We start from the raw sequence: 72,089 nt of genomic DNA on the forward strand, positions 1-72,089 counted from the left end.
TGGTATATATGTGAAAACCCACTAGACCATGTTGCTGATCCGCATAGATGTTCCGTAAACTTTAATGCTGTTACTAAGACATTTATATCTACTCCCTCCATTTATATTTTTTAGGAAACTTGAGTGAAGCTTTAGGAAGGAAGCTGGCACCATGAGCTTAGATTTCGCATGAAGTAAAGTCTCTTTGGTTGGTGTAACATTCTAAGTTTAATTTAGGGATTGAATTGTGGACATTAAGGATAATTGGATGATTTTGTTGAACCAAGTATTTTGATGATAACAAAATCAAGAAAAAGATATTTGTTACTTGTACATATTGAATATCATGATTCAAGTGACAAAACTCCAAGAAGAAAGAGTGCACATGAAGAACTCTTAATGAAATTATCTCAAGCTTGCTGCTCACAAAGAAATAGAAGCGAGCATAAGGAAGAAGAAGATCAAAGTTGTATCATGCATGCTATACTCAAGAGAAAGAAGAATCAAGAGAAGAAAATAACACTTGCATAGGTTACATTTATTTTATTCTTCTCTTAGATACATATTTGAAAATTAATTGAGAGCTTAAACGTGAATTAAAGTAAAATTGCATCATATAGAATGTCCTAGGCTCATAAGTCCTTTAAGGTTAAAAAATCTTGTTCACGCAAGGACAAGAAATGTCCACGCATGTTTGACACCTATTTGCATGCACTTATTATTCACATTGTTTCATTCACGCTTAGACTGTAGGTTTCTCGTGCGTGTTTGATCATCTTTTGTGCATATAAGACTTAGAGGATCTCATTCAAGCTTAAACCATAATTGAGCCTTACTTGAATTAGAGCATCAAAAGTAAAGACATAGAACTATATGCTGATTCACCCTTAGACACCTTTATGTCCACGTTTATTTAGCAAGTTAGTATGAAGAAACGTCTTAGTTGAGTTTCTATAATTTGATTCATGCTTGAATTTTATTTTTATCCATGCTTCATTGATCCAAAGTGTCAGCTTGAAGTGTGTTTAAGAAGCAATCCAAGCTTGGATTCTGTTGAGTTCATGCCTGAATGGATGAAATACTTGTTAACTTTTAAGTTTTGCTAAGAGAAAGCCTTAGTACTAAACAAGTTATCCAAGCTTGGTTTAGAAGTTGCCCAAGCATTCTAAGCTATCCAAGGGTCACCTAACCCATTAGGATCCAAACAAATTTGGGCATCTAAAAAAACTTGATTTTATTGCAAAATCAAAGAAGAGCCATTAGTGGAAAATGGTGAAAATGGTACTTGGATAATGATTGCTCCAAACACATTATCAATATTGCTAAAATGGATGGGGGAATTGTCACCTTTAGCAACAATAACAAAGGAAAGGTAATTACTGAAGGTAAGGTTGGTAAGGAATCCTCAACTTCACCTTGTATTGAAAATGTTTATTTAGTTGATGGTTTGGGACATAATCTTTTAAGCATAAATCAATTATGTGATAAAGATTATGAAGTTTTTATTTAATTCTATTCGCTATATTGTAAGATATGAAAAGATAAGAGAAATCATCTTTATGGGAAAAAAGATTGGAAATGTTTATCTTATATTCCTTGATGATAAATATGCATTCAACACAAAGTGCCTGATCATAATGAATGATAAAAGTTAGTTGTGGCGAAGAAGGTTGGCTATGGCATATAAGGTTGGCTTATGTCAACATGAAACAACTTGATAAATTGGTGAAGAATGGCCTTGTGATTGGGTTACCAAAAATAAAGTTTGAAACTAACAAGTTGTGTGATGCCTGCATGAAAGGGAAACAAGCCAAGACCTCTTTTAAAACCAAAAATGTGGTGACTATAGCTCGACCCCTAGAATTACTGCATATAGACTTACTTGGTACATCAAAGACCAAAAGTTTTGGTGGTAATCTCTATACCTTTGTCATTATTGATGATAGATTCACTTGGATTAGCTTATGATTATTTTGTTGCCTTTAGTGCAAAAGTGCAAAATGAGAAAAAACTTGAAGATTGTGAAAATAAGAAGTGATCACAGTGGAAAATTTAACAATTTCAATTTCATTGAGTATTGTGAAGCATAGGGAATTAGTCATGAATTTTTAGCACAAAGGACTCCTCAACAAAATGGAGTTGTTGAGAAAAAGAATAGAAACTCAAAAGAAATAACAAGAACAATGCTAAATGAATAAGAACTGCTAAAGTAATTTTAGGCTACTACAATAAGCACTACTTGCTACATTGTCAACTGAGCATATGCCAAGCCAATCCTCAAAAAGACTCCTTATGAGCTATACAAGGGAAGATAACCTAATCTCTCGCATTTATAGGTTTTTGGTTGTAAATGTTTTGTGCATAATAATGGTAAAAATAATCTAGATAAATTTGACTTCAAAAGTGATGAAGTTGTCTTCTTGGGTTATTCTAATAGAAGTAAAGCTTTTAGAGTATTTAATAAGAGAACCCTTGCTATTAAAGAGTCTATGCATGTTAGATTTGAGGAATCTTTCTTAGATGATAATAAAGAGGAAGAAACTATAAATCTACCTCTTGATGACCTTTCACTAAAGAAGAAAAAAGAGAATCAAATTAACAATGATCTTGTAGTTGAAATGAAAATGAGCCGACCAACACTCTTCCTAAAGGTTGGAAATATAATAAGACTCATTCAATTGATCAAGTCATAGGGGATGTTAATGATAGGGTTAGAACTAGAGGTTCATTAAGAGAAATATGTCATTTTAGTGCATTTCTTTCTAGTGATGAACCATCAATATTAAAGAAGCCTTAACTGGTGAATATTGGATAATGGCTACGTGAGAAAGCTAAATCAGTTTGAGAGAAGTCAAGTGTGGGATTTAGTACCTAGACCTAATGACCATCTAGTCATTGGAACTAAATGGATCTTTAGAAACAAACTTGATAAATATCAAACTGTGGTTAGAAATAAGGCTAGATTGGTTGCACAAGGTTACAATTAAAAGGAAGACATTGATTATCATGAAACCTTTTCTCTTGTTGTAAGACTTGAGGCAATTAGATTATTCTTGCCTCTGCTTGTGTTACGAATTTTAAAATATTTTAAATGGATATTAAGAGTGCTTTCTCAAATGGACTAAGCACCTTCTTGTTAAGTAAAAATTTTGAAAGCAACTTATTAGATAAGATTCTATTTTTTTCAGCATAAAGGTAATGATATTTTGGTAGTTTATATATATATATATATATATATTGATAACTTTATTTTTGGAGCTACTAATGAGGATTTTTGCAAGAGATTTGCTGAAATTATGTAGGGAAAATTTGAGATGTCCATGATAGGAGAATTAAACTTCTTCTTTGGATTGCAAATCAAGCAAATGAAGGATGGAATCTTCGTTGGGCAAACCAAATACATAAAAGAATTGTTGAAGAAATTTAGATTTCACAACTCAAATCCAAATAATACTCATATGAGCTACTCAATCAAGATGCATAAAGATGAAGAAGAAACCAAAGGGAATCAAAGTAAGTACAAATAAATGGTTGGGTCTTTGCTATACTTAATGCCTAGCAAACCAGATATTATGTTTAGTCTTTGCATGTGTGTAATAGTTCAATCTGATAATCCCATCTTAAAGCTGTAAATAGAATTTTCAAATATCTAAATGGATCAATCTCACTAGGACTTTGGTAGTCAAAAGGAGGAGAGGTATAACTGATAACATATTTAGATGCTGACCATGCTAGATGTAAGACTAACAAAAAGAGCACTATTAAAACCTATCAATTCTTTAGAGGATCATTAGTTTCATAGTTTAATAAGAAATAAAATAATGTCTCTCTCTCTCTCTCTCTCTTCATGTAAAGCTTAGTACTTAGCTGCTAGAAGTTGCTGTGCACAAGTGCTATAGTAGAAGCAACAATTAGCAGACTTAGGAGTAAAGTTCAAGGAAGTTCCAATTAAATGTAACAATACTAGCACTATCAACCTAGCAAAGAATCCAGTGAATCACTTAAGGTCAAAGTACATCAATGTGAGACATCATTTTCTCTGAGATTGTGTGTAGAAGAAGGATATTGTGATGAATTTTGTGCCAAGCCATTAGTTGAAGAACAATTCACTATCTTGAGAAGAGAATTGAGAATAGTAAATCCTAATGAATTGTAATGTTTTCTTAATCCCTATACCTATGCTTAAATTTTAGGCTATTATTTATTAATACTAACTTAAGCATTAGAGTGTCTAATAATGTTCATGCAGGACCTCACCCTTAATCTTAAGTGTTATTAAGGTAAAATCTGATACAATCAATTAGTTCAAACGTTGACATGAGAGAACCATGCATGATTGAATAACTTATGCTTTTGTAGTAGCTTAAACAAGCTTGGACAATAGCTAAACCAATCATGATTGGATTACTTAAGATAAACTATATAAAGGAGCTTGAACTCACCAACAGATTGAGTTTGACCAAAATCCTATTTCAAAGAAAAGCTCAACTCATGACATGAGTATTTCTTTCTTTCTATCTCTTTTGATTCCCCATCCTTTTTTATGATGTCAAAGGGGAAGAGAAAGTTAGAATTACTAAAGAAAGGGGGAGAGAGAATCTTAATCAAACATTAAAATAGAATTTTAATACAAAGACTTTAATTCTCTTAAGTGAATTTGTGCTCTTATTGTTATGATTGTTTCATTTACTACTTTAAATTTTAGTTCATATTGCTTTTAAACTCCCATGCCTAATTAAAGGGAAACTGTTATATCTTGAATTGAACTAAATCTTGTATTGAGGTTTGTCGTTATCATAAAGGGAGAGAATGTTGAATCAAGTATTTTGATGATAATAAAACCAAGAGAAATGTATTTATGATTTGTGTAGAATAAATATCATGAATCAAGTAGTAAAGCCTCAAGAAGAAAGAGTGCATATGAAGAACTCTAAATGAAATTATCTCAAGATTGTTGTATATGAAGAAATAAAAGTGAGCATCGTAACATCCTGGTTTTTAACTTTGAATTTTTTAGTGTTTAAAAACGGGTAAATTGATAAAATTGAATGATTCATGAATTAATGGTGTTTTAGACCATTAATGAGGTTATTGGGTTTTTGGATAGCTTTAGAAATGAGTTTGAATGGAGTTTGGGTCAACCAAGCTCGAGAGGGTGGCTAAAAATGGCATATGATCTTATTGTGCCATATGCCATAATGCACAACTAAATTTTGGGTTAAATCAGATGCATCTTATTTGCATTTTATTTTGAAGAAGAACAAAAGAGAAAAATGAGAGGCTATGGAGACTAAGCTCATGGCTATTAAGGCTTCACTTTGAGGACAATCTAGAGGCATCATGAGTTTGCTACACACTTAGGTAAGCTTCATATCCCTCTCCATTCCCATTTATGCAAATTCGTGGTAGTTTTAGGTAGAGTAGTAGTTGATTTTAGTTTCCCTTGGCCTATAACCAAACCCATTAGGATGGTTAGGGTGTTGAGAAGTTAAATCAATCTTCTAAACTTATGTTTAAGGATTTTGTAGTGACTTATAATTTTTTATTAGGGTTTGGACAAACCCTAAGCAAAAATGGGAAAATTAGGGGTAATGTAGGTGAAAAATTGATATTATTTAAGTGTTTAGATGTTAAATGAAATTATTAGAGGCTGTTGGAAGTGTTAATTTAATAAAGAGAGAATTTGTGTATAGTGAGTGCCCAAAATTAAGTGAAAAAAGGGGTTTAATTAGAGTTATAATTAACGTTTGGTATTTAACCTTATATATTAAATATTGATCAAGCCCTATTAAGCTAGTAGACTATTATGGAGTACCTTTTTGCCATGGTAACCCTTTTTGTGACAAAAGGAGTTAAGATAATGAAATGATCTAAACTTACTATTTGTGTGTTCAGATAGTTATGGGGATTACAAAAATATTTATATTGCTATTTTGAACTAGTATATTTAATTGTGATTTAGAAATACTACGTGAAGTGGAATATAATCTTATAATTACATATTTGGAGTTTTGAACGGGGTTTATGCCAAAATATTAAGTGGATATACTTGTGAAATTGTATGATTTGTTATGGTAATAGATGTTTTGGAATAATTTACATGTGTGTGGCTATGTGAATTGAAATATATGAGTATGATTATTGTGAGAGGGTAGGAATTCACCTTAGGTTGTTAGGGGATATTGTAGGAAATTTATATGGTACACTAGCATCATAGAGATCCAATATTCAATCCTATCTTGTTTGGAAAATGCCAGTACTATTTGAGATAGATTGGACATACGACACACCTGATGTTTAAGAAAGGGAATTTATGGTCCAAGAATGGGTAAAGGCATCTTTAGTTGGGATTGCCTCCCATAATTGGTGAGCTTAAACCAATTCAATTACATGAATTTAATTCTATTAAATTGTTAGCCCATATATTTAGTTGAAGGAAATAAGGACATAAGGTGATGTGTTGATCATACATTTGTCATAATTGTATAACCATGTCCATATGTATATTTGATAACTGAACTATATGTTTTAGTGCCACTTCACACACTCATGGTTCTTGCATGTGAGTAGTTAGATTAGATTATTTAGTTATTGAGTCATTAACTCACCCCCATGGTTACATTGATAGGTGAAAGCTCCATTAAGGGCAAAGGGAAGAAAAACGCTATTGAGAAATTAAAGAGCTAGTGTGTATAGCTTTTTACTTGGTATTTGGTGTAACTAAATTGAATTTATATATATTGCCAACTTTAGGATGCATATTATTTTGAATGCACTTGCATGAGAAATTATGTTATATTAGTGCATTTTGGCTTAGAATGTTGTATTTGAATTGAAAATTATTGTTAGAGGTCAAAATATTAGTATAAGTGTAGCTATTGTGTTAATAGTATGTGTATGATTGGCTATGGAATTGTTATATGTGATTATCACCACCTCTTAATTTATTGTGAAATCAAGATTTTATTGGCTCAATTATGTTTAGATTGTATATGATGATATATAACTATTCAATTAGGTGTGTTCTGGTCCAATTAAGTTAGCTCAAGTGGTCTTAAGGTTATTGGCACTTGATTGGCAAGTTTGGACAACCTTTTGTTTGTTTTAAAGGGAAAAGGGATAATTTTATGTCCAGATGTCTAATTTTTAAATGATAAAGTGTTTAGTTGTGAAATTAGTGTTAATAGCTAAGTGGCTTAAAGAGCTATATGTAGATGCTTGAATCACTCAAATTGGATGTTGGATGGCAAAGCTGCTCACTCAGATGTTGGTTGAAGGTGCTGTTATGATAGCAACAATGCATTACAGCACAGGGCTTGTGCACCGAGGCGTATTGCATAGCAAGAGGACTTTCCTCTCTGTACTATCCTATACAGTGGATGATGTAACATTTTGATTTTTAATTCCCTGATTTACTAAGATTAATAAGGATAATTAAGTGGGTGGATGTGGTATGTGGTCAAAAGGAGAATAATAAGTGTTTTTAGTTAGAATTTCAGGTATAATATAGGTCCAAAGTGAAATTGGGTTACTTAGGACCAAAAAGTGGAGAAAAATAAGCTAAAAAGCCTTTATGCCATATATTACAGCACACAGGGCCATTAGAAGAAAGTTGTCTTCTCTGTACCATATGCCACGGTACGTGGGGACATACGCCGCAATGTAAGGTGCAAATTCTATAGTTATCAGTCGTGAAAATGAGATAAAAAAAGAGAAGAGAAAAGAGGAAACAGAGAGACGCACCAAGCTCTGCTAGGGTTTACTTGTGGACAACATTGGGAATATTTTAGAAGCTACAAACACCCAAGGTAAGTACCAGACTCATTAATCTCCCCATTTCTTTCACATTTGAGTGTATAGTTAGGATTTGATAGTGAAAGTAGATTTTTGATCTATATGGGTTAGGGATCTAAATTTATTGACTCAAATGGAGTTAATGGGAGTAGATTAGAGTATCTAACCTAGAATAATAAATTTTTGATGTCTTAGGTTGTTGGCTACCATAAATATCCAAAACTTTCATTTATGATGAGTGGTTGGAAGGATGTTATGCTAATAATAGGAGTTTAATGGCTCATTAATGTTATTGGAAACTAAAGATAGATAATAAATTAATGGATAGGCTCAAACTCATGTAGAGTAGACATTAGGCAATTTAGAAATAGAGAAATGAGGGTTTAATGCTTGAGTTGGTAATGTTGATAAAATTCAACTTGGTTGATTGTAGTTTTGGCTCTTGGTCACTTATTTAGCTTGGGAATTCAAGCTTAGATGCTCTTATATTAAGGAGTAAACCTTTAACCTCTCAAAGGTTTGAGGTAACTAGGGGAACTCTACTTTAGGTAATTATATGTTAATTGTAATGTGGATGTTGATTATGCATTTAAAATGAAAATTTTGACTTATGAATGAGTGCATCATTCAATAAAAACCTCATATTTATCAAATCACTTTGATATGTGTCAAGCATGCTAAAGAGATTTTATATGAGTTTTAAATTTGCAAAAGAGATAATTGATATGAGTTGCATGTTTATGATGTGCTTTAAATAAGCGGTTGATAATGGTTTGATGAAGGTGAGTAATTATGATTGAAAATGGTGTGTTTTATGTGATACAATTGGAAATAAGAATATATACTCACTTAGGTAGCACATGGTTATGAGCCAAACATGCCGATTAAGTTTGACTAAATGAAAATGTGAAATTAAGTGAGTATATTTATGGCATGATCAGTGGGCGAGAGTTCACCTAGGGATTGGGAGTAGAGAAAAATTCATATAATATTTAGACCGCCCTCCAATGTATAGGGCTATAGCTTTGCCTCACAGTTTATCGAGAGAGTATAACCTAGCTATCTCCACCAGTTCAACAAGGAGAATAGCCTAGGGTATGAGACACCTTAGAGATTCAAGAATAGGGGAAGCCATGATCCGAGAGTGAGTCATGTGATCTTTGGCCATGCCACACCTCATGATTAGTGAGCTTGGGTAGTCTAATCACACAGACGGAGCCTTATTCAATATTATAGCCCACGTTTTCAGTCTGAAGAAATAAGGAGGGTATAAGATTGGTTAATGATTTCCTATATAAATATAGGATGTGCCACACGTGTTAAGTTGTGACAAGTCATGTGAATAAGGGCTCATGATCACACATCTGAGAGTATGGTGACAATGTACTTACTATATGTGAGACAAAGATGTTATTAATGAGAAAGGATGTATTACGATATGTGTGTGAACATGTTTTAAGTATTTGGTTTCATATACATATGTTTAATTTATAATTGATATATAACTGTATAAGGTAGGTTTTACCTTAGTTACTGAGTAGTTAGACTCACCCTTTCATTTAACATTTTTTAGGCTCTAACTTTGGTATCGAGAGGGAGGAGGCTTAAGAGGTTAGAAATTAGCACATTCCTATCATATACCTCTAGCTTAGATTTATTTTGTGTAATAGTATATAAATGCAAATTCTAGATTGCATGCCATCACACTTGCACTATTTTGTTATTGCAAATGTTTGATTTGTATTTTGGGCCCTTAGTATTTGTGTATGTTGATATATGTATGTATGTATGTATGTATGTTTATAGGGCCAAAATACTAGTGTAACTGTAAAAATGATGATTTGAATATGTTTTGATTGATTTAGGTGTAATGCAATGATAATTTACCTCCCCCTCTATTTTTAGTGAAATGGGGTTAAGGAGTAAATTTTCATTATACTATGGTTTAAGTATGTGTGAAGTGTTGTATTAGCAGTTCTAGGTTTAATGGACATGATCCAGGTGTTAGGTAAGGCTTATGGCACTTGTTCAAGGTTTTGGACACCTTTTTTGTGTAAAAGTTGTAAAAAGTGATTAAAATGTGTCTGAGGTCCAACTTCCTAGTATGATTTGTTTTGGAAGTGAAACCCATGCCATTAGCTAGTTAATGTAAAGAGCTTCTTGTAGACACCTAAATCACATCATTTGAACATTAAATGGAGAATCGAGACGCGTTGAAAGTTCCCCAATTCTAATGTCAACTGACAGCAGATTCTGCTGAATTTTTGTGTAACACGCCACAGTGCATGGCATCTGAGCAGTGCCGTATGGCATAAAGAGCAATGCACAACAGCGCAAAGTGCATAAGCTACGGCGCGTTACTTTGTCACACATCAAAAGAGTTGTTTTTCACTTGTTTTCAAATTCATTCACTCTTTTGAGATATCCTATGCTTCCATAACTTGTTTTTACTCTAATATAAGAAGCTATGATTTTTTTGAACTCATTTTGAACTAGAAAAACTTAGAATCTCTTGAATTTGAACTAAAACTTGGTAATCACTCTTTGGGTTAATTCCTTTGATTACTATGAGTTTTATTAGTTAATTGTGTTTAGTAAAGTGAGATATTATTGATGACACATATGCCATGGCAAACGGTGCAATTTAGAGAGGGTCCAAATTGCCCCTTTTCAATTTTTGTACATATTAATTTTTGTTCCCATGCTTTCTTCACTTCTTTTCATATATTTTTAACTATAATTTGAGCTCATACATCTTTTCAAAAAGGGTTTTCTTAAGATTCCAAACTTTCAAACTTACCTTTATTAAACCCTTGTGTTATAATAACCTAATACAAGGAATTATTTTAATATTGGTTATCATAATGATGTGGTGTGTTGTGTTCTAGTAATATCAAGATCGGCATTACAATTTGGTATTAGTTTCATGCTCTATATGACTAGTATACCGTGAATTATGTATTTGATTGTATTTTGTTTGTTACATTCATATGTAGAGGTTGGCATATATATATATATTTGTTATACTTATCTTCCCTTTGTATAGTTGTTTAACTTGTCCGCTTATTGTTTTTGTATGATTACTTCCATCCTTAACCCGAAAGAGCACACTAAGCATCTTTGTACTATCTTATACCTTTTAAAAGATAACAGGTTGTACGCCTAGCTCAGTAAATGTGAATTTTGGCTAAAGGAAGTGAGATTTTTAGGACATGTGGTGTCAACAGATGGTATTGTAGTAGATCCACATAAGGTGGATACTGTGTTAAAATGGGAATTGCCTACCTTAGTCACAGAAATTGAAAACTTTTTGGGAATAGTTGCGTACTATAGACGATTCATTCAAGGGTTCTCTTAGATTTCATGTCCCTTAACTAAATTAACTCGGAAGGATCAACTGTACACATAGAATAGTAAGTGTGAGGCTGCATTTCAAGAGCTAAAAAAAGTTAACTTTTATGCTAATACGTATTATTCCTGACCCACATCTACTGTATCTTGTTTACATAGATGCTTTACTAAAGGGTTTGGGATGTGTGCTAATGCAAGATGAGTGGGTTATGGCCTATGTCTTGAGACAGTTAAGACCACATGAAGAGAACTACCTAACACATGATTTAAAGTTGGTAATAGTGGTTTTTACCTTGAAGATCTAGCAACACCACCTATATGGTTTGGTATTTGAGATGGTCAACAACCTCAAGATTTTAAAACACTTAGTGGATCAAAAGGAGCTTAATATGAGGTAGTGCAAGTAGATGGAATTTCTCAAAGACTATTACTTTGAGATCAAGTATCATCAGGCAAAGCCAATATGATAGCTAATGCGTTGAGTTAAAACACCATGTATGTAGCACATATGATGATTCAAGAGCACTGATTGGTGGAAACATTTTTGGAGACTAAAAGGAAAGCACCTTAGATGACATTATGTAATGTGCATTCTACGAGAGTGATAAATGAGTTCTAGAGGGAATTGAGAGCGACTTAGTTGCAAGATGAGTTTCTTCTTGGGATCTGTGAGAACATAGAAGAGAGGCAAACCACATAATTCAGGTTTAATGATGATGGTTATGTGATATACTGAGACCGAATCTATATGTTAAGTGATGAAGAGATAAGGAAGATGATTTTAGATAAGGCACATCATAGTGAGTATTCTATTTAGCTCGATGCCACCAAGATGTATCAGGACATAAAGTAAATGTGGTGGTGGCTTAGAATGAAAAAGAATGTAACAGAGTAAGTAACTTGATGCTTGACATGACAAAAGGTCAAGATTGAGCACTAAAAGCTTGGTGGTATGCTACAGCCACTAAAGGTTTCCAAGTGGAAGTAGGATAGCATATCTATAGATTTCATCATTGGTTTGCCCAGAACTCAGTTAGGTTATGATGATATCTAGGCGATTATAGATTGTTTGACCAAGTTTACACATTTTCTGGTAGTAAAAGTGATCTACTCCTTAGAGAAGTATGTAAAGGTGTATGTGAATGAAATTGTGAGACTTCATGGAGTGCTAAAAGATATTGTCTCTAATCATGATTCGAGGTTCATATTAAACTTCTGGAGAGCATTGTAGAGGGAAATTGAAACCAAGCTGAGGTTTAGCACCTCCTATCATCCATGGATAGATAGCCAAACTGAAAGGACCATCTAAACATTGGAAGATATGTTGAGAGCCTGTACTTTAGAGTTGAGGGATAGTTAGGACACTCATCTACCATTAGCAGAGTTCGCTTGTAACAGCTACTACCATTCTAATATTAAAATGGCTCTATATGAGGCTTTGTATAGGAAAAAATGTCAATGGCCTCTGTGCTAGATGGAATTGAGTTTATTGGGGCCAGATTCAGTAGGACAAACCTCTTAAAAGATCCAAATGATTAAGCAGAGGCTGTTGACAACTCAGAATTAGCAAAAAAGATACCCAGATAGGCGTAAGAGGCCTTATAATTCCTAATAGATGATCATGTATTTTTGAGAGTCACACCGATAGCTGGTATTAGGAGATTAATAAAAGCCAAGAAGTTGACTCCTAAATTTATTGGTCCTTTAAGATTTTACAGATATTGGGACTTGCAACCTATTGAATGGTATTGCCACTTTGTTTGTTCGGAGTTCATGACGTTTTTCACATGATTCAACTCAAGAAATATCAGCTAGATCCCTCTCATATTATTGAGCCAAAAGAGGTGAAACTATAAGGGAATCTAATATATAAAGCAAAACCAGAGTAGACTGTGGAATTGAAAGAACAACAATCGAGGAATAAGAATATTCATTTGATTAAAGTATTTTGGAAGGACATCACTCCTATTAATGTCCCTAGTGATGCAACTTGAGAGACTGGGGATAAGATAAGACAGTTATATCCACACTTGTTCTCATAAGTATGTGGTTGCATGATATTTCAAATTTTAAGGGCAAAATTCCAAGAAGGAGTGGAGAATTGTGACATTCTAGATTTCAACTTTGAATTTTTTAGTGTTTTAAAAGGGGTAAATTAGTAAAATTAAATGATTAATGCATTAATGGTGTTTTCATACTAGTAATGAGGTTCTTGTGTCTTTGGACAACTTTAGAAATGAGTTTTGGATAGAGTTTGGGTCAATTAGCTTGAGAGGGTGGCAAAAAATGGCATATGATCTTGTTATGCCATGTGCTGCAGTGCACACACCTTACGCCATAGCACACGACTATATTCTAGGTTAAATTAGACATAAACTGCATCTGGTTTTAAACAACAAAAGAGAAAAATGAGAGGTGATGGGAACTAAGCTTTGTAGCTACTAGGGCTTTCCTTTATATGCAATCTCAAGGCATTATGAGCTTGCTACATGCGTGGGTAAGCTTCCTATCCCTCTCCTTGCCCCTTTATGCAAATTTTGGGTAGAGTAGGATTTGATTTCGGTTTCCCTTAGGTTATAACTAAACCCATTGGCTTATTTAGGTCCTTAGAAAGTTAAATTAAGTTTCTAATCCTAGGTTTGAGGATTTTGTAGTGATTTAGGATTTTTAGTTAGGATTTAGACAAACCTTAAGTGAAAATACTCTAATTATATTTGGATTATATATGATGATATAAATTGTTCATTTAGGTTTGTTGTGGTCTAATTGAGTTAGTTCAAGTAGTTTTAGGGTTATTAGCACTTAGTTGGTGGGTTTGGATACCCTTGTGTTTGTTTTGAAGGGAAAAAGGATAATTTTATGTCCAAGTGTCAATGGTGAAATGTTTGGTTGTGAAACTAGTGCCAATAGCTAGGTGGCTTAAAAAGTTACGTGTGGACGCTTAAATCGCTCAAATCAGACATTTGATGGTGAAACAATGCATCTAAAAGTTGATCAAAGGTGTCATGACAACAACAATGCACCACGGCATAGGGCTTGTGCACCATTGTGCACTGCATATTGAGAGGACTATCCTCTTTGTGCCATTCGCCACAATGGATAACATATGCACCATGGCAAATGGTGCAATTCGGAAGGGGTCTGAATTGCCCTCTTTCGATCTTTGTATGTATTAATTTTTGTTCCCCATGCTTCCCTCACTTCTTTTCATATGTTTCTAACTATATTTTGAGCTCAAATATCTTTTCAAAAAAAATCTTTTTTTTAGGATCTTAATCTTTCAAACTTACCTTTTTTAAACCCTTGTATTATGATAACTTAATATAATAAATTATTTAAATATCAATTATCATAACAGTGTGGTGTGCTGTGTCTTGGTGATATTAAGGCTAGCATTATTGAGGAAGAAGAAGAACAAAGTTGTGTCATGCATGCTACACTCAAGAGAAAGACAAATCAAGAGAAAAAAATGGAACTCATGTAGGTTACATTTATTTTATTCTTCTGTTAGATAAATTTGTAAAAACTAATTGAGAGTTTAAACATGAATTAAAGTAAGATTGCATTCTATAGAATGTCATAGGTTTATAAGTCCTTTAAGGTTAAAAAGTCTTATTCACTTACGGACAAGAAATGTCCTCACATATTTGACACATTTGCATGCACTTACGATTCACATTTCTTCATTCGTACTTGGACTATAAGTGTCCCATACGTGTTTGATCATTCTTTATGCATATAAGACTTAAAGGATCTTATTCAAGCTTGAATTAGAACTAGACCTTACTTGAATTAAATAATCAAAAGTGAAGGCATAGCATTGTTTACAAGTTTATAATGGGATACTTTTATGTCCACGCTTGATTGGCAAGTTAATGTGGAAAAAAGTCTTAGTTGAGCTTCTATAATCTGATTCATACTTAGATTTTATTTTTATTGACACTTGATTAATCTTAAGTGTCAACTTAAAGTGTGCCTAAGAAGTAATTCATGTTTGGATTCTGTTGAATCCATACTTGAATGGATGAAACACTTATTAACTTTCAAGTCTTAATGAGAGAGAGCCTTAGCACTAAACAAGCTATCTAAACTTGGTTCAGAAGTTGCCCAAGTGTGTTTCAAATCACAGAGAGGCAAGGTGCCTCTACACACTCATTCATGTTTGGTACACAAATTGCCCACATGTTTTTAAGCCTACAATGAAGCGTGATGCTTCAACTTTTATCACACATGCTTGAACCTAAATTGGTCTACACTTAGATCAAAGTGAAGTGATAAGTGGGCTAAAGTGAAGATAGCTCATCCATGTTTAGATCATTATTGTCCATGCGTGAATAAGAGTTATACCAACATTTAATATACTTCGTTCATTTAAGTGAGTGACTGACAACATTGAATGAGCATTTAATGTGCGTTTGGTTTTCAGTTTGTCAAAAGTTCATTTAGTAAAAGTTTATTTAGTAAAAGTCAGTTTAGTGAAAGTCAATTATTGTAACAAAATTTGTGTTTAGATACATTTTTTCACAAGTCAGTTTGATACACTGAAAGTTATTTGGTTTGTGATAATAAAATGTGCTTTTGAATGTACAATTACTAAAAAGGACATTAGTTTATGATAATTTACAATTTTTATTATTCAAATGTAATATATTTGAAATATTTAAAAAATGTGATAAAGATTTTAAGTAACATAAATTTTGATTTATAATGCTAAAAATTTAATCTCTAGTTATTTGTATTCTTTTAATTTGTAATTTTAAAAAATGTGATAAAGATTTATAATTTTTATTATACATTAATGCTAAAAATTAACATGATTAATTATTTAATTTATAATGCTAAAAAACTGATACCCAATTATTATTATTGAAATAATAATTATATTTTTAATGAATTAATTATTTTTAAATAAAAGAATAAGAGATTAAACTTAAGGTAGTAAGATCAAATAACACCATACTTTTCAAAAGTTTCAAATAGTTACGTTTCAGAAATTTACTTTTAGTTACTGTTTGAATGTACTTTTAGGATGTGCTTTCTTGCAAAATATTTTACTCAAATAATTTTCAACTTCTAGAAAGTAAAATTTTTCTTTTTGAATGTAAAACGGAAGAAAACCAAATGGGCCCTTCGTGTCTTGCATTGAATTTTTACTTGTTATTCTATAAAAAAGCTTTCAAGTAGTTTATAAACTTTTATTGTTTTATATCTGCTCTTTTTAGAGAGTCTCAATTGTGAAAAGCTATTTCATTTTGTTCTTTGAAATCTTAAAAATGATTTTTCAAGTATAATTGTAACAACTTACTTATATAGGTAAATGTGTTATTGAAAATCAAAATTGATTTTGTCTTGTAGTTCTACTGTAGTCACTAATTAAAACTTGTGTTTATAGTAAAAAAAATTTCAAACGTGATCATGGGGATTAGAGGTAAGTCGAGTAATAGACTAAATCAAGATAAATCAATTGTGTCACTCTTCTTTTTACTCTAAAACTTGTGTATAAACTATTCTATACTTTGCACAATCTTTTAGTTGGGAAAAGTTTTTTGAGAAATTTTTAAGAACATCCAATGTACCCCGCTTGGGGTGCCAACTTGATTCTACAAATTTAAATGGAGTCCATTGTTTCTATGTCATGTGTTGTGGCACATAATTCCTTGTGATGCATGATGCAAAAATTTTAAAATAGGTCCATTCAAAAACAGACACAAAGGAGAGGAATTTTTTAGAGTTCATCAAAAGCTCTTTTCTATCATAGTAAATCCTTATTTACCATGTTTTGAGTAAAATTCATGAGTTAAATACTTCGAGAAAACATGTGTATAATTTTTAGAGTATTACAAGTATAATTAGTGAAGCTTTATGTTTCTCACATTATTTTATATTTTGAGATTATAAAATTCCTCCAAAATTGTATTTCCTTTATTTCAAATTATATGACACTTTTAAAAGAATTTTTTTATCTCAAAATATAAGATACTTTAGGTATATTAAGGTTTTACTAAATGCATCAATTTTAATACTATTCTTTTTTTATAATTAATTTATATCATTTCTCTTTTCAATATCTTAAATTATAAGTATTTTTAGAAGTGTATATTTTTGTTTTGAAAGTATAAGATTGTTAAGTATATATAATGAGATTTATTGATATATAAAATTTTATTTAAAAATATAATTTAAAATAGAGAGAGTATTATAATTTGAAAAAATAGAATATTAATTTTGCGGAGGATACTGATTGATTTTAAGCAATTTTTATAATAATAAAAGAAACCAAATTGGTAAAAATATACAAATAATACCAGCTACACATATTACCGCGTGAGGAAATGTTGCGGCATTTTTAGGCAAGTGGATTCCAAGACGTCAGTATTAAATTAACACAGGGAATAATCATTGTTATCCACACTTTTCGTTTTCTTCTTTTTTTTTTTTTTTATTCTTAACTAACTTCTGCTTTTCAGAAGATAGAGTTTTAAAATTTAAAATACCAATTTTAGAATTTCGTTAGCCTTTTAATATCTTGAACCGCTCTTTCGAGGACAAGTGGACAGCCTTGCTTAGACCGACCATTTTATTTCGCTTCATTAGATCATGGCAATCCATCGAATTAAAAAAAAAAAAGGGAAAAAGTTCCCTGCATCTGTTTTAAATTTTTATTAATAAATTATTAAAATTTTCAAAAAACAATAATTTTGAAATATATAAAAATTTAATTTATTACTTTTGGTCAGTGGTTTAATAATATATTTACATTTTTAGTAATTTTTTGAAAACTTTATATGTATAAAAATTATTTAGAAGACATGAATTAATTATATAAATTAATTATATAAATTTTAAATTATAATATTTATGCAAGTAATTCTAAAATTATATACTCACTTCGTTTAAAAAATGCAAGACATTTTTAGAGGAGTTGGATATTAAAAAATGTAAAGCATTTCTAGTCTTTTTAAATGTAATCATTGCCTTTTTTTTTAAGTGCTCATATTAATAATGACTTTATATTTATTATAGGGTATTTAATAAAAATAAATATGAAAAGATAGGGTTAGTTGAAAAGTAGGTAACTACTTTATTGGAGGTGAGATTCGGTTAAAAATGTTTTATATTTTTTGAATGGAGGGAGTACTCTTTTAATAAGAATTTCAATCTTAGGAAGAAACCTAATGTATCAAATTAAAAAATTCAATTAAAACAAAATAAATTATATATATATATATATATATATCTAGTTTAAAATTGATAAAAATTATAAGAACCTACGGACTGATTTTCCTTAAAGTTTGTTTTAAATTTAATTCACATCTCTATTTATTTCAAGAACAAAAAGCTTATAATTTAATTCAGAAAAAATGATTATAAAATTCTTCTGAATATATAAATGATAATTTAATCCCTTAAAATATCATAACTTTAATGAAATTTTTAGGAACCTCTTTTTCAATAAATTTTAAATTGAAAAAATTATTTTACCCTTATTAACAATTTATGATTTCTTATTTAATTCTTGTAGTTGTTTGAATAAAATTGCGATTATTGAAACAAAAGTTGTGAATAGAGTTTATTATTTTAAAAATTTATTTTTTAATAATAAAAATTATATTTAACAAATTGTGATTTTTTATTTAACTTTTGCGATTCACATAACAAAATTTATTATTTCTTAAGCAAAAGTTATGATTAGAGCTTGTTTTTTAATAACAAAATTATACTTGATAAGTTGTGATTTCTTATCTAACTCTTTTGATTTATAGAATAAAAATTATAATTATTTAAATAAAAGTTATGATTAGGTTAAATGATCTTTTTACTTTAAAATTTATTAATAAAAAAATTTCCAGAGACTTCATTGGAATTATGATATTTTGAGATATCAGATTGCCATTTTATAATTTGAAGGGATTTTATTATTATTTTTCTTTGATTTAATTTAATTAATCATGAAGATAAATTTATGACAAGACTTATGTACTTACTCTTATTTACTTAATATACTTTTATCTAATCAAATTATCACACATGAACTTTAATGTGTTAATAATATTAATAATAAAAATTTATTATAGAATAAATAACATGTAAAAGATACATATATTTTGATTTAATTGAAAATATGAACTTTAACTATGTAAAGCAAGGTCTATAAATTTTTCCCATAAATATATTCTTTTAGAAATTTAAATCACATTTAAAAATTATTTGTTAACTATCCTTAATCCTATCCGACATCACATGGATACAGATTTTTTCCTCTGTGTATATATATTGAAAAAAAATATTTAAAACAAAAAAAATCAATATCGATGAATATTACCACTCATTTTGGTTTTATATAATAATATTTTTCACGAGCAATATTTTATATAATTAATTTTTTAATTATATAATCTGGCCAAAAAGATTGTAATACTTTTAAATGAATGTATTTAATTTTAATTCTGCTTTCAAATTAATTGTTCCAAGGAAGCAAATTATCTTAATAAATGACAAGGGTAACATTATAACATTATCAAGCCAGTCTGTTTTTATCTAATTTATTGATGATTATTGATTATTGATTATTGATCCATTGATTATCATGGCAAAAAGGAGTAAAGAATATGCATTCATAAGGAAACCAATTCATTAACAATTATATATTCACCGAATTAATTTTAAAAGATAGACATGAACGTACCTGAGAGTTGGCACCGGCCACAGATTATTTTCGAGTATATTTTATTTTGCGTAAATATCTGGAATTTATAAATGATATTCATAAAATAAAACAATTTTTATATATATTTGGGAGAATTCAGCATAGAACCACAGCATTTTTAATCGAATATGGTGTCCTAATAAAATAGTTAATTCTCTACAAGCTAATATTATACTTTTATATTTATTTTTATATAATAGAGTGTTTTGTTTTAAAATAAATATAAAGTGATTTACTTATTATAAATACTTTTGAAAAAATATATTAATTTTATTTTAAAAGATTAAAATTGTCATATATTTTTTAACATTTAATACTATAGAAAATGCCTTACATGTATTAACATAATTAAGAATTACTCCTTTTATTAAAAAGTATAAGATATTTTTTTAAAGTTTAAATATTAAAGAATATAAAGCATTTTTAATGTTTTAAGGTATAATTAATGTGTTTTTATCAAAAGTATCCTTAATAAATAAGTTATTTTATATTTATTTTAAAGTGAAATATTTTATTAAGTAAGGTTGAATATGAAAAGATATTATTAATTTAAAAATAAATAATTATTTTATTAAAAGTTGTGATTTAATTAAAAATGTTATATATTTTTTATGGAAGGAGTAAGTATTAATTAACTGACAAGTTAAATTATGTTTTAACATATCTTTAAAAATTACTTTTTTTATTTATTAAAAATGTTAAAATTAATTTTAGCCCGTCACAATGTGCAAAGATCAGTCCCTGGGTTTAACAAGTCATTTATGAACCCGAACGGGAAGCTCATTGGTTGATGGGTGTGAAATGCACGATAGATGAAAAAGGAGAGGATTCACCAAAAAAAAGATAAAAGTAAAGGTAGATAATACTCGTAAAATTCGGGCAAAAAAAAAAAAAAAGATAATACTCGAAAAATAATAATAAAAAAATATTTTGTGCCTCCTCCACCTTTAAATATTTATTTGCTATCGCCAAAGCAGGAAGGAGGTGGAGTGGGCTTTGGCTTCAGAATCAAGTGCGAGAAAAAGGAAGAGCGCATCTCGGTGAAGTAGTTCACCTTCTTCATCATATTCTCTGTATCGCTAAACTCGAATAAATATACGAATTTAGAGAAAGCAGAGGGGAATATGATGATTTTTTGATGGGCAAAACTTGATGGTAGATTTGAGAGTCATGGGAAATTACAAGCCTATCAAGAACTACGATGAGGACGATAATGAGCAAAGCAGGTTGGATCCTTGTGGAATGCTGCAGGCAAGGGGACGAGACGATGTAGAGATGGCTCTTCCGATCTCTGAATCAAGATCTGCCAATGCTTACGCCAATGAGGAAAGATTGAGTAAGAAAATCGATGATCACTCCCTCTCGTCTTCCAGGAACCAACCTCAACGTCTTGTTTCACTTGACGTTTTCCGAGGTCTCACCGTTGCGGTAATATCTTTCTCTATTCTTGCTAGCTCTTGCCCTTTGTTTTGTGTTGCTAAAGAAGTAATTAGGGGTTTGGTTAGTAACTTAGTTTTTTTTGGCCCAAAAAAAAAAAAAAACTTACTTAGTATGGCATGTAGACTTCCCATTATCTCAGAACTTGTTTTTATATGATTGTTAATGATGCTTTAACGGCTGCGTTTCCGGCGCAGGCGAGAAGGTGAGTCGTTCGTCCCATTTGGCCTGAACGTTTTTTCTCCTTCTTTTTGCCTTTGTCCTTAGTTTCTTTCATCTATTTTGTCTCTCTTTTTTATTCTTCTTAGATAGTAAGAGCCCAAGACCGAGGACCGGGTCGGCATGCCAAATATAGAGCTGCGTCTATTAAAAAAAAAAAAAAAAATTCGGTTATTCCAAATTTAGCCCGCTGTGATGCTTGCAATCATTCAGAAATGGGGTCGTTATAGATACAGTTCACCTATAATTAATTTCTTCTTGCTTTACTTTGAAGAGACGCTATATCATGCACTCGTTTGGTGCCTTGATCCATCGTTTCTTAGTGACGGTCTTTCACTCTTATGAAAGTGGACCCTTTAAACTAGAAAAGTCTAAACTATCCCTATAGGTTTTTCCAGTTTTTTTGAATTGACAATTAATAGAGTATCATACATGAGATTCTCGCGAGTACCATTCGTGTATTGGAGCTGTGATCCAAGCCTTTATCTATCCCAAATAATATGCCGACACAGACCACACATAGAAACGTACTCACTTGTCATTGACTTTTTTCCGTCTTAAGGTCGTTTTGACTTTTTCCCCCTGTCGTGGATCGTCTTCTTAAATAGCTTACCAGATACCCCTTATTTTATTCATAATGATATTTGTTTACAAGTTTGCAAATTGAACCTTTGACCTAGCTAGCGTGGCAATCCTCAGTTTACCACACCCATCAAAGACACATAATTTATCCTTTGAAAGTTACCCGCACGTCATATAGGGCTACTTGCTCGTCACATGCCCTTGTTTGTTTAACTGGATTTTTTCTGACATGTCAATGATATATTGTTTTGTAATATTTTGTTAGAAGCGAAATGTAGTAATTTTAAGTAACGTAATGGTTGATAATGTCTATACGTGGCTAATTTTGAACATAATTAATGAATCTTTTGGTTAATGAAACTTGATAATATTTCAAGAATTCCTACATTTTATTCCGATTATTTTGTGCCAAAAACAATTCCGACTATTGATTGTTCAATCTTCATGCAGCTGATGATACTGGTGGATGACGTTGGTGGACTCATTCCAGCGATTAATCATTCCCCATGGAATGGTTTAACACTAGCGGATTTTGTCATGCCCTTTTTCCTTTTTATAGTTGGTGTTTCGCTTGCACTTACATACAAGGTATCCCACCTTATACTGTTGTATAATGAGGTTGGTCAAAAAATGTTTCTTATGACATTGGTTAATACCATGGATTGTGTCTCTTCTGCGCCCAAGATTTTGTATCATTTGACTAAAACTAATTTCATCATGTAACTTTCTGCAGGCTAGATTTTGTATCATTTGATTAGAGCCAATTTCATAATGGATCTGTCTAGAATCCTCTTTATTTGTTTTGACAAATCTTGTTTATTTGTACAGAAGATGTCTTCCAGAGTGGTCTCAACTAGAAAAGCAATTATGCGAGCACTTAAACTTCTGGCGTTAGGCGTTTTTGTTCAAGGTGGTTAACTGAAACTTTGTCTTTGTTTGTAGCAAGTCCTTGGCCATGTTTCAAGTGTCATTGGTTGATGCCAATTTGAAAGGAACATGTGTTAAACAAATAATGTTATTGGTAATAGAAAACAATTATGATGTGTGTGCTAGATTTTGAGCCCTAGCAATTGTGATATATATATTTATATTTCTCTGTTAAATGCTCTAACAACCTTTTCTGCAGGAGGATTTCTCCATGGCCTCAATGATCTGACATATGGAGTGGATATTAAACAGATCAGATGGATGGGTATACTACAGGTATGTTTTTCATAAAGGTTCTCTATACCTTTTCTTAATCCTTGTAGTTGGTACAAAGACAAAAAGACATCATGTACCAACTGGCAGCATGAGGGTATGTATATTTGCAAGAAGTTTGAACAGTAAGATCTAAAATCATTTATCCAGGCAAAATTCTTAAATGTTTCTGCAAGTGACCAAATGTGAAAGTTCATATGAAATTTTTCTTTTTGTTGGGTGTTCATCCTGTATAATAATGATCTCTATTTAATGTCTCTGCAAGTGACTGAAAGTCAAATTTGTTGTTGTTATGTATTTTTGGGGTTGTCTGTGTCCTTGCTGTATAAATAATGGCTACTTTTATTTTCTTCATTGGACGTCAGAGAATTGCAGTAGCATATTTGGTTACAGCACTATGTGAGATTTGGCTCAAGGGTGATGATACTGTTAATTCAGGATCATCTCTACTAAGAAAGTTTCAATACCAGTGGTAAGCTTAAATAATCCTTATGAATTTTGATGTTCTTAACTGAGGTTTGGTGGAGCTACATTAATGTCAACCTGGAAGAAGCATGGGTGAATTACTCTTTCAAGATATAATGATAATGCTGGATTTGATGACTGAATAAACATTTTTATTATTATGTATACCCAAACTTTTTGATGTAACGGAAAAGAAATATCACTCTTCTTAATCAATCACAAGGGACCTATAAAGCTTAAAATTTGAATGTAATATTATTGATTAGAATTCAGAGTTTACAAAGTAGACTATTTATTGATGCTTAAATAATATAAATGCAGTTTTAAAGCCAATGGTTGGAGGAAGTAAATTGATTTTTATTTGCTCCAAAAGCTGCATTACATGGCACATTGAAATAGGTTACTTTCTCTTGATCCTGTAGTTTTGCATAATCTTTGAGATTGGAACAAATAAATACAAGGAATCTAGGTAGCAAAGAATTATAATTGTCACCAGATGCTGTTCAAATGGCAATTTTTGGAGTTTGTGATATGTGTCAGGATATATTCCCCCCTTCCTGCTGTGTTTCAAATTATGACTTTCTGCATGAGCATGAAATTGTAATTTCATCTTGGTGATGACTTGTTGAAATGTGTTGGAGTTACTGTATTTCTGCTTGCAATTCAATTTTAGTGTTCATGGTGCATGCTTTGTGTCTGCTCCTCTGACGCACGCTTTTGTCTTAGATTTACAGTTTATTTTGCATCACAGCCATGCGTTGCTAATATCTGGACTTTAACAGGGGTGTGGCTCTGTTTCTTACTAGCATTTATCTTTCCTTGCTATATGGCTTGTATGTTCCTGATTGGGAGTATCAGATTCCAACAGAGCCTTCTTTACCACCAAAGATATTTTCTGTAAGTGTGATGTTTACTGTTCAAGTCTGTTGATGGGAAGTTTAGGATTTATTTTTTGTTATAATTTAACTGTGGATATTCGTTGGAAATGGAATCTGTGTAACCTTTTAAACTGTTTACCAGGTTAAATGCGGGGTTAGGGCTGATACTGGACCAGCTTGTAACGCGGTTGGAATGATTGATCGTAAGATATTGGGCATACAGCATTTATACAGGAGACCAGTTTATGCAAGGATGCAAGTACACTTTCTTCTATATTGATCGCCTGACTATGTTTGCTTATTTATCTTTTGATACCATTTTACCTTTATTTTTTCCCCTTAAATAGGAGTGCAGTATTAATTCCCCAGACTATGGACCCCTGCCTCATGGTGCTCCCTCTTGGTGTCAAGCCCCTTTTGATCCTGAAGGACTCCTTAGGTTAGTTTGTTATTTTGTCCTGGTTTTTCCTACTTCATTTTTGATATACAAATACAAAGTGGAAATATTGAAGAATACAGCTGATGATTATTACTTATTTATGGCATTCAGAATGTTTTTCTCCTAGTATAAGACGTGTTGCTCTCATTTTAGATTGGCATGATTTTCTTGCCATGATATCACTTATAAAAGGATAACACAACATTTAATCCTACTACAAAGAGTGTGTTCAATGAGCTCGTAGCAATGTAGCCTGGGAGGTCTGATCTGCCTGATATATCTGCCCACATTGGGCTGGGTTAATATATAGGGCCTGGCTGGGCCTCAAGCAGCACGTCCTCTGCCCGGTTGGCCTGATATACATTTTTTTCTTTATATTTTTCTTCTAAGTTTTTAATATTAAAACTTTTTAATGTTTCATTCCTTTTATTTTTAAAATTATAAATTGATTTCTTAAATTAATGTATGTAAAAATAATATATGAATATTATATATTCATGATTTTCAAAAAAAGTATTATTTTTGTCATAAAATTATTTTATAAAATATATTTTTTGGATGAATTTGATTATAATATTTCTAATAAAAATATATTTTTTTTCTTTTTCAATTTTTTTGAAAGTTTTTTATGAAGTTTTCACATCAGGCCCAAACCTGGAAAGCAAGCTTACTCCTGGAAAACTCTCTGGTTCTTTTTTTCCTCTTTTATTTTTTTAATTAAAGAGTATCGTGTAGTTTGGTTATTGAAAGAGACAAAACTCAATTTCCAAGTAAATTTCCCCTCCCATATTGAAGCATGCTCAAGCCTTCTGAGTTGACCATTCTCAATTGCCTCTCAATTGATATGCAATTAACTTGAAAAGTTCAAATCTGATTTGTGGAAGGTCTTAATCTCAATCAGATTGGTAATTTATTTGATATTTTTATTTAAAAATTATGGGATTGAGATATTCTTTTATTTTTTGTCAAACAACCAATTTGTCTGGTGACTGGTGGAATTTTGAGAACAATCTGTTTTTTTTTTTAATTTTATTTTTTACCGAAATGAAAAATTAAAGAAATCAAAAGTGAAGTCTTTGTCTAGATATAATTTAGACAATTGAGAAGTAATTGAGCATCTTGTATTGACACTAATTAGTCCCTCACCCCCTGGTGACAAGTTGCTTTCTCTGGGCTTTCCATCTAAATAATTGCTGCTAGGCAACATAAATGGAATGGCCTTTTTTTTTTCACGTATATTTTTTATGGTAGAAATTATTTTAAATTTGAAGCAGTTCTTTCTCCTTCCCTATATTTTCCCTTTTTTATGACTGGCTTCCATGGGATTTGTAGCTCAGTGATGGCTATTGTTACCTGCTTGGTCGGCCTGCAGTACGGACATATTATAGTCCATTTTAAGGTAACACAGTTTTTAAATATCTTTTTATTGCTCTCCAACAAGATAAGTTTTCTTTTTATTACTGTTCTATCCACGTTATTGTATGCAGGACCACAGAGTGAGAATCCTACACTGGATGATCCCAACTTCTTGTCTAGTAGTCTTTGGTTTTGCCTTGGACCTATTTGGTAAGCATGCTGCTCCTAACTTACGTAAGTATTAATCAAAGTTTACAGAGTGAAATTCAAGGAAGGCACAAAGAAATGGAAGAGATAACGTTGAGAATAAATTGTACTATGGCCATTCATTTAACTTGTGTGGGCTTGTATCCAATAAGAATGTGAAATCCAGATGAATACAAAATCCTTCTACAATAATTATAATGATCAAAATAATTTATGTGATGAGGTCAACCCTAATAGAACATGAAATTATACTAAATAGAATGCCTCAAATTAATCAAGTGGGTATGGTATAGATGGTAGTGGTCCAAGCTTCTTAAGTATTTAGGGTTTGATTCCTAGAGGTGTGTATGAAAAGTATCATTTGAGAGAGAATAACCTCTTAAATGACACCTAGATTCTTTAAGAGATTAGTCTTACGGCCGATTGTAGGGATATCTTGGGAAGCCAACCAAAAAAAAAAAAAAAAAGAAAAGAATGCCAACCATGATCAAATCAAATTATATAATAATTTTGCTGTTGATTGATGTATTACTAACTTAACTGCTCTTCATGTAATTTACTTTGTAGGGATGCACATAAATAAGGTTCTGTACTCATTCAGTTATATGTGCGTCACTGCTGGTGCTGCTGGCATTCTCTTTACGGGAATTTACTTGATGGTAGAGTTTAATTTATTATTCGGAGCTGATGATTCATTCTAGCTTTCTTACGTTATTTAGTTTGCAACTCGGTATGCCGGTAATTTTGTAAAATGTGTCTAATCATTTTGTGCCTCCCAATAAAAAAATAATAATAATAATGCAGGTTGATGTATGTGGATATAGTCGCGTTGCAACGGTCATAAAATGGATGGGTATGCATGCTTTAGCGATTTATATCCTTGCAGCTTGCAACGTATTGCCTATCGTCCTCCAAGGATTCTATTGGGGCCGCCCACAGAATAATATCGTAATTCCCTCTGCACCCTAACCTGTATTTTAAATTGAGTCAAGGTATAAAAATATTCAAAAACTTTTTCTTTGAGAACTTCCAGTATCCTAAAGTCAATAATGATGCATAAGCATTCGTTAACTTTATAAAACAGGCCAATTATCCCCAATCTGTTAAATTCTATCATTAGAACTTAACCGTTAACATGAGGCTATTTTAATGAATTGAAGAAGATTGGCCTTTTTTATATAGTTAAGTGTCCATGTATTATTGTTGATTTATGAATATTAGAAGTTTTTGGAGAAAAAGTTAATGAGTATTTTTGTAAGTTAACTCTCTTAGATTTCTTTGCATGAACAGTTACTTTAAATAAAATTTCTGAATCTGAATGTGGTGATTCTAGTCTCCGACAGCTGAAATTAAAGTTATAATTTCCACATGATCCATGTAGTCTAGGCAGACTCAAAATATAATTGGGTTTGCTTTTGCCTCAATGACAGCTTAGGTTGATCGGAATCGGAACTTGAATGGAGGAGGCAGATAAGCTGATGAATTAGGTTTATTTGGAGTTCGAAGTTTAACTCTGGGCTAATTGTAGAGTTTTGGACACGGTTCGACAACACGTGGATCGCACTCCGAATTTATGGGCTAGACCCTGTTTAGGAGCCAGCCTTCGCCTCTAGTTATGTAACATGGTTTAGTTTAGTTAGTACACAACGAAGTGGAAGATCTCCCGATGAACTAAAATTTGACTGAACTTCAATGGGAAATTTTAGTTTTCCATTATTATTAATTTGCATCCCCATCCGGATCCCTTGTAAATCTGGCCAGGAAGTTACTAGTACACAATGAGGCGGAAGATCTCAAGATGAATCAAAACATGTCATTTTATTAACTTAGAAAAATATAATTTTAGATCCTTGTATTTTGCTTGCATTTTGTTATTAGTTATTATATATTTTGTGTTTTTATCTCTGTATTTTTGTTTTTTTTATTGTTTTAGGTTCTTCCAAAGTTCTCATACTTTGTTGATGGAGGGACTTAAAATAATAAAAAATAAAAATATAGAGATCAAAAACATAAAAAAAGTATAAAAATTAATAATAAAATATGAGCAAAGTATAAGGATTTAAAATTATATTTTTTCGATGAGCTCCCATCATTTCAACAAATGGATTAAGATCCAAACCAACTAGGACCTTTAGTGAAGTAATTGTTTGGAGTAGCGAAGGTTTAAGGAAAATATTGTGCTGACAGTTATTTATTCAAGACAGTAACTACCTAACGTTAAGAAAGAACAGAAATCTTTGAGGAACACACACAATTATCCAGAACAATACTTATACATTTACTTTGACGAAGACAACTCTTCGCTCCAAGATTGCCATCTCTACTCTTTAGCTTATCCAGTTTGTATGATTGTTTTAAATGAAGTACAGTTTATTTAGTTTTCACTATCTTGTCCTGGAATTACCCATTAAGTTCTAGATCTTTAGTTGCTTAGACCTACATTGCAAAGCGTTTACATTAATCAGTTTTTTTAGTTGCTTATACGTACATTGCAAAGCATTTACATTAATCAATGCTTTGATGAAGAATCAACTCCCTTGACATGCTTGGTGTGCATCAGGCGATGAATTCATCTCGTGTAGAACAATCTTTTTGACATTCTTGATAGGGACTGTTGCTGGAATAGTGGCACAAACACGATCAAAGGATAACAGTAAGAGGAATGATAACAAATCCTAGGATGTGGAGTCTTATGCTATAGACATAGTGGAAATTGATGCAAACCACGGCCAAGGAATGAAATGATAGAAGAACCACCAATGAGAATTGGGCCTAGCAAAAAGGGTTAGTCCCTTATAACATGACAAATCAAAGTTTGAATTTATGCTGAGAAATGTGTTTATATTTAGTACTTGACTATCCCTCAAACAAGATTGTCTCTAATAAGAAAATATCTATAAACAATTAAGCGAAAAAAAAAAAGCTCTAATGCAGGTTGTAATACCCAATGATAAGTTTGGGACAAAATGTAGAACACAAGTAAGAAATAAAATGAAACAAAGAAATAAAGGGAGGAAGATATAGGAAGAGAAGAAAATAAAGATAAATGGAATGGAAAAGAAAGATAAGGACTAAGGAAAAGGTTAAATAGAATACCTGCTTCTAGCAACCTTAGCCTTCAAGACACCACAAGATAATGATCAGACTTTTGATTACGTCAATATTCACCTTAGGATTTTCACAAGCAAGCACAGCTCATACAAAGTTTTACCAAACTCGAGAGACAATTTTCATTCATAATATAATGAAAAAAAGTACATAACTGGGCCTATTTATAAACAAGAGAATGGAAAACTCAAGAAATCTTAACCCTAGATGGCTCATCTAGTTGTGGTGCCTCCTCTTGATCAAATTAGGATGATTCCCTAATACATGGAGATCTAACAATAAAGGCTAAAATGGAAGAATTCAAAAATTTTCATAAAAACTAAAATCTTAATTCCTAAGTCAAATCAACTAATAAAACCCACAATAATGGAAAAGAATTAGTATTAAAGCTTAAAATGAAAATGAAAATTAATTAAGATTTGAAATTTCAACTTTAAATAAAATAGAAAACAATTCAAATTTTTATTGAAGGCTTGAAGAGGATGGGAATCATGCCATTTAATACCTTCAAATCAGCTCTAAAGAACATGTATTGTGGGAATATTATATCATACTGTGAATAATTAGCATTTATTAGTATTATTAATTAGGCATCTTTAGTATTCATCAAGTTTTATCTCTTTTGATGTGTATATATAGGACCAGTGTATACATTAGAAAATATATGAATGAGAAATGCATTTTTTTCCTCTCTCAAAATTTCCCATGGTATCAGAGCAAATGATCCAAAATATGTCTTAGGGTTTCTTTGGGCAATGGCTTGTGTAAGGCATTTTGTATAGCAATCTAGGTTTGTTATGCAAGTGATGTTCAAGACCATTGTTGCTCTTACTACCCCCTAGGCAAGTTCAGAAGGCTCCGATTGATGAAAACCCCAAAGGATGTTGTCATTGCCAACAAGTGTCGGCCATACACATTGCTTGAAGTCATGTGCCAGTCTTCTCTTGGTGGAGCGTAGAGGCACATGACACCTTCATTCAGGACATGACACCTCTTTTTAGTAATGAAATTCTTTTTCCAACACGATCACAGCATGTTTCATGTTTGGGTACTCTTCTTCACATTTTGTTTACTCCTACAGTTTGTTTAGGAGTTCGTTTCAAGTGTTCTAGGTCATTCTTGGATTGTGGCTTTTGATTTCAATCTATCACAAAGTCTTGCCCTTATTAATTGGGAGTGGTGCTATGGACACTCCTGTGCAGTGTTGTGCATAACTTTTCCAGATTTGCACTTATGGCATTAGTGGTGAAAAGTGGATCTTTTCTTCAAGCTTTAAAGACCATTCAAAGTACAGTGGTGTGGATTGTGGATTCTAGGGCATCCGATCATATGATTAATTAATTATTCACCACTCACACCCCATGTGCTGGAAATGTCAAAGTAAAAATTGCAGACAGCTCCTTAGTATCGGTGGCGAGAAAAGGGAGTATTCATATATTAGATTCTATTGTTTTGGAATTTTCCCTCCATGTGCCAAAACTTGATTGCAACTTACTTTCAATTAGTCAATTGATTAGGCACTCAAATTGTTTTGCTAAATTTCTCTTTTCACATTGTGTGTTTCAGGATCTATCATCTGATGCAACAATCAGCAGTGCCAAGGAATATGAGGGACTCTATTATTTAGAAGTCATTACTCGAGTGAGTAACTCACCTATTGTTAGTAATTTCCTTTCCTAGAGCCAAATACACAACCACCACACGTTTCATAACTATTCACAGTGACTTGTGGGGACCATTTCGCACCCTAAACCATACTCAAACAAAATGGTTCATTTCCTTCATTAATGACCATGCTTGTGTTTGTTAGGTTTATATTTTAAAAAACAAGTTCGAGGCTGCATCTACATTCATGAGTTTTTTCACCATGATTGAAAACTAGTTCAACACTAGCATTCAAGTCTTACACACTGACAATTGTACTGAATATTTCAACTGGTCATTGAGTAATTTTCTCCAGATGCATGGTATTGACCATACAAGTACCTATGCCCATACACCTTAATAAAATGGGATTGTAGAAAGGAAAAATAAACATATCCTTGAAGTTGCAAGAGCACTCATATTCACTTGCAATGTGCCAAAGTTTTATTAGGGATGCCATTTTAATCATGACCTATCTTATTAATTAAATGCCAAGTCGAATCTTAGTCTTTTAAACTCCTCTCAAAAAATTGTAAAGTGTTTTTCCTACATCCCACATTGAACCAAACTTTCACTTTGTGTGTTTGGTTGCATAACCTTTGTTCATATCCACTAAAGTAGTAAACTTGAACCTCGAGTTATCAAGTGCATTTTTCTTGGCTATTCTCCTACTCAAAAAGGATATAAATATTTTGATCCTGTTTCTAAACTCATCCTTGTTAGCCTTGATGTTACCTTCCATGAAGAAACTTCTTTTTATCCCAATTCTTCAATTCAGGGGGAGAGTATCGATGAATCTTAAACTTGAGAACTAGAACCTAACACAAAATATGTACTTCTTAAGTCATTACCTCCTTCACCAGAACCATCACCCTTACTACCAAAACCTATGCTTACCAATTTTTTATGTCCAATACCCCACCTTCACCAATGTCTTCTCTTATGCTAGAGTTTAAGGAAAACAAGAAAATAGAGGGAGATGTGGAAAGACCATAAAAGGGAGATTTGTTAGTTTACATTCAAAAGAAAAAAAACAAAAGAAAGTGAGCAATTTGTACCTAAGGAACCAAGAGACTTAAAACTAGAGGTAGTTCCTGAAGCTGAGGCACCAAGGACAAATCCATCTAATAATCCAGATGACTTAGAACAAGAAAGTGAATCTACTAATCTTGATCTACTTATTTCTCTTTGGAAACAACCTTGATCTTGTACTTTGCGTCCAATTTAGAAGCATCTATCTTATAAGGCTCTCTCTCCTAGTTATTGGGCCTTCATCACTAATTTGGATAAAGTTGTTATTCCTAACAACATCTAAGAGGCACTGAAAATACTAGAAAAGAAATATTGTTATAGAGGAAATGAGAGCTTTGGAGAAAAATAGACCATGGGAGATTCTTGCAAGACCTAGAGGTAAGAATTTAGTTAGTTACAAGTAGGTCTTTACCCCTAAAGTATAAGACTGATGGCACTCTTGATAAGTTAAAAGGACGGTTAGTAGCAAGGGGTTTAACCTAGACATATGGTATAGACTACAAAAAGATGTTTGCGCCATTAGCAAAACTAAACAGTATCAAATTTCTATTGTCAATGGCAGCCAACTAGATATCAAATATGCTTTTCTAAATGAAGAATTGAATGAAGTTTACATGACTTTACCACTTAAGTTTGATAGAGGTAGAAGTGACAAAGTATGTCAGTTGAAGAAATCCTTGTATGTCTTGAAACAATTGCCTAGAATTATCAGATCATATGATGTTTGCTAAGGCTAAGGGAGCTAAGAAGTGCATCCTTATTGTGTATGTTGATGATATAATTCTTATAGGAGATCATATTGATGAAATAGCAAGGATAAAGACTATCCTTAGTAAGGAATTTGAAGTTAAGGATCTTGAAAACTTGAAATATTTTCTCGGGATAGAAGTTGCAAGGTCAAAATGAGGCATATATGTATCTCAAAGGAAGTATATTCTTGATCTCTTCAAGGAAACTGGCATGTGAGGTTGTAAATATGAGGAAACTTCTATTATGGTCTCAAGAAAGAAGAAGTCTGAGAAAAGCAGCACAAAAGAGTCAAAAGGAGAAGACAACTTTGATGATGAAATTGAAAAAGGCAAGAAAAAAGAAAAAACCATTGATAAAGATAGATATCAAAGATTAGTTGGGAAGCTAATTTATCTATCCCATACAACGCCAAATATTGCTTTTGTTGTTAGTGTAGCTAGTCATTACATGTGTGATCTAAGGAAGAGACACTTGGAAGCTGTATATAAAATTCTTAGATACCTCAAATGTACGCGTGGTAAGGGATTGCTATTCAAGAAGCAAGATCAAAGGACAATTGAGATCTCTACAGATGTAGATTGGGGGGACATATAGAGACAGGAGATCCACATTTGGCTATTACTCATTTGTGTGGGGAAACCAAGTGACTTGGAAAAGTCAAAGGCAGAGTTTATCCAGAAGGAATGTTGAACTAGATTTGAGAGCATTAGCTCAAGGGATTATAGAAGAACTACGAATAAGAAGGGTCATGGAAGAAAAACAAGTCAAATTTAATCCACTAATGAAATTGTATTGTGATAACAATGTTGCCATAAGCATGGCATTGAATCCTATACAGCATGAGAGATTTAAACATGTTAAAGTGGATAGACATTTTATCAGAGAGAAAGTAAAAGGAGGCATTGTATGTTTGACATATCTACCTACAAAGTTACAAGCTGCGGATGTGCTAACCAAGGGACTACCTAAGCTTGCATTTGAGAGTTGTATAAGTAAGTTGGATATGATTAGCATTTATAATTCAACTTGAGAGGAATTGTGGGAATATTATGTCATTATTGTGAATAATTAGCATTTATTGACATTATTAATTAGGCTTTATTAGTATTTATCATGTTTTATCTCTCTTGATGTGTATATATAGAATCCGTGCATACAGTAGAAAATATATGAATGAGAAATACACTTTTTTTCTGTCAAAATTTTACATGTACTATCATCCTACCCCACACTCATCACATGGAGAGTAAGTATTCAAGGCTTGGACGTTTCGGGCTAGATCTTCATTGTATTGGGCCTTGGGCAAGTGTTCCTTAAAGGGAATGGGTTTAAAAAGATCCTTTTTAATGGCTTGGAAGAGGGTATGTCTAATTAATAATTTGGGCTTGATTCATATTAATCTTCTCTTTTGGGCTTTTACTGAATTGGTCTTTAGACTCCTCTTCAAAATACATGAGTTCTCCATTAAATGGGAGCTTGTAACACATAGATTTTCATTAAAAAGCCCTCCTTAGATACCATCTTTGATGAATTGGGCTCCCACCAATGGACCTTCAAAACTTAATAGTAAATTCTAAGACACAATAGACTTGTATTCTTAAACTTGAAACTTGTTGAACATGTATGGGATCTCTTGGGCTCCTCCAAGCACACCACTTTCACCCTTTGGGCCTTGCTCTGTATGGTCAAGCCTCGTCATCTTAGTTGTATTATATGAAGTTCTTTGTTGGCCCTCTCTTGAGAATGCAAAGAGAACTCTAAGATGCAGGTTGACATACCCAATCCCACAAAACCTCTGCCACAGTTTAAAATGATCAAACCACAACGTGCTTTATTACGGTAGAAAATGTACAAATAATCACAAGCATAAGCAGGCTATTATGGTAATACAGGATGGAATTATACAGAAACCTCTGGAAAACTGTGATAAGGAATCCCAAGAATCCATTTCGCTTGATAGAAATCAAGACACCTTGAGATCGCTTGAGTCTCTACCATGTAATTGAGAAATGATCACAAATACTTCAAATCATTTCAAAATAGTAAAAAAAAATACCCCTTTTCTGACAAATTTGAAAAGAATATATCTATATATATATATATATGAACTACACTATTGACACAAACGTTTGAATGGCTATCCTACCGAGCCCACATGCCACCAAATCAAGAGATTTTTCAATTGGACGAGCGCAGACTCTTCACGATAATTCGGCGAGCAAAAGTGGCCAAATAGCTCAGTCTCACGCTTCTTTTGATGCACCATAGTAATAAATAAGGCTTTGGATCGAAATCTCTCTTGCTTCCTATAAATTTGACAAAGAGCCACTAGGTTGTTTTGAATTATCAGGATCACGAAATGCCCAAGAGGAATAAGGTGATGGGCTATTGCGAAGGGTCCAGGAACAAACATAGGAGCAAGTTCACCACTTTCCACGTTGAAATCTGCAGCCAAGTTCTGATTCTTTTCCACTCCCTTGCACATTTGTTCTACCTTAGAAGCTGCCGTTCTTTGGGCCTTCTTGTACTCTGCATACGTCAAAGCTTTTCTTACATTTTCTCTACTGTGCCACTCAGCATCTACACAAGAATCAAATGAAATGCTTTTGAGATATAAATCACTTCGTAATTTCACACAAGAATCCATCTTCTTTCTAAATACAATTTCTTTGTCCTGTCTAGAAAACAATTTTCCGTACGCAAAGCATGCACTTAATGTTTTGAAAGGATTCATCTACTCTAACATCCCTAAAACAAGCAACTATTCCTGATTAAATTGCTTGTTTTGCATTGAGATAAATTATGACATGGGATATTTTAGAAAATACATCAACCATAAAAGCAAAGGTTGATTTTTATAAAGGTTTAACTGGAAAGATTTATTCGAGGTAGGTTATAAGATTAACCATGCTTTCCCTTTTCCACTTGCGAAATAAATAGAATAAATATCAAATTAAATTAGAAGTTAGTGAATGTATGATATTAAAAGTTAGTTGTCATGACCAAAGTATAAATTATAAGATGATGAATTATTATGTGACATTAGTACATCGTTCCCATCAAGCTATTTTTTTTTTTTTTTGATAAAACAAGCTATTGTTTCATGGCTACATATTAATATATATACATATATATTTATATAGGCCTTCATTCTCTTCAATTTATGTCCACGATCAAATTATTGCAAGAGAAACAAAAGGGAAAAAAACAACAAATATAGGAGAGGAGAAAGAGCACAATTTCGGCTATTATCCACTATCAAGCACAAGGAAAAGAAAATAAAATTAAAGTCATGGGTTTAGAAATAGGTGGCAACGATTTAGATTAGGTGGCACAAGAATAAGATTAGAAGGAAGTGAAATTGGACAGGCAACAATTGAGGTTTGAGAAATCATTTTCGGTAAAACAAAATTTTTTATCACTGCTTCTCATAATCTCAAATGCACCTATATATATATATATATCCATTAGCCCCATGTTCCATTATTCTTCATTAGCTACTGCAAATCAAAATCGAGAGAGAGGGAAAATTGAAGAGATCACGGGAAGAAGAAAAGAAGTCAAAGAATAGGCAATCTAGGATAACAAGGAGGGAGAGAAGACTATCGCAAGCTAGGGAATTTAAGGTAGCAAAACTTATATTAACTTAGGTGTATGAATTTGGTTTTGCATGTGCATGATAATGGATGCTATGTTTGTGAAAATGATAGCTCTTAAATGCTGTAACTTGAGTACATGCTCAAATATGATTTCTGGAAAGCAAATGTTGGAAAACATCTCTTTTCCATGTTTCCATGCCAGTAGAAATTTGTGCATAGCGCTGAAAGTGTGTTTGTGAATTAAAATGCGTGGGCCAATATATATATATATATATATCCTGAATAAGTGTATGTTTTACTACTGAGATTTCCCCACAATTTACTAACCACGCTAGGGCCAAGCTCAAGCAAAGACAAAGGAAAGGCAAGTGAAGTTTGAATTTATGGATTTATCTTAAATGAGTTTTGTGTAAATATAATGGTACATGTATTTAAGTTTGTGCTTCTAAGAGCTGGACGTTGCTGCTGTAATATATTAATAGGTGCTTCTGGATTATGGTTAATCTATTTTGGGTTTGTATGCAATGTCCAAAAACAAAAAAATCAACCTAGCTGTAAATAAATGACTTTGTAAGTTGATAATGTGTATGTTTTCTATAACAGAGATTTTTGTGTTGATACTGATGTTAACCATCAAATTTTGTCACTACTTATTAGACATTCTAAGCTTTCAAATGACACCCCGATCACGTTATTTGAATTTTTATAGCATGAGATATGATTATTCAAATATGCAAGTCCGGAAATAAGATAAAAAAGGTTAGGTACAGAACAGGGAGAAAGATTCAACGTGAAAACTGTATCAATTGAGCCCTATAAAATTCTTCTAAATACTTTTCTGATATGTTAGACTCTTCCAGCTTTCAAACAAATAAAAAATCACACAAAAATGATTTATCTAGAATTTTCAAGTTAAAGTATAAAATCTGGATCCAGAATAATGGACTAACAGAAGTGTTGTTAAGGAATAAGTAGTGTCAAATGGACAGGTCTAAGCCCATTTACATTTTTTTTTTTAGACAATGCATATGGTTTTCAAACTAAACCAAAAGCACTTCACTTGGATAAGTATAACTCAAGTTATATATTTCAAAAAAAAAAATCTGGAAACATGGTAAGGATAAATTAAATTCCTTAAGTTCATGGAATAAATAATAATATACAAGGGGTATTCATAACCTACTTTATTATTTGTCCTTTATAAAGGAGTTATAGGTTTGTAATATGATGAGACAAGAATAAAATCAATTCAGTATTTATAGACTTAGTTATGATTCTTCTTAAAATCAATTAGAAAATTTAAAAGAATTTGTGAAAAGAATCATGTCATACTTTTGGTTATTTATTTATAATTATTAATTTAAAATGTAATTGGTTCCTAATTAGCTTAGAATTGTTTTCTACCAGTGTAGGAATGCAAAGAAAGCCTTTAGAAATGAAATGTGACATCTACTATTGTCTATTAACCCACTCTTACTGACAGTGTCAAGAACAAAGAAAGCTTAACAACAATAGCATCATGTATATCTTTTAAAAGTAGTGAATTGCGATTTGTTCCATGAAAAACAATAGAAGCAGAAAAAAAATCATATGTTTAAACATATTGATACTTTTTACCATAGTATGGAAATCCAGGTGAACCTGTCTAATAAAACCGGTAAACTGTTAAACTAGTGTCTTGATTGATTTAATAAAATGCTTTGTCTGTGACTGGTTTCATCACAGTTTGATTATGATTTTAATCATTAATCTTTGAACCAATGCATTGATAGGTTCAATGAATGGTCCAATTTTCAATACCTTGCTTTTTAGGTTTAGCAAACAGCTCAATAAAAAATGTGCCACTAACCCATCACAATCACAATGCATTCCTGATGGATAAGATAATGGGAGAGTAAAAATAGGTGCAGTACAAGCGCAAACGAGGCAAGGGAAATAGGTAAATGAAATCAAGTGCTCGACTTCAATTTACCTTCTAACTCATTCTTGTCCACATTTATTTCAAGAGATTTCGCGTATGCAAAGAATCCGATCATAAGTTGGCATGGCATGCTGTTTGGTCCAACTAGAAATAAAGTGAATGGAAAAGAAACTTTCAATAGACAAAAATACGAAAACCCAGATTTATAAAGTAATTGAGAGAAAAAGTCATAATACATGCACGCACACCCATGCGTGCAGACATACAGGCATTAGCTATTGAAGGCTGACTAAAAATGAAAGCACAAATAGTCACTGATGAAACTTTCACGTTACATTATGAATAAAGGACACCATACCATGACATAACGATGAAAAAACATGAAAACTTATTGGCATCCTCTAACCAGATGACTAAGCAAAATCAAGCAAGGATGCCTGAAAGAATCAAAATTCTAGTGACTAAAAAATACAAGATATGCAACTAGATAGTACAAACATGAAATAGACTCAAAAGTCCAAGTGATTAAACAACAACAAACTGCAATCTCATGTTACATTTTCAGATGGTTAGAAACTGATAAACACAAAATATCACATATAACTAACATGGGAATGAAATTATAAAAGCATAGAGTTAGAGCAACACCAACGCATGTAACATAAATCATACCAGGCCAGGGCTGAGAACTGTGATACACAACTTCTCCCACTTCAATACCAGTCTCCTCCCATGTTTCTCTTCTCACAGCCTCCTCTAAACTTTCTCCTGGCTAAAGGCAAAAGAAAGAGCAAGCTAAAAAGTTTTAAATATGGAGAAAGGTTGAATTAAAACAACTTGGAACAAAGAATTGTCTATGCATAAAATGAATCTTTAAATCAATAAAAAAAGAATTGACCCTTCTATGAAAGAGATTGACTTTCTAGAGTTCAACATGTCTGCCAGCACAAACAATACTTAAAACAAGTAGAATGACAAAGAAAACAAGAATTTTAGGAAATCAGATTATATAGACAGTAGGTCCATCAGATCTACATGAGGAAAGGATCATTTAAGAAAGATCATGCTTTGCTCATTTGGGTTATTAATTTGTTAATTAGTCAGATTATAATTGACAGGAACCAGCGATCCCATTCATTTTTATGACATCAGATTTTGAGTCCCTAAGAAGGAACAACTGGTAGAAGATGGGGCAGAAATTTACCTCTATAAAACCTGCTAAGCAGCTCCACATTCTTGGTACAAATCTTGATTGTTTACTCAAAAGGGCACGGTCATTTTCTTGATCAATGACTAACATAATGACCACCTGCACAAGATCTAATTAAAAGAAATCAAAAAATACATGATCATCAACAGATCCATCACCAGCTGGAATTGTAAGAAGGCAAACCGGGTCAACTCGTGGATATATCTTTTTCCAGCAAGATTCATTTGAACATTGCTTCCGCCTCCCGGCATCAATAGGCAACGTTTTCTCTCCACAATGTCCACAAAAACGTGATAATTTATGCCATTCCAGCAGCGCCCTCGCCTGGCCTAGCCAAGTAGTTTCATATGTTAGTTCACCTTAGTGTTGTTCACAGAAGTCTGAAAGAACAGAATGAAATAGGAAACATTGGAGAGTAAAAGTTTGCCCATGTTTAAAGACATTTCAAAATTAAATAAGGCTTTACACACACGTGGTTTAACCTGGCTCAACATGCCAGGCGCAATATAACATCCAAAAAATGGTTGGTAGATGCCCCCCCCAAAAAAAAAAAAGAATAAATAAGATATAAAGGAATGGAAACAGGGATGTCATTACATCCCCTACTCTTCACAGCACTAATTTCAATTCCTTCAAGCCTCATTAATCGTGGAGTACAGTTTAAATAGCAAACACTATGTATTATCATCCTTTATCCCAAGTTCAGTTTTTAATCTAAATCTATTATGTGGTAATGGAAATCAGACTTTGATTATTCATTATTCAAATGGGAAAATTATTACAATATAAGGAGATTGGTCAGCTAAAATCACACTAGCAGATACCAAGATTCTAGGCAATAAAAATAGAGGATAAAACTACATTAAAGAGATTTATTCAATCCCATAAAGCTAATGATATGATAAGATAGCAACTACGATCTAGCTAGGAATATGAATGGTCCCATATTATTGGGCTGAGACTGTATCTTCAATAGTCTCCCTCAACTTGGGGAATATATGTCAAGCATCCCCCTGCTTGCAAGTTAGCTCTTCAATCAGGTTCTTGCAAGCGGTTTTGTTAAAAGATCTGCCACTAGAGCTTTAGTATTGATATAGTTCAAATTGATCATGCCTCATTGAATCTTTTCCCTTATGAAATGTCTATCTATTTTCACATACTTTGTTCGGTCATGATGAATAGGGTTATTCACCATTTCCATTGCTGACTTGCTATCACAGCACAATTGAGCTGGTAACTGAAAAACAAACTTCAGTCCTTTAAGTAATCCCATCAACCATGTTCCTTCACAAACTCCTAGAGCCAATGACCTAGCTTCAAACTTGGCACTACTTTGAGGGACCATAGACTGTTTCTTGCTTCTCCAAGTAAACAAATTTCCCCATAAAAAGGTAAAATATCCTGGATCATTAAAAAGGTAAAATATCCTGGATCAAACCTTCTATCATCAAGTGCACCTCCATTATCAGCATCTGTATAAATCTCTATTCCTCTTGATCTATCGTTTTCAAAAAATGTTCCCTTTCTATGATTCATCTTAAGATACCTCAAAATCTGATCAAAGAGCTTACATGCATTTTTCTCATGGATTATGAGAAAATTGACTTACTACACCAACGGGGTAGCTAATGTCAGGGCAAGTATGTGAGAGATATATTAATATTTGCACAAGTCTTTGATATCTTTCTTTGTTTACATGAGTACCTCTCACACTTCAAGATCCAACCCAAAATATCTAAGCATTGGAAGCATGGAAATTCCACCGTGGTAAATCTTGTGGGAGGTTGGTATTCTTTGTGCTCTGTTCTTGGTCGTCCAAGCCTACCATTGTTGCTTCCACTACCCCTTCAGCTGAATCTACTTTTTCGTGAACCAACTGTGCAACTTGGGTTGTCAGGGCCTGAATGGCCCCAGGTAAAGAAGAGAATTTGTGTAACTCCTCCACAGTGGAACAAAAACGTTCTTCAGAACTTTCTGCCATCTCTAGCTGAGTTTTTTGTAATATGGTTTTAGGCATATAGGTCAAGGTCCTCAGCTCTATACCACTGATGTGTTGATAAGGAAAGAATAGAAAAGATGTAGGGAAGAGAGAACAGAGAACAGAGAACAGAGAACAGAGATATAGAAGGAATAGAAAAACAGAGACACAAGAGAATTCTGGATAATACTCTGAACTGTTCATTAAGCACAGTTTTCATTACAGAATTCCCTATATATATATATATATATAGAAAGTGAACAAGCCCTTTTATTCTTTTAATGTCTTAACAAACTAACTACCAGTTAACAAACTAACTACCAGCTAACCACTTTTAATATTCATTGTAGAAATTACACATCATCTTCACAAGGGCATTTAACTAGTAGCATCCCTCTTTATTTTATTTTTCTATTTTTAACAATAATACGAATCCCTTATTTTTGCGAATCAGTGTACAACGACAATACCCTTCCGTTCACTTTAGTACAGCATAACTCCCAAGCAAAGGGAACAGACAATGTGTCCATTTCGTTATCAAACTTTTAAACAGAAGAAAGGCAACTATATTTCGCTTCTTTTTCTGTTTTTTTTTTTTTTTTAACTCCCCGTTGCCTTTTAAGTTAATTTCCCAACATAGGATAATCATGATAATGAACTTATAAAAGCCGAGTATTTACAAATACAAGTTACTTCATAATATCGCAAAGCAAAATCGACAGTTCATGTTTTGGCCCGTATGATCGCATCAGAAAAACATGAAAAAGCAAATGGTAAAAGGTGCAACAAAAGAAAAGACCAAAATAAATAACAATAACTTACATGACCGGCAATAGCCAAGTTCCCCATTGCTTGCAAGTCCGCCCAATTAGTGGCCACCATGAGCGTTCGAAGCTCCGCAAAACAAAACTGCTTGCTCCTTAATAAAGGCACCAGGCCGTGCTCAGCAGAAACATCGATTGCCCCGTAAACGACGTCGTCATCAACGCGCGAACCCAGGTATACAAACTGGTCTCCGCTCAATTGAACACTAATACTTTCAAAGAGCCCGATGAGATCATCCAAACTGATCCAACCCAGATTCCAAACCGGCGGCAATTCGCCGGAAACAGAAGTTGAAGAGGCCAAGGGCCTCCCGCAACTGAAAGGCAAAACCTTGAAATTAGGAGAGGATGCAGATTGGGTATTGTCCAATAGTCTGGCTTTAATGGTTTCAATAAAAGTCGTGGGTGAAAACGGATTGCCCGGATTTGAAAATTTGGATGTTAGAGGGTTGCCAGCGAAAACGTGGGACTGTAAGTTGATGGACATGGTGGTCGGGGAGCCTGCTATATGTGAGAATTATGGAGTTAGAGATAAGGCTTGATAAGAGGCCTTAGGAAGGGCGGATCAGGGAGATAGGAGAGGGTACGGTACGGGAAGCTGTTACACGTGAGAATTATCGACTTAGAAATGCACTTTTCTGGTGTTTATTGCCATGTTTAAAAACCAGATCAGATATTAAACCGAAAAAATTGTGGGCCAGGGGTTTTGTAATCCCACCGGTCAGATTAACGATCAAGTCGGTAATAAAATAATTAACTAAAAATATATATAATTAAAAATATAATAAAAATATTATTAAAATATCCATGACCATGTCCACACTTCGTAGCACAGGGGTTCTCTCCTCACCTGGACAATTCACCATTGAAACGTAGAATTTTGATGATAACTTATAACAATAAATAATAATAAATTATTTTGATTCATTTTTTTGTTAATTTTTAAGTTTGCCATCACGTCTTTCAAGTCTGTTTTTAGACTTTTATATCACATCCAATTATCAAAAAGTCGCTTCACTACTCCCCCTTTCTTTGCCCAGTTGCCCGCTCTTTATTTTCTGTCTCTTGTTAAGCGTCTTCTTATTATTCTAAGGATTCAAATTTCACACACCATTTCCTCCCTTCCATCTTTCATTTTCATTCCTACACAACTAGAGATATTCAACTTATACTCATTTCAATCCATTCAATCCAGTCCTGCTCATATCAAGATGGCCCCGTCCCGATTCAAAAACAATTAAGACCATAATTTGAAGAATGGGATGAGAAAAGGATTCGAGATGAAACAGAATATAAAATTACCTTTAAAATGTCCCGTGCCGAATATTAGACATGTGTGTATATTATTTTTATTTTAAAAATATATATTAATTATATTAATATAATTTATAATTATATTAATTATAATTTCAATACTTGCAATTTTTATTTAAAAAAAATTTTTTTAAATTGACAATTTTAATAACACTAAGAAATATAGGGTGATATTTTTTTACTATTTATTAATTATATTAATACAATTTATATATATATATTTATATATCTATTTAATAACTTTTATTTATATTATATTTCAACTAAAAAAGAAGAACAATGACTTGATGTTATACCTAGCTTGTCTATTGTTATTGCTCTTATAACTTAGAGATTACTTTTAATTATTATCATAACGTGTTTTGTCTCATGTATACTTAACTTTAAGTTGCACACTTATAATTGTGATTGATGTAATTCAATAATTTATTTTAAATTGTTGTAACTTATATACCCGTGTTATTTTGGTTTAAAATTTAATAAGTGATGTGATTTAAATTTTAATTAATAAACATTATTATCCAAGTCTTTTTCTCATATTTTGCTTTATCAAAATGGTAGGACATCTCAATCTTATCCTTGTCCCATCTCGATTCCTAATGGAATGGGATGACTTTTGAAATGGAACGGGACAGGAGATAAAAATTTAGTCCTAATTATTTTTTCGAGATAGGACATGAGACAGGGTGTCCCAGTCCCATCCTATCCCATGACCACCCATATCCACAACTCCTAATCTTCCTTTAAATGCACTCGTAGAGGGAATAGAATAAATAGAGATCGACAAACTTGCAATTACAAAAGGAGAACATGAACATGCTGCAATGCGAAGAAGACAAAACTTTCAAGGGTGAGGTGAGTTTTTAAGCCACTTGGTTTTCTTAGACTCGTCCCAATTCTTGGTTTAAATCTAGTTTCCAACTCAAAAACTGGTTCAAAATAGCTAAATGTGGACGAACTCAAAAACTGGTTTAAACAATCCGACTTAGCCACTTACCTTCTGGTTGCCAGTTGAACCACTATAACCATCCAATTCGATCTAGATTTTAAAACATTGGTTTAATTTTTGCTTTTGTTTTGAATTGGGTGCTTGATTTTTTTTTCTTTTTATCAAGTCCTTTAAATTTTTTTGTTAGAACTGTTAGTCCTCTTAAAATTGTTAAAAAAGCAACTAGTGATGAAAAAAGTTTGAGATAGATTTGTCACCTTATTTATACATTGATCAATGAAAACATGACATTGGACAAAATTTTAATACAAGCTGGAGCTTACTTAGCATTTAATTTAAATTTCTCTTATTTAATTTATATTATATAAATTATTTTATTGCTATTTCTTCTTAGCAAACTTTCCTAAACATCAACACCCTTCTTCATCCCTAGTTCTCCACTGTTGAATGAACGTTAATTACCTAAGGAGTTGGCCGTCCATCTCGCCTTCAATGGTTCCCTTCAATTGCAAGTCTAAACTTAGCATCTTCAAGATCTATGGTCCCTCCCTTCCTCTCCTTTTTATTTCTCATTTGCCTTTGTTTCAATTGGCATCATCATCGTCTATGTTTTCAATTCTATGATGTCCCTTGTCCACTCTGTTTCTCTACACTCTTCATTCTCATTGTCCTCTATCAATCTTGCCGAACCCTCTTCATTAAGTAGATGTTCTCATATATATCTATCATTCTTAATTAAATGGTGTGAGCAATAGCAATTAGAAAGGACATTATCTAGCAATAGAGTAATAGACTGTTGAAGGCATGATTGAAGACATTCTAATAGAAGGGTGTTACCTTACAAGTATGACAATGCCCTAAAATTCCTTTTTTTTTATTTTATTTATTTTCAGCTGATGCCAAACCTCAAATGCACGTCTCATTTACCCCAAATTCAGATCCAACACCCATTTTTCATCATCTCTTCCACTTTCTCTCTCTAGTTCATCTTGCTTTTCATTTTCTCTACCTTTTCTTTACTTTCTCTATATTTTTTTAGCACCCATAACTCTTCATCTAGCCATCAAATTTCAAAAATTCTTCCACCATTCTTCTTCTTTCCTTTGGCCAACCATAACCTAACCAATTGTAAGAAGATTTGAAGCTTAATCCATTAATGGACACCTTCAACCTCACGGCCTCTTGGAGTTCTTTGAGGAGCAAGTTGTTTTTAATGTTTTCTAGCTAAATTCTCTATGAAATCTTAGGGAAGAGTTGATGGAAGAGGAGCTTTGAAGTTTTCATTTGGCTAAGCTCAACTCTCTTGTTTTAATTTCACTAGAATACTATGACTATAGTTGATTGTAGTTTAATTTGACTTTAGTTTCATAGTTGGTTGTAATTATTAGTGTTGAAATAAGATTGTTGACTTGAATTTCACTTCCTTTTGTTGTTGGAAATTTTGGCCACTATGTGATTTTGCATTGTAATATGTGATTTCAATTGATGAATGTCTTGTATTAACTTTGCATGTAATTGTTTAGTAAATGTTTGATGAATTACTTGAGTTTCACAGTCTTGAGCTTGGGTACAACATTGGCTGTGGTATTAGGAGATGAATTTTAACTAAATACTTGGTTAGTTATTGAGTTAAGCTAGTGAGGTTACCTAAGGGGCTTATAATTAGCAATTAAGAAATTGAATTAGTGAAGCTAGGTTGTTTGAGATAGTTGTCTTAGGTAAATATTTTTTCAACCAAGGAACATAAGTTGAGTAAGCTACCATAATTAATTAGAGATTATGATTCTTCCATTAACAACACCTTAGGGTTCTTACTTTAAAAGGGAAGTCCATTCCATTTACCTTTGCTAGAATTTTAATAACTTGTCAACTAGTAATTACATAGGTAATTAGGTAATCAATTTTTACAACTTTGGGTGATTTATTCCATTAGATAACCTTTTGTTAAACTAAAACCATTCCTTGAAAAATAACTTAAGTTAGCCCTGTATTGTATTAAGGTTAATTTAGTTTTATTTTGAGAGTTAAGCAACAAACAACATCAAAATTTTGGCGTTGTTGCCAAGGAATGTGTTTAGTTTTAATTTTAAAGTTGTTTAGTGCTTAATTTACATTATGTGTTTCTGAAAAATTTTGAAAAAATTCAAAAAAATTGTGTTTTGTGTTTTTCTTAGTGTTTTCTTGTGTTTTGAGTATTTTGTTTTGAAAAAAGAAAAAAAAATAGTGCAATTTTCATTGGTTTAGTGTAGTACTTGACAATACTCTATTTTCTGTGTTTTTGCCTAAAATTGAAAAATTAATTGGGAATGATTTTGGAGGAGTTTTGATTTGAAATTTGTTTAGTAGCTATATCTCTTAGCTTCCATTTAAACTTGGTTTGGTCAATTTTTAACGTGAGGATTGTTTTTTGCAATTTTTACAAGCTAAAAAGGTCCAGAGAGCCTATATAGAGGATTCTTAAAATCTTGTGGTAACTTTTAAGTTAGCATATCTATCACTTTGTGTGTCCAAATTGCCTAATTCTAGTCTTAAATTTCTTCTAATTGTCTTATCTTTGTTTCTTGTGTTTATTATTTTCTTTGATTTTTCCTTTGTCATGTTGAAAAGTTTGTTCAAAATTCAGAAGGTCTTCTAGATGAAATCTTGTTTCTCCAGAACTATGGACCAACTTGTGAAATTTTTTGGGAAAGATTGGGAGGGAATTTTTTGCTGGAATTTTAATAACCTTATCCTATACATCTCATCTGCTTCTCATAAAATATTCAAGGGATTTTGACTTGTGGATTTTCTTCAAAAAAACTCGCAAGCTCACTTCCTCTAGGATGTAAACCAAAAAGTTTCTAGAACGTGCATAGTACCTTCTAATTGAGCCTTTCTAACTCTCTCTTCATTTCATTTTGCAATTTTTGTTTTTTTTCTTGATTTCTTGATTTCATTACATTATTGTTATGTATTTTTACTCATACACTTGCAGAGGACATATCATTTGAGCTTCCTTGATCATTCCATCATTTTGAGCTTGAATTTGCATCATTACTTGTGGATATAAGTTTCATTGCATTTTATGGCTTAGTTTCATCATTATGATTCATTCCATCCTTCATTTGACATGTATTCTCATTGATTTCCAGCACCTAACACTAATAATACATCCCATTTTCATAATCAATTCCAACCATATAACTTTCATTGTCCACCCCTATATTATAATCATTTCCATCAAAGTCACAATTTTGAATTTTCAATCACATGAGTTTTGAATCCAATCTAAGCACTCATGTTGAGCATACATCACCTATTGACATTAAGTATTTAGAAAAATTATGTGCACAAAGGGATAAATTTTATTGTATTGTAAGGCTATCTCCCATTTCTATTATGATTGTCCTATTTTAAAAGCATATTATGAACCACATAGAGTAGCCCAAGCTCCACAAGAGAGCAATTACATGTGTCAAGTTGAAGATACACAAAAAATTGCTCATAAAGTTATTGAAAACATAAATACACCTCAAGTCATTCAATCTCCAAAAGAAAAGGAGTCAATCCAACCTTTGCTTCAAGAGGTAATTTCTCCTATTCCTAATAAAGTGGATTCTTCCTTGCTTTCTATTTTGTCTAATGATCAGCATAATAATTTAAATAATGATGACATAGATGAAGAAATTATAGTTAAATCACCATGGATGTTTGATCATGAACCACATTGTGAAAAAAAAAATATCCTTAGGAGAAAACCACTTTGAGTTCACATAATAACTCTCTTGATTTTAAATTCAAATATAATTGTAAGTATTGACTCTTTATTTAGTTTGAATAAAGAAAATGAAATGGATATTGATAGTAGTGATGATGTATCTTATGTGCTTGGAATTCAAATTCTTTCTTGTGATGTTGTCAATAGTGCACATGCACTTGCTTCTTCCAACTATGATGCGCTTGAGAAAAGTTATTTGCCTTCTTTTATAGGTGAACAAGATATAGTGGCCGAACCACCTCTGGATTTCAATAAGAAACTTGCTCAACTTGAAGAGGCCATGGACTTGAGTCAAAATTCTAACCTATTTCTCTTGAAACCATGCCAATTGTGGAAGAAGAGCATGAGAAATCTAAGGCCAATCATGAAGTAAAAGAGGCTAATGTGTAAGTCTTACATAGAATTGAGGACAAGTCACAAGAAGAAGAGAGTTTGGAAGACTTAAAGCATGAGAATATTAAAGTTCAAGGAAATGAATTTAAAAGCCTAAAGGCAAATTGAATGATGTTGATCTTATGATTAAAGAATTTAGTAATGATCTTGCCTTGCTGTTTAGTATTGATTCATACTCTCATACTTCCATATCTCCTTGTACTTGTTTGAACGATTATAGATGCCAAAATTGTTTGGAAATTAATGCATACTTAGATAATGGTGATATATCTTCTCATGAATTACTTGATGATAATAAAATGTCTACTATACTTGAGGTTTATGGGTATGAGAAGAGTATTTTATCTTGTGATATATATACAAATACTAAAGGAGCTAATTTTAAAGAATTTACTCTACTTGAGCTTAATGTCCATAAGGTTTCCAAGCTATTAGAGAAAAATTCTACACTTGTAGTGCCTTTGCCCGTTAAGATAATGGAATAGACTGAGAGCTTACATGATGAGAAGGTTGAATCAAAGCCTAACTAAGTCAAACCATTCATAGAGGAAGATCTTATCCATGAAACTTTCAAGGAAATCATGTTATGTAATCTTGCACCAAATAAGGGAGTAGAACAATCCACACCATACATCTTGGAGCCATTACAACTTGATCTCGACCCTCCACCCAAGATGCTTGGAAAGAAGAGTACAATTAGTAGCTTTATGCAACTCCTCAAAGATGAAAGCTTTAACTTTAAGAGCTCATGTAGATTTAAACTAAGCTGTATCTTATTCACCCTTGCTTTTTACTTTCTTTGCTTTATGCTTTACTTTGTTGAATGAGTAAATTGCAAGTGTGGGGAAGATGAATCTAGTAGGAAAATTAGATTTTTTTTTTCTTTGTTTTGTTTGTTTTTAGTTGTTATTTGTTTGTGAAAAAAATTTTGCACCACACTTTTATTATGCATGCATTCATATTGATCTTACCTTATCATATCATTAGTCTATATATACATTAAGGATAATGCATGATTTAAGTATGGGGGAGAGACATAAACATTTTGTTTTGTTTTGTTTTGTTTTAGGTTTTTGAAAATATTTAAAAAAAGAAATTTTCTTAGAGTAAAGTTAGAAAAAGTCAGTAAACAGGTGGTTAAAGGTCGGAAAAGAGTAATGAATGTATAAAAATTGACAACTAACATGATGCAATGCATAAAGAGACCAAAATCAAAGAAAACTGATACCAAACTGTAAAGTCCCTACTTTAAACCGAACTTTAGCATTCACAAACACACAATCATCAATAACAATCACAATACAATATCAAAGTAAAAGCCCTTGATTAGTTTTCAAAATGCGGGATCTCGAGTTTGTATAACATATATTTAAATAAGAGGGCTAATGGAAGCGTAACCATAAATTCCAAGACGCAAAGAGGCATAACTATTTTTTAAAAAAAGTACTATGGCGTGGCACATAATGTGCTATGGTGCATATGACTGCAACTTTTGCTATCATATAGTAGTTCAGAAGATAAACTTCTGCCTACACCATTTTTGCATCTGATGTCCAATTAGAGTGATTCAAGTGCTCACACGAAGCTTATAACTTACTCTATCTAATGAGATAAGTTTAGACTCAATATGATGGTTCGATCCAAAATTAGACACCTGGATGTAAAAAGCTACTTTTTCTTTCAAAACTTACACCCCAAGTGCTCAATTTTTATTTCTTATCCTATTAGACTACTCTAGACCTTGAACTAAGCATAAAAGGACTATATACAACTAATTAACACTTCTAATCACATACATCACATGATTTACTCAAATTAACCTCTCAATACCACATTACATAATTTTAGACTTATCACATATACACATAGACTTATTCCACTTTCAACCATCTCACTCTCACATATGGGGCTCCGCCTCACTATATGGTCAGGAATCACAAATGTACTCAACTCTTTCAAATGGGGCTTTACCTCACTATTTGTGTCAAACACATATAATTTCACATTCAATTCACATATATATGAGTGGAACAAGTTACTTAATAATATACACTTGCATGTATCTACTGCTATGGTTCCCTCGATGAGACGTAATATCATATACCCAAGCAAGTTTACAATCACAATTATATACATATTCATATATTCTTTTCACATACATGTATTCATCCTAGTTGACAACTCAATTATAACAACTAATTATACATTCATTTACACAAATGGTAGTTATACCACTACCAATCGAGGCTACTCTTTCCTCTCTTTCTTTCCCAGCCTCGTGCTCTCTTCACTTGTATACAAAAGTAATGGAGTGAGGCATACGTCTAAGTAACTTGGATATAACCCAAATATCAGTTAGTAAGCAAAATCATAAACAAGAGATAAAGTAGCATGTGTTTCTGTAAAAGCAGTATAATATACATATACAAATCCATAACCATCCATCATGGTCATGCTCATGCATTTTTAAATTCACCTAGTAGAGTAAGCTCTACGCTTGAACCAAGACTTCTAATCTCACACGAACACGGCCCACCAAACCATTGTTCAGACTAGGTATCCTCTTCCCGTATAGGTGGTCTCCTAGGTCCATCGTGGCTAAGTCAAGCTCTACGTTTGAAATCTTTAAGACTTCCTAGCTTTACGCTTGAGATCTTTAGGATCTTCTAGTCCTTCCTGGTGGAGTCAAGCTGTATGATCAAAACTGTCAAGACTTCTTAGACTTGCACAGAGTAGGGCTGCAACCCCCTACCATAGTTTAGGGTATAGTTGCGAATGCAACGTGCATGTCTATGTATATATCTCGTCTCATACATCTCAAACATTACTCACACATTCGCATGCATATTCTTTCAAAATACTTCTACTCTATCAGTTCATAACATAATGCACATAATTATACAAAATACTTGTAAATAATTTCAAAAAAAACAAGTAAAAGGGCTATTCTAGTTACCTTTTACCCTTACTATTAAGGGTTACCAATCATATTGAATTCCTAAGAGTGTAGATTTCTCATGAGTGATATCATAGGTGCTCAATCTACACAATGCAGTGTCCCTTAATCAATTCTTAATACTCAACATAGGTATTGACTCAACTATACTGAATCTCTTAACACATAAACAGGTTCAATTAACCCCTTTCAAATTAATAAGTCTACTATCTATAGTCATTGGCCCTATAGGCTATTCAAATGACCACAACAACCTCCTAACTCATTTATTCAACCAATTTCACCATTTTTAACCTAACTCTTTAGGCTAATTAAGCCTAAATTATCAAGGTTCAACCATTTAACTCTAGGCTAGTCATAAAACCTTAGTTTTGTATTCCAAAGCCCTTTTTAAAATTTTCTTTTAGATTCCCACACCTTAAAACTTCCTGATTTGATTTTTCAATTGATCAAATTTAATGAAATAGGGTAGAAATGAAGTGCAAGGCTACACAATACTTGTCCAACAAGTTACTAACTGAAGCAGACTCTTGAGCTCTCATAATTCAATGTCCTAACAGAGCCAAGTCTTCTTTCCTCTTCAAATATGTTTTGCCAACTCTTCCCTTATGATTTCATAAGATGATCACATCAACTTTAAGCAATTTCTATGTAATGCATGCCATAGCACATGTAGCTTTCACCACGGTGCATGGCACAGTAAGTTCACTCTCACATATGCTCGCGCATTTCATCCCAAATTGCTACTCTACCCTTCAATCCTATTATCATAACAATCGATCATAATAAAACATCAACTCAACATCCCAACCATGATTAATTCACTAATTATTAATTTACCCTTGATTAATAACTAGTTTTTATGAATTAAAATTCAAGATGTTACCCCCTTCTTAGTTATCCTTCCATAACCCACATTATAACCTAATAAAGTTCACTTGATTCTTAATTGCAAGTGCTAATTAGTGGTGAAGATGTAGAAGGGTTACAAGCTTATGGTAGAATTTATCCTAAGGAATCTTAAGTGACATTAAATACCTTATACACTTTGAGTGATGAAAGCAAACACTTGATATAGAAAGGCTTACTCTTTGACATTCTTTCTTAGTAAAAGTTTTTTTTTGTGATGTGCATAATTCTTTTTTAATTATTACCACATTGATTAATAATTTGTAGAAGTTTATGAGCTAGTAATTTAGTAACTTTGAGCATTATTTTTTTACTTGTTTCTTATTTTAATAGTGTTTTGGGTCCATGTTTACATGATTTTGTCTAGAGTGTAAAAGATAAGTGTGGGAGAATTAACATAACACATTTATTAGAAAAAATTTTATGTCAATTAGGACTATTTACTAAGATTTTATTAGCCAAATTTCACACAAATTGCATTAGATTTGAAAATTTTTCTAAGTTTTTAGGTTTTGTGCACTAGAGATTGAATAAATGACAATTTTATATATTTTTATTCTTTTAATTTAGACTTTTAAATATTTATTTGAGGCTAAATAAGTTTAATTAGATATTATTTTATTTTATTAGTCAATATTCAGTTTTGGGATTTTAACTAACTAAATCTATGGTTTTAAAATATAAATGATATCTTTAATATTTTTGTACATTTGCTATTTAATTTTATCTTATTTGTGCAGATTTTCTAGATTCAATTTGAAAGATATTGATAGAAGATAAGAAGAATATGGGCATGCTTGGAGATCAAATTAAGAATTAAATGTTTAAAATTTTATTTATATTTATTTTGGGTTTTTTAATGTAGTTTTCAATTAGGGTTATTTAGGGTAGTTTTGTCTTTTTAATAAATTATTATGTTTTATTAGAAAAGAAAGAAAGAGACACGCAGCCGTTGGCATCACTTTATATATATATATATATATATAAAGCAAACACACAGCATGGAGGATACACGACTTAGACGAGAGAAAAGAAATAGAGTTGGTGGCGCATAACAGTTTGTGAGCGATGGCTCCCTATTTTCTTGTGCAATACTGTATGATTTTTAGTTCTATGGAAAGCTAATTTTTTTGGTATGATTAGTTACAAATTATGATCCTAAACTTTGATCAGAGTCTTTGATATTCAGGAAAAATTTTATTTTAGCTTTATTCCAATTTTCTCTTCTTCTCTCTACCTCTAAATTTTATGTTTTAATTACTATTGCTGATTAGAGTAGCTTTACGGCATAATTTTTGGGTTATAAATTTTATCTGAGGTTTTAGTTACTATAATCAATTGATATAGTAATTTAAGAGTAATTTGGCTTGGCTTAACTAATTACTCATGCTTTGTTTTTGGTATGGCTAACATAAAATAATTGTTAGGTTGTGGGTTAAGGAGATTTTAATTAATCTATAACTTAATTTCTTATTTAATTCTTGAATGATAATTTGGAAAATATATAATAAAATCAGAATAATAAAGTTAAATAAAATTGAGTAAATGGGGTGGGAGAGCTATGAGTTTTTATAAGCTCTGAAAGCTATAGTGGTTTGAGTAACGGTTATGAATATTGTAGCAGTTTGTATAGTGATTAGGGTAGCGGCTCATGTGAAACAACTACAACATGAGCTGTGGGTTTTCATTGTAGCGGTTAGCATCCAAAATTGTTATTATGTTAAAACCTTCATAGCAGTTTAGTTTCAGAGCCACTGCAAATGTACAAAATTGTAGAATGTTTGAAAATTATTTTTTTTTTTCAATTTCATTACAATTTACTAAAATTTTAATACATTTAATAAATTTAAAATACATTACATATTAACATGAAATTATTTGGCTTCTATTGATGTCATTCTTCATCCAAGTCCCTTTTAATATTGTTATAATATTTTTTGTATACAAATGAAACATAAATTTTTTTTTAAACATAGTAACTTTAGAAATAGAATTTTACCTGAACAATGGTAAGTAATCATCTCCTTCTAGGAAGAAATTCTACAAGTTATTTGATTGGAATGGCTCATTGTCATAGATGATATAACTATCATCATCACCTATATCATAAAGATCTTGAGGCTTCAAATGAACAACCATAGTTCAATCTTTATGTTTTTCATCTTCAACATAATAAACTTGTTGTGCCTCTAAAGCAAGCATATAAGGCTCATCATCTTCATATTCACTAGTGTAAATTAGCCTAGAGAAGTTAACTGAGGTGATGCCTAAATTATTAGTTGTCATTCCTCGAGCAGTTGTTGTATTTGCTCATATACATTTAAATAGGATCACTCTGAAACCTTTGTGATAATTCAATTCAATTCAATTCAATTATATCCACAACCTTGCCATAATATAGGATACCTTTGTAAGGTCTACCTTACTAATTCATAATTAACTCCATAATTGAGGTAGTTACAGGACTAACCTAAAAAAATTACCAAATTTGTAAAATTTATATAAATGGGATCCCAAGTTTTCAAAACTTAACATGCTAAAAAGAATTATTTCATAACTGAAAATTAGAGAAAACCATATATACAAAAGCATGGACATTATACAAGGTAATATAATATCAAATTGGGGTCCAAAGAACAAAAATAGTGATTCTAGCATAATACATTGTAGCATAAAATGTAGAAACCAAAGCTATGGCAAAATTTTTAGTTGAATTTCCAACGTGCCTTATTTCTCCATCTGATATCCGATTGAAGTAATTTAGGTGTCTATAGAAAGCTTTCTCCGAGATCTAGCTAATGACACTAGTTGCACATTTAAATCTTTTCTCACTTAAAAGTTGGACACTAAAATATAAAATTACCCATTTATGCTTTCAAAACATAACTAGGGTGCCCAAAATCACAACCTAATGTCATAAGCTCACAACTACCCCTAGACCACACTCAATAGACTTAACAAGACCTATGCAACACATCACAAAACTCCAATAACATGTATAATACATTTTTAATACTCAATCCCTTAATCTTAAAATTGATAGGGGGAGTCTCAATTATATAATCCTACATTTAAATAATCATCATTCACAAATATACTTATTCCTTACTTTCACAAGTATTTTGGCCTTATTAAAAAACATGCAATCTTCTAGTTGACATTATGAAAGTAAATTATTCACATAAACTCTTAAATAAATGAGGCCTATAAATCTAGGATAGAAATCCTAAGCCTCTGACTATTTCCCTTAGTCCTGTATTGATGAGCTAGTTCTTGTAATATTGAAGAGAGAGGGTGAGTACAATCACTCAATAACTAAGGTCAATCTAACCTATGCAGTTGTATATTAATTAATTATAGATGCAAATGATAATTAATAACTTCACAATGCATATATTTCAAATATAACTTCAGCTACAAAACTAACAATCGTGTAACTGAGTATAAACATATATAATCACACAATTTCAAAATGCATATCATGGGGGTGCAATAATAACAGCCATGTGCTCCTAATGAAAAACACGTCGAACTACAATAATAACAACTATATAGTCAAAAATAGAATGTATGATCAATGCCAATTTTATATCTTCCTGATACCTTTGATATGAAACTAGTGACTATTCAATGGCTACGTCCTCAACTCAGACTAATCTAGCCTTTCACTTATGAGGACTGGCTGGGCTAGGGCAAACCTACTCACTTATGATTCTTAGTTTTTTCTAATACTAACAATCATGCGATGTCGTACCCCTAATCTAGCCTCTTCATGGACTAGTGGAGACAGTTAGGTTTGAGTCCCTCAAAGAACAAGTGGGACAGTCTCTAATCAACCATGAGATAATGGCTACCTCCTAATTTCAATGGTCGATATAAGGTAAGCTTTTAATTCTAATGGTAAGCTGCCACCACCACGTGGTTTTAACACAACTACTCCTTTTCCTACAGGTGAACTCCAGCCTAAATGATCATGCCATGCACAAATTGATAATTTACATGCCATTCAATAATAGAATCACATCACATCATATTCAAACAATTTTCTTTTCTATTATACTCCACATGGCAAATGTCACCTATTCTTCATTTTCATAATGACCTGTTCTCAATCATCATCATCATCATTAATCACATATGTATAAACATGCATATTGTTCTCAACAATCTAACATAATTTCACACACATAATCCATCATATTGCTAAAATTTGCATCAATGTGTTTTCAATCACCCTATAAGTTCTGAACAATTTAATTCAACAAATAACTAATTAACATACACCTATACAAACTAGATTTTTCCCTGATTACCTTAAACCTTTGAGAAGTCAAAGGTTTACCTCTCAATACAAGTTCTTCACAAGCCATACCAAAGTTTGAATGGTGCACAAGATGATTAATCTATAATTAATCATACCAATTATCATTAATATCATTATAAACACTCTTCCAACTTTCATAAATCAATACTATCCAAAATTCCAATCTCTTACACTTAAGCATAATCATTAGATTTATTAACTCTCATTAACTCCATTTAACTTCTATAAACTTAAATAATCATCAATATAATATCCAACAATCAAAAATCATACTTTAGAGGTCTAGGGTTTGTCCAAAATGGATGACCCAAGTTTATAACCTTGTAAAAACTTCTAAACTATATGTAGAATACTTAAACAACTCTTATTAGTCCCATTTAGACCAATGAGTCTGGACCCATAGACTTAAATTCAAAAATCATTATCTCCTAGCCTTAAATCTCACTTTAAAAACATGCAAAAGAAGAAGAGATAAGAATTGGAAAATTAAATCTCACCTTAAATCTCAAAATAATGGCATGAGCCCTAATTGGAAAATTAACCATCAAAATACACATAAATAAAACTAAAAGGTCTACTAAGAGGATTTACTCAGAATCCAAAGCCTCTGGTCATTTTTTTAGATCCTTTTTCGATGAGCTAGGCCCTGAAAATATTAAAAGATAAGGAGTGAGTACAACTACTCAGTAATCAAGATCAACCTAGTCTATATAGTTACATATCAACTAATTATTGATGCAAATGACAATCAACTCAATCTCATTTTAAACAATCAAATGTAGCCTCAGCCATAAATATAACAACCATGTGACCGGGAATGAAGCTCATATAATTAAATATTATAATTATGCACACCTTGAGGTTACAAAAATAATAACCATACGCCCCTAAAATATGCCACACTATAATAATAACAACCATGTAGCCAAAGCTATAAAAGCATGATAAATACTAGCCTTATACCCTCCGGTTACCTCTGACATGAAATCGATGGCTATCGGTGGCTATATTCATAACTCAAATTAAACCAACCTTCTACTTGTGAGGAACTACCTGGCTAAGGTTAACTCACTCACTTGTGTATATCTCTTTTCTCTTAATATTAACAACCATAGGGTTTCGTACCCCTAATCTAACCTCTTCATGAACTGGTGAAGACTAGTTAGGTTCAAGTCCCTTAAATAATAAGTGAGACATTTTTGAATCAATTATGGGACAAAGACTACCTTTTAATTCTAACTGTTGGTGCCAAGGCAAGGTTCTGATTCTAACAGTAAGCCGCCAGCACCACATGGGTTTACCAAACTAATCCTCTTCCTAGGCAAAACTTCCACCAATGGTTATGCTATGAAATAATAACAAGTTGTATGCCATGCAACACACATTAACCATATCATATTATGTTCCTATAACTCACTTTCTTTACTATACTCCACATACCAATATCATATAACAACATATTCTCAATTATCATCACTTATCACACATGTATAAATATACATTTTGTTTTTAACAATTTACCATAACTTCAAATAGTGCCAAATTTGTATCAATGGGTTTTCAAAACACCACACAAGTTTCAAACAATTAATTTACAAATAATTAATTAATAAACAACTATACAAACTAGATATTCTCCCAATTACCTCAAATCTTTGAGAGGTCAAAGGTTTATACCTCAAAACACCAACTTTCAAAGCTTCTTCTCAAGCTTGAATAGTGCTAATTAATTAGTCTACAATTATATCATAAGGACATTCATCAATATCTCCTTGTTAAGTAATTTCTAACACCATAACTCCACATACTCCCTTTCATCAAAGTCATAAATTCACTCCCAATCATACACAATGAATTTACTAGACCCCAACAACTCACATTGTCATTAATGAGTCAACAATCATAATTAATAGCCATTAAACACTCCTAACAACCCTTATAAATACAAATTTTCAGATATTAATGGCCTCCAACCATCAACAACTCTCAAAATCATTAATATTAGATTTATATACTCTAAACCACTCCCATTATTCACATTTTAGCCATTAGATTTGTATCCATAGCTTACATAGATTGAAAAACACTCTCTCAACTTAAACCCTAACTTTATCCTTCATAAAAATGGAAGGAAAGGGAAGAAAAAGACGTAATGTACTTACCTTATGAGTTAGGAAGCTCCAAAATATCTCCAATGGTTTTCAAGTTTGTGCCCTAGCAAAGCAATATGTGTGCTCTTTATTCTTTCTTCTTCTTTCTTCTAATTTCTCTAACAAATATGAATTGATTTGAGCAGAATTTTGGCCGTGAGCCATGGTGCATGGCACAAATAGGCTCATCCCTCAATGATTTCCACTGTTGCAGCCCAAAGGATCTTTCTTCTGTTCTTTCTCACCTTTTGATACCTAGAAGACCTAACTTCTATTCCTTCTAACCTTTGCGCCGTCCACATTTAAGGCTAAAATCATAATTAAACACACTTATTAAACCTCTCTAGCCACACACCACATTAATTCACTTAATTATTCTCTTTTGCTTAACTAAATCTTGATTATTAGGATGTTACTTAAAAACCCATAACAACCCTAAGAAACACTAATGGAACAGTTAGAGAAATTTTAGATTTTACACAGTGGATGACACAAAAGGACTACTTCCTTCTTTGTGCGTTATTCCGTAGTATGTGCCTGTTACCATGATAGCAAATATTTGCCATGATAGCACTCTAGGACTCACTTTTGGAGCATGTCATCTTGCCATCCAATATTCAATTTGAACGATTCAAGCGTCTACACGTAACTTTTAAAGCCACCCAGCTATTGGCACTAGTTCACACCCAAACACTAAACTAATTAAAATTGGACACCCAGATACAAAATGGTCTATTTTCCTTCCACAACAACAACCATTATGTCCAAACTGTTAATGATTGTGAAACTACCTGAACTAACTCAAATGGACCACAAACAACTTGATTGTATAGTTAAATCACAATAATAACATTTCACACAAGATTTGGCCATCAAAACCCTAAATTCAACATAATTTCCAAGGGGTATCAATAATTCACAATAATCATTCTTCTGGCTATTCAAACACACAATCAACATAAAAATAAAATTTACACCAGTATCTCGATCTCTCATAACCATTACATTACAATTACATCATTTTAGGTCGAGATACCCATAATTTATAATAGAATTTATACAAGTGGCAATAAAATGGCTTTATGATCCTAAGTTGGCATAAGCATAATTAATTCATTGCAAAACTAAAGATAGAGAGAGGATTGTACAAATTTTAAGTCCCTCAATGATCTACAGCACCTTCCTTTCCTTTGCCCCTATTGAAGCCTTCACCTATAAAATGTAACCATTGGGTGAGTCAAGGACTTAGTAAACAAATAGTCTAAACAAATTACTCATGTGTGAGAATAGTTAGTGAGTATGTAAAGTGACATTTAAAACACATATAACAAGTTACATATGCATACATATTGCTATTCAATGGAAATATGCATGATCAATATACCTTATATCCTCCTTATATCTTTTGATTGAATTTGTGGGCTGATAATTATTTTATTGAACTAAATCTATGTAACTGGATTACCTCAAGCTCACCAATCATAGGAAGCAAACCTTGCCATAGGCGCCTTCACCCATTATGGACCACAGATTCTCCCTTTCCATAAATACCTGAGGTGTTGATGCCTAATCTATCTCACATAGTATTGACACTTTCAAATAAATATAGAACTATGCACCAGGGCCTTCACAGTTCTAGTGTACCATATGAATTTTTAAACAATGTCCCTAACACCATACCAACACCACACTAGGGTGAACTTCTACCCTCTTACAATGATCATGCCAAATATGTGCTCAACAATTCCACACATGACCATAACATATAATTTCTACTATAATAATCATTTTCACCATAAATCATAGAATTTCACAAATACTTATAATTAAATATAGGATTTAGTCTTCAAAATCACAATGTTCAAGACATGATTTTCCATTTCACTTCACATAAAGTTTCTAAATCATAATCATTTCATATTAATACTATACTAGTATATAGTATAAAACAAGAGTATTAACTTTAACAATTACCACACAACCTTCTAAACATGCAAATAAAGAGTTTATACAATTTAGTCACCTCAACCCTTTTGTCACTAAAAGGGTTACTGTGGTCAATCAATAGTCTTATAATTGTCCACTAGTGTAACAACGCTTGATCAATATTTAATCTATAAGACAAAACATTTAATCATTAATTCACACACTAATTAACCCCTTTTTAGCATAATTTTAGGTACCCACTATACCCAAAACCTTACTTTAACACCATTAACTCTCTCAACACACTTCATTAATCTTATTTAGCATTCAAACACTCTAATAACACCAATCATCTATCCATATCGCTCTTAAACACCTAAATTTCACTTAGGGTTCATCCAAACTCTAACCAAAAATTTCAAATCATTGCACTATCCATAAACTTAGATTTAGAAGCTTAATTTAACTTCTCAAGACCTTAACTAAGGTAATGGGTTTAGTCAAAACTCAAGAAAAATAAAAATCAAGCCCCACATACTAAACATTCATAAATTCATATAAATGGCAATACTAGAAAAATTAAATTTAGCAAAGGATAAATTCCTTATTAAATGCCATTTTCTCTAGCTAGATTATGTTTTAATAAGGGATTTTATCCCTCACTAAATTTGTGGCTAAAAAAGAGCTCGCTAAATTTAGCGAGGGATCATATTTCCCTCACTAATACTATTTAAAATTTGATAACTTTAGCAAGGGATTAGTCCCTCACTAATACCTCTCTAATTATGCCTATATTTAAAAATAGTGATGCCACATCACCTATCATGTATACGTCATCTTGTGACATACGACTAATAACCTCGTGCCTCATCACTCATCACGTGTGTGATAACTCACAACATGTCATTGTCTACCTTGTGCTATGTCACTTACTCCTTACCATGTCATATATTCATTATGTTTATGCCAAAGTCAAGACTTAAACCCTTGACCTCATACCTTCTAAGCCTTATTGTCATAGGCTTAGAGTCTGGCACAGCACACGGTGCCCGTGTGGTGTCCTGAGGACCCCATAATCCTTGAAACAAGCCTTACCACATACGAATCTCACTAGTTTCGCCTACCATGGGCTCATCAGGGAGGCGGCACTAGCCCCCGACCAGCTGTGCACTTAGCCTGAAGATTAAGGCAGAATGCACCCAATGCCAATGTCACCTCCTTTACCTATATTGTTCGAGGCTAACCAGCAGATCGTTCACTACATTGGTCTTTACACAGTCACGAAGATACCATTCGTGACATTATGCTCTCTTTCTTTACAAGTTGAATTGAAAGTTACTTGCAATCATTATATGACAAATTAAATATATATTATATATTTAACTACATAAATATATCAAATAATATATTATAAAAATACACACATATATACATATTAAATTTTATTTTCAATTATTAATATCTTAAAAATATTTATATTTTATTTAATTATTCTTTATATTATATTTTTAATAAAATATTAATTATTAATGAAAGTCAACTTAAAATAAAGAAAATAACAAATAATGAATTATTTTATTATGAATATTTTAGTTAATTTTTTAATTTAATTTTTATTTTTAAATAAAAATAATTAAATATATAATTAAAAGTCATTGCCAAAAGTTAAATTTTTTTTACAGTAATTAGTTAGGGATAGAATCTCTCACTAATTATCTTATTTTAAAGAGAGATTGATAGTCCCTCACTATTTTCTCACAAATTGTCTTATTTTAGAAAGGGATTGACAGTTTTTTACTATTTTCTCGCTAATTCTCTTATTTTAGAGAGGAGTTGGCAGTTTTTCGCTAATTCTCTTATTTTAGAGAGGGATTGATAGTCCCTTGCTATTTTCCTCACTAATTTTAATTCAACCTACAAAATCAACATCCTTTGCTAATTTGGTATTTTAGAGAGGAATAGACGATCCCATGCTAAATTCTCTTGCTAATTTGCATTTTTCTAGTAGTATGGAGAGGAAGAGATATATGGAGCATACTAAGAATGAATCTTGCTCCAACTGCTTCTAAATAGCTCCCAAGGTTACGTCTTAGCAACCATATGTCCTTGGTCTGTCACTCCTCTCATTTTCTTTCTTTTACCTTTTGAAATCTGATGTATTTTTGCATCTAGTTTATCCTAGAAAATGGCCATGCTTTACAACGCAAGGTGCATATGCTACGGCACATGGTATAATAAGGGCCACATGCTAAAATGGTCTCTCATTGAGCCCGGCTAACTCGTAGATCATCCTAGCTTATATCCCAAGCTATCCAAAAGTCCAAAAACCTTATTAGTATTCTAAAAACATCATTAGTTTATAAATCCCTTATATTGACTAAATTAGCCTCCTAAACACTTGAAATTTCAAGGTTTGAAACTTAGGATGTTACAATATCTATACCGGATAAAGCCAATAGAAGTGGCTATTCCTTTTGTTTTCCATTAAATTGAATTTATTGTAACCTAAATTTGCATTTCTGGTTAGGAAAACACAGATGCCTTGTGTAGGAGATGAACTAACTTGGTGTCAAAGTTGCATGATAGACATGCTAACTCTATATGTGTGTTCCAACCAAACAATGTTTCAAGTGTTGGAAAATCACAAACATTCCATATAAGTGTTGCACACAAGTTAAACTATTTCTTCTCATATGAGTCATATGCCTCGATACCACCATTCCAAAGATTTAGTAACTCTTAAATAAATGGTTGAAAGTATATATCAATATCATTACCCAGAGCTCTTTTTCTTAGAGTAATCATAGACAATATAAAAGAACTCTATTTGATATACATCCATAATGGAAGCTTGTATGGAATTAAGACCATGGCTAAATATTATTATTAATGCTAAGATTGCCAAATGGATTGAAATTGTCAATAGCCAATGCATCTAGTACATTCCTAGGATCCAATGCAAAATCTAGAAAATTTGAGTCAAATTGTTTCCATGCTACTAAACTCTTGGATGCCTTATGTAACATCTTGAATTTTAGTTCCCTGATTAACTGAGCTTCATTATATTGATTAAGTAAATTAGTGGTGTGTGGCTAGGGAGGTCTAATGACTAGTTTTGATTATGATCAACCCTAATTATGTGTCCAGTATAAAGATGAGCCATTTAGGCATTGAAAGGAGAAGAAAATAAGGAGTTAGTGTTGTCGTGCCACACGCCGTAATGTGAATCACATCTTCACAATGCATAGACATAACTAATTGAGAAGGAAACCTCTCTATGCCATGTGTCATGGCACATGGCCATTTTCTACAGCTTATCAGTCACGAACTGAGGTAGAAAAATAGAAAGAAGGAAAGACGAAATAAAGAACCAGTGGGAAGCTCAGCTAGGGTTCATCTTTGAAGGATATTTGGGATATTTTAAACCTATTAAACACTTAAGGTGAGTACCCTAAACCTTATTCCTCCTATCTTCTTTCACATTTATGAGTTTATAGTTAGGGTTTGATAGTGGGGGATGATTTTCGATCCATATAGGTTATGGGTCCAAATCCATTGACTCAAATAAAATTAATGGGAGTAGATTAGAGTATCTAAGCCTAGATATATTGGGTTTTAGAACTTTTAGTGTTTAGGTCTCATTATTATGCAAAAATAATATTAATGTGGGTTGTTGGAAGAGTGTGATGCCATTAATGGGAGTTTAATGGCTCATTAATGTTATTGGGAACTAAAGGGAGTTAATAAATCTAATGGGTAGGCCCAAACTTATACAAAGTGGGCATTGAGTAATCTAGAAGTGAAATTAAAATAGTTTTTGAGCTATGAGCATGCATATACTTTTGGGAAGATGATTGTAATATTGAGTTGAGGTAAATATGGTTTAATAAAGAAATATAATGTTGTGTCAGGCTGTAGCTGTAACATCCTGAAAATTTTTAAAACTCGAATTTATTTTTTTAAAAAAATATCTATAATTAAATTAAAATTAAGAATAATTTGATAGAGGTCCAGAGTTTGAATTTTACTCAACAAAAGTTTAGTTTTATTTTATTTTTAAATATGGGAAAATTATTAAAGTTGACCTGGGCTTTTGTGCTATAATAAAAAATGTTGGACTCTTTCTTGTAATTTTTTCTGAAATGTTTTAAGATCAGTTTTAAGAGGAAAATAGCACACAAAAATGAAAAGAAAACAAGAAAAACCAAAGGAAAGAAATGAACAAGAGAATGAGATGGAAGAGAGGAAGAAGAGAAGAAGAAGCGAGAGAGTTAGGCTTGGATTTAGAAGGCTTTACAATCGTTGCGAGCTCGACTACACAATAGGTAAACTCCTTACTTCAATCCTCTTCCTTCTCTCTTGATTTTCTTCAATTTTTAGAAAAGAAAATTTTTAAAATTTGATCCAAAAGGCTTTATTCTTGTAAACTTTAATTTTCTTGGGTCCTTAGAGGTTGTTTTAAGTTTCTATATGATGCCCTAATATTTTGAGTGGGCATTTGAATGAAAAATGAAGTTTTAAGGCAAAACTCAAACCCCAAGAGGTTGGGTTTTGCTCCTCAATAGTTTAAGCCTATTGATTTAGTCATAATTTTGCTATTTGAGTCCAATAAGATTTAAATTAAGGTTTGATTTTCATTATAAGGGCTAATGGTGAAAGTTGGTGACACTAAGTGAAGGTTTTTAATTGATTAAAAATTATATGAATTGAAAATTGGCTTAGTGGTGGCTAATAAATGGTTTTGGATGGTTAAGTGGTATTATGTGAATGGTTGATTTAATATATGAACCATTGAAATGGATTATGGCTCATTGACCCAAGTTATGTGATATGAATTATAGTCTTCATTAATACTATTTGCCATAAAAAGTGATATGGATCACTTATATATTGTAGGAAATTGTTGGTGGAACTTATTGAGAAGTTAAGAAATAAGCCAAGTCATATTTTTGTACAAGGGAAATCCTTTTGGTACAAAAGGGTTGAGGTAATAAGGAAATTTATATTTTTTATTGCTGTGTTTCGCTATTTTTGAGTAGATAATATCATCTAGCATGCATTACATGTTTTAAATAATTGAATGCAAGTAAAATTATTTTTTATAAGGGTTTATAGGATATTATTTTAATATTAATACATCTACATTTACTATCTATTTAATATTGATGTTAATTATGAAAATAAGATTATTAGCATGCATTGTGGTCATAAAAAAATGAAGAGTTGCAGTTAGAGAGTACAACTAGGTTTGGTACCTTAGATAGGCTAAGGAACCACTTAAGAGATGAATTATGAGTGTTATACTACCTTAAGTGTTGAAGTGGTTAATACTCGAGAAAGGTAAAAAAGGATAGGAGGCATGATCCCGGTGGGAGTTCACCAATAGGGAGATGCAGTCTGGTGATATTCTATGGCTCACTATCAGTACTCAGTGTTGCCTTTCGTATTATGGGCTTAGTACACTAAATTGGTTTGTGGATTGAGTGTTCGACACCTCTCAGTGGGGGAGGAAATTCGGCATATAAAGTGTGAGGTTGAGTGCCTAGGCCAAGGTAGCCCTCATATAGAGAGTAAGTCAGGCTGGCCTTAGTTTATATTTTGTGCCTATGGAGATACAGTGGGTGTAAGGTTTACCTACAAGCTAAAGAGTGCTAAAGGAAATTCTGTTTGTCAAGAAAGGTCATATCGGCCTATCTCATACATTTAAGCATTTTAATTAGTTAATTATATGTTATTTTGAATCTATTATTTATTTACTTGACTATGGCTTTCCTTATAATAAGGAATATTGATTTTTCTGTTATTGAAACTGTGGTTGTCTCACCCCTTTCTTTACAATATTTATAGGTCTAAGCAAAGGATCTAGTAGTGGACGAGAAAAGGAGCAGAGCTAGGGGTTGTTTGTGGATTGTGAAGAACTGCAACTCCTTTCTTTTAAGCAAATCTATTGTAATATATTTAGGATTAAGGTGCCAATAGGATGTGATTATGTATATATGTGTGTGAATATGTGTGGATTGTATAGCTTGTGTATAAATTTTTGTCCGCTTGTAAACTTGTGGCTAGGACACTTGTTTATGGTGTGTGATTTTGATGGATTTATTTAGTAGATCAATTTTCTACTACAAGCAGATATTTATTTTAATATATATGTGATTCTACAAGCAAATACAAAGTGATTGCATTCCAAATGGTGTGCTACGGGCAAACATACACCTTGGATAGAGAGAGTGGGTGGTGGGCCCTATGAGAATCTTTGAGCCAAGTGAAAATATTTAGCATGTGCATTTATATAAATACATAGTGTTTGGATTAATTTTTGACCCTTGTTTCTACTAGCACTATCACATATAAAATAGTAACCATAGGATAAGACAAATTCCTAATAACCAAATAATCTAAACTATCTATCTATAAATCAAATTGTAAACAATCAAGTAAAATGAAATAGCATAATATATGTTTGTAGTAAAACAATATATACAACAATCTGTACATGCATGATCACATATCCAATCAAACCTCTTCAACTACCTCCGACTAAATCTGTAGGCTAAATAATATATTGGACTGAATTTATGTAACTAAACTAGCCCGAGCTCACGTCATATGGAAGGCAACTCGATTAAAGGTGTCATATCACTTTCAGACTATAGATTCCTCCTTTTCTAATACTTGGGGTGTCATAATGCTTTGGCCCATAGCTTTACAATTGATAATGGAGCTTCCAGAATAACAACTGAGTACTAGGGCCACTTATGATGTCAGTGGTACCATTAGATTTCTATCTACTTCCCCTAGGGTGATCTCCTACCCTCTTGTTGATTATACAAATTCATATAATAATACAATCAACTATTCAATTTAGAATCATATAATAGTTTATAAGATTTCATAAGTTAGAACTCCTAGCTTTTTGAAATTCTTTGCCCTAGCAGAGAGATCTCTTCTCTCTCAAGTTTTGCTATTTTTCCCATTTTCCTCCCTATTTTCATGCACTTGATCCGCTATTTACTTAACTAAATCTAATGCAGTTCACTGCTAGGAATGACTCAATTAGGTCATATGAACATTTAAGCCACCAATTGGGCTCCGTTGACCCAGAAAACATCCTTCCTCTTCCAAAGCTATCCAAACATTTTAATAAGTCCATTAGCAAGTCCAAAAATATATTACATTTAAAATTATAAATAATTAATTATCCTTTATTAGTTCACAATTTTTCAGATTAGAAATTTAGGATGTTACACAGTAGCCTCTTGCTCTTGTAATATCTAGTTCAAACAATTAAATTAATAAAAATTAAAAATCAATTAAATTAAATCAAATTGAATTGAATTAATTGAATTTACCATATTGTCTTACTGAACGATAAATCCTTTCAATCCACTAGTATTGTGGATCGTCTGTTGGCTCCAGCTGCTCTTAGCCTTTCCTGAGACTTCCTATTATAAATAAATTATATTTAAATTTAAATTAAAAATTAATAAACAAATCAAGTTACCTTAAAATAAATCAATATATATTGACAAACAAAATTAATTGTTTTTGGAGTAGGAGTATAGTGCCACTTGACAAATTTATTCTGATCATTGGGATTCACTTCAGGAGGGTCATTTGATGCCACCTCCTCCATGGATTTTGTTTTATCCCCTTTACATTTCTAAAATAGGCAATTTCTATCGTTCTTACACCCATTTCCCATCTTAGAAAGTGGGTACAACTTCTTATCATCCATCACTATAATTTTTTGTTAAATAAATAATAACAAAAAATTAATATAATTATAATGAAATAAATAAATAAAATTAACTAAATATAATTAATAATTGATTTTATTAATAAAAATTAATATAAATAAATATATTAATATAATTTAATGAAATTAAATGAAATATTAAATAAATAAATAAATACATTCATAATTTGCTCCCAGATATCTTCCTTCACTTGTTTCCTAACCCTCATCCAAGTGGGTAGGTCAATGGGAAAAATGTTATATTTTTTTTCTAAGTCCCGTAAGGAAAAGATTGTATAGTTGTCCTAATTGAGAGACTGGCTGTTCAGCTGCATTTCACCTCATCATCTCATGACGACCTTCAGGCAAGGTCTGCTAGTCTCACTCTATACTATCCTCTCATAGGTATTGCCGTTGGGCTTTGAAAATATTTAAAGTAACTAATTAATTTAAAAATAAATTAAATTAAAAACTAAATAAATTTAAATAATAAAATTTAAATCAATAATTACCTTGTATCATAACCTTATAACTCTTCCTCTTAGCACTGGTCTAGTTGTTGCTCGCGCGAGACTTAGATATCTCCTGGTATAGGAATTCTTCAATCATTTGGATTGGGACAGTAGGGAACCCTTACCCTTAGGGATTCTTAGTCTCAAGTCACCCTCAACATCCTCTTCCTAATGCTTCTCCTTTAGAATATTGTCATCAAATATATTGCTCAGGTTGAACACCACCAGCAGTAGGGAAAGCATCCTAGTAAACATTCTTAATAGGTGCGCACAAGAGATCTTTTAGAAGGTAAAGGTTAGAAGAAATTTTGCCAAAAGTGAAAAAATGAGGAGGTTAAAGGTTTATATAGATGTGACTATCATAGACCGCTACACAAAATGCTATAATGATGTAGCAGTTTCATCTACAACCGCTACCTAGATTGCTTAGATCCTAACGGTGGGTAAGATAGTCATTGATGCAATTTCAAAATGGTAGCAGTTTTTTAAAGAATTGATACACAAACCATTATCCTTTTAACTATCTATTATCTAAGGTAGATTGGTAGCAGTCAACAACGGCTACCAATATTGTAGTGGTTTTACCATGCAATTGCTATAAATTTTTTGCTCCATTTCATGCTTTCAATAGTAGCGATTTGCCTAAACCACTGCCATGTTAGGTGTAGCTTTTATCTAGTAAACCTCTATGATAACTACCACTATGTCTCCTACCAAAATGTTGGGGTTGTTGAACCCTGGTTTTTATAATAACAAAATAAGAGAAATTTGTGTTTTACAAGTTTAATAAATATACGTTTATGGCTTGTAAGGGAATTCATATTCGTTGCTTTAAATTTTTGGCTTTTGGCCTTATTCCTAAATAGGCATGCTTATTCTGAAATAAGTGTCTTATTCCCAAATAACCAAGAAACATGTTCTTCAAGAATAACTTATTCAGGAATATTAAGAATAACTTATTTGGGAATAACTTCTCTTATTCCTAAAGAAAGAACCTTGGATCAATGCTTTATAAATCTCTTCTAATATATGTTCTTCACTTTGGAATATGCTTGGTTTACTTCTCATTATTGTATTCTTTGTTGTTTCGAAATATGTCTACTTATTCTAAAATAAACATATTGGTTAATGCTTTGTTTCATGTGAGAAAAACAAGAGTTTTTTGAAACTCTCTCAAATCCTTTTCTTTTCATCTTCCAAGAGTTACATGAGTTACATATTCTTTCTAGAGTTATTCTAAACACATTCTTAGGATGAATTAAGCTCTCTTTGATCCCATTCACACTACTACAAAAAAAATATCCTTTGGAGCACGTCTTCCAGAGCACTTATGGAAAAGGAGCTACTAAAAATAGAGGTGAAACCTACAGGAGTGCTTATTATAATAAGCGCTTTGATATGTCGCTATTAAGAAGCACTCAATTTAAAAAGCACTCTTAAAATTCAAAAATAAAAATTTTAAATAATATTTTACATTTAGGAGCGCTCTAAAAAGTGTTTATCAAAAAGTGCTCCTGTATCTAATACATATAGGAGCGCTTTACAAAGCACTCCTATATATTTTGGAGTGCTCGATACGATAGCACTTCTAGGCTAAAAAAAAACCTCTTGTAAGCTTATTTTGTAGTAGTGACATAAATTCTTTATTCCTAAATAATGTTGTTATTCCAGAAGAGCATCTTATTTATATTGTCAGAATATTTAAAGCAGAGAGACGTTATTTTTCTTACTTGTCATGTGAAAGAAAGCTCTACTGCAAAGTACTGTTTCATTGCCTTATTTTAGAGAAAAGCTCAAGTTACTCAGGAGAAGATGATGACTCTAGTGGCTATATTCATGAGTGTAACGGATCATTTATGAAACTCAACTATAAATAAGAGAATTTATGAAGATAGTAACAACAGAACACACACGAACAAACTTGAGCTATTCTTATTTATTATTTACCAACTTTTAAGTTTGTATTTATTATATGAGAGTTTTATTGATTGCATATCAATGGTTAGAGAGAGTATTTGGTAGTAGTAGTTTATTCTGAAATTTACTCTATTCATCTCTATTTTTCCGACTTGAAATAAAGTTTCTTAAACTCCTAAAGTTTAAGAGGGTTATATCATTATTTTTATAAGAGAGAATGATTAAGACTCTAGTGTGAGTTTGGAATTATGTTAAGGCTACCAAGAGTCTGAGTTAATCTTGGCAGAGATAGTGGAGAAAATCTCAAGTGGTACTTAAGGATTAAACGTAGGCTCAAGTATTTGGAGCTGAACTAAAATAAATAACTATGCAAGCTTTTCTTCCTTACTCTTTATGATTAGTGATATCGTTCTAAATTCATTTCCTTAATTTTATTTATTAGCCAAATTTTTATAAAGCCTAATTCACTCCCTCTTATGTGGATTTATAAGGGTCAAACTGTTACAAGATGGTAGCAATATGGAGGAAAACCGCTATAATAGTTATATTTTGCAGCAGTGTTTT

At 32.2% G+C, this 72,089-nt stretch overlaps 2 protein-coding genes across 3 annotated transcripts; one reads left to right on the plus strand and one right to left on the minus strand.

The window, feature by feature from the left end:
• The first annotated feature begins 20,810 nt into the window (after positions 1 to 20,810).
• Positions 20,811 to 37,160, plus strand: LOC129309690 (uncharacterized). Of its 2 annotated transcripts, XM_054951362.1 has the most exons (14): positions 20,811 to 21,259; positions 22,520 to 22,657; positions 22,898 to 22,979; positions 23,196 to 23,272; positions 23,635 to 23,741; positions 24,517 to 24,631; positions 24,755 to 24,871; positions 24,960 to 25,051; positions 26,384 to 26,450; positions 26,539 to 26,617; positions 27,182 to 27,273; positions 27,419 to 27,562; positions 31,289 to 31,363; positions 37,083 to 37,160. In XM_054951362.1, exons 1-14 carry the CDS (start codon positions 20,984 to 20,986, stop codon positions 37,143 to 37,145), a joined length of 1,524 nt encoding a protein of 507 aa, XP_054807337.1. In that variant the 5' UTR covers positions 20,811 to 20,983; the 3' UTR covers positions 37,146 to 37,160. The 2 variants fall into 2 exon arrangements, with proteins under 2 accessions (XP_054807337.1, XP_054807338.1); XM_054951363.1 differs by lacking the exons at positions 31,289 to 31,363; positions 37,083 to 37,160 and adding an exon at positions 28,045 to 28,337.
• On the minus strand, positions 35,307 to 43,316 carry LOC129309691 (nudix hydrolase 19, chloroplastic-like). Its single transcript, XM_054951364.1, is given in 7 exon segments — positions 35,307 to 35,522; positions 35,525 to 35,728; positions 38,720 to 38,812; positions 39,341 to 39,440; positions 39,873 to 39,977; positions 40,062 to 40,202; positions 42,679 to 43,316. Coding segments are annotated over 7 exon segments (1,200 nt in total). The 5' UTR covers positions 43,168 to 43,316; the 3' UTR covers positions 35,307 to 35,454.
• Between the last annotated feature and the right edge of the window lie 28,773 nt (positions 43,317 to 72,089).

This window comes from Prosopis cineraria, unplaced genomic scaffold (genome assembly GCF_029017545.1).
Source record: "Prosopis cineraria cultivar Desert tree isolate PC_DT_omini unplaced genomic scaffold, ASM2901754v1 PC4, whole genome shotgun sequence".
In the NCBI taxonomy this organism is placed as follows: Eukaryota; Viridiplantae; Streptophyta; class Magnoliopsida; order Fabales; family Fabaceae; genus Prosopis; species Prosopis cineraria.

Excerpts from the sequence above, each read along its gene's own strand:
- LOC129309690 (XM_054951362.1), top strand. The coding sequence starts at position 20,984 with ATGGTAGATTTGAGAGTCATGGGAAATTACAAGCCTATCAAGAACTAC. Across the intron at positions 24,632-24,754 it reads TACCACCAAAGATATTTTCT|GTTAAATGCGGGGTTAGGGC; the intron begins GTAAGTGTGATG and ends ACTGTTTACCAG. Across the intron at positions 27,563-31,288 it reads GCCGCCCACAGAATAATATC|GATCTATCATCTGATGCAAC; the intron begins GTAATTCCCTCT and ends TGTGTGTTTCAG.